This window comes from Convolutriloba macropyga, chromosome 6 (genome assembly GCF_964194025.1).
Source record: "Convolutriloba macropyga chromosome 6, txConMacr16.3, whole genome shotgun sequence".
Taxonomy (NCBI): domain Eukaryota; kingdom Metazoa; phylum Xenacoelomorpha; order Acoela; family Convolutidae; genus Convolutriloba; species Convolutriloba macropyga.
In genome coordinates this window covers 54,525,541-54,590,488 of record NC_134473.1, presented here as the reverse complement: position 1 = coordinate 54,590,488, position 64,948 = coordinate 54,525,541, and the positions used below count along the sequence as shown (strand labels likewise).

The following is a 64,948-nucleotide window of genomic DNA, read 5'->3' as shown; positions in this document are numbered from 1 at the left end:
AAAAATGTAAAGATTGTAATGCAGTCAAAGTTAATTGTGTGTAATGTTTTTCTCGTGTTAGACTTAGTGGAAAGCGAGCACATATAAGGAAACAATATCCTAATGTTGTTTTGTCTAGAGGATTTTGCAATAGCTTGCAAACAAGTCGGTTTTTGGTCGAAGACTATGAGAAATGCTTGTGTAAAAACTATAATTTATTTTTTAACCCAATCCAAAAGGTATAGATATAGATAAATTGGTTAAAAAAAGTAAATTTATTTTAAAATATAGAAAACTTCTCAGCATGAATCAGCACGCTAAAATTGTTTTTCTGTACTAAAAATAGGATTCTTCATGCTTAATAAGTACGATGGTGCTTATTTTTTGATTTAGCATAAGTTCTGAGACATAACATAAAATTGTAACAATAATGTTTTATTTTTTCTAAATTGATATAACTTAAGCCATAGTTTAAAAACATGTTCCTGGACATAACATTAAATTATAGCATTAAGCAAGTGGTGGGGGAAAAGTGCCCTGTACGTCAGAGCTAGATCTTTAGTTAAAACCACATTTATGGCGAAAATTGAAACCAAATTAAAAGCAGAGCCTAAGGACTTAACCAGAGTTAAAGCTATAATCAAAGTTAGGGCCCTAACCCAAGTAAAAGTCTCAAACCAGGCCAAAGTTTTCGCAGCGAAGGGACCTCGCCCTTGGTTCCCAAATGTTTTGCAGATGAAGGTGAATAGAGTTATATGTATTATTGTTGTAGTGGATATCTCCAATGCTATAGTAGTTGATAAAACGGGTGTACCGATTCCTAAACCAAATCCTGCGGTTTAGACCAATCCTAGCGTATACGTCCGAGACCCAGGGCTGGTCGGTGCCAAATCAGAAACAAATTGGCTTTATTTGACTGCTGACCGTTGTTCTTTACTCATGAAAAAAAAGCGTCAAGTAGTCTGGATCTATTAACATTAAGAACTTTGTCACCTAGAGGAAAAAGTTATAAAAACAATATTCATTTGATGATCACGTGCTGTTTTCTACGCAGTAACATCCAATGAATTGAGCAACAGTTTTCAATGGAGTCACGTACGTCACTTGCAGGCAAAATAGCTCAAACAATTTCCATTAGACAAACTGTCTGATAACTTAAATTTGTTTCCTCAAGCACAAATAAAAATTGTTTTTTTTTGTCTTGAGTTTGTCAAAAACAAATCAAACAATACATGTTAAAAATTACACAGATGTTTTTGTGTTAAAATTGGTTGTTGGATTAATAATAGTGAGACCACTGATAAGAGTAATAACATTGATAAAAGTAAGACCATTGATAAGAGTAATATCTTTGATAAGAGTATTATCCTTGATATGAGTAAGACCATTAATAGGAGTAATATCTTTGAAAAGATTTAGACCATTGATAAGATTGAGATCATTTATAAGAGTAAAATCCTTGATAAGATTAAAATCCTTGATAGGAGCAAGACCCTTGACAAGAGTAAGACCGTCGATAAGAGTAAGACCATTGATAAGAGTAACGAGCGGATCTCATTCACAGACGAAGAGTCTCGCAATAGGTTCAAATAATGATCCAAGATTTTGAAAGGAGTCTAAATAGTTTATCTCGCAGACCTTGTAATAAAAGCAAGATTCATAAATCACAAATAATTTTCGATGCGAATAAGTATACCTAAAAATGTATAGATTGTAATGCAGTCAAAGTTACTTGTCCCTATTGTTTTTCTAGTGTTAGTCTTAGTGGAAAGCGAGCACATATAAAGAAACAATATCCTAATGTTGTTTTGCCTAGAGGATTTTGCAATAGCTTGCAAACAAGTAGGTTTTTGGTCGAAGACTATGCGAAATGCTTGTGTAAAAACTATAATTTATTTTTTTAACCCGATCCAAATGGTATAGATATGGATAAATTGATAAAAAAAAAAGTAAATTTATTTTAAAATATAGAAAATTTCTCAGCATGAACCAGCACGCTAAAATCGTTTTTCTGTACTCAAAATAGGCTTCTTCATGCTTAATAAGTACGATGGTGCTTATTTTTTGATTTAGCATAAATTCTGAGACATAACATAAAATTGTAACAATAATGTATTGTATTATTTGAATAGATATAACTTAAGAAATAGTTTAAAAACATGCTCTTGGACCTAACATAAAATTATAGCATTAACCAAGTGGTGGGGGAAAAGTGTCCTGTACGTCAGAGCTAGATCTTCAGTTAAGACCACATTTATTGCAAAAATTAAAACAAAGATAAAAGCAGAGCCTAAGGACTTAACCAAAGTTAAAGCTATAATCAAAGTTAAGGCCCTAAAAGTCTCAAACCAGGCCAAAGTCTTCGCAGCAAAGGGACCTCGCCCTTGGTTCCCAAATGTTTTGCAGATGAAGTGAAATAGAGTTAAATGTATTATTGTAGTAGTGGATATATCCAATACTATATTAGTTGATAAAACGGGTGTACCGATTCCTAAACCCATTTCTGCGGTTTAGACCATTCCTAGCGTATACGTCCGAGACCCAGGGCTGGTCGGTACCCAAGCAGAAACAAATTGGCTTTATTTGACGGCTGATCGTTATTCCTTACTCATGGGAAAAAAACAAGCGTCAAGTAGTCTGGATCTATTAACATTAAGAACTTTGTCACCTAGAGGAAAAAGTCATAAGAACAATATTCACTTGATGATCACGTGCTGTTTTCTACGCAGTAACATCCAATGAATTGAGCAACAGTTTTCAATGGAGTCACATACGTCGCTTGCAAGCAAAATAGCTCAAACAATTTCCAGTAGACAGACTGTCTGACAACTTAAATTCGTTTCCTCAAGCACAAATAAAAAATGTTTTTTTGTCTTGAGTTTGTCAAAAACAAATCAAACATTACATGTTTAATGTCTGAAAAGGCAAATTTCAATAAATTTGGTATTTTGTGGAAACGAGTGACACTACTTAGTAACCATTTTTCAAATTGTCACGCCATTTTAAACGTTGGGAATTAGTTATAAATGGGGAATTAAGTTGCTTATGTTGTGTGTGAAAATTCTTATATTTTGTAATGCGTATTCACAATAAGCGTAACCCTGATCATCAATTTTGAGCATACAATTAGCCTAAAACTTAACTGCCCCATTTTTATTAGTAAATACTTCAGAACAAATGTAACTATGGGTAATTGCAAAACTGCTAATTGTCTTCTTATTCCACAAGTTACCTATGGCGTGGAAATTAGTTATAAAGTATTGTCACACTATTCTTAAAGCTAGCTCCATAACAGTCATCGTAGAAAATAGTTTCGGATATATTTAAAATCGAAAAAAAAACGGAACTAAATTCGCTTAAAGTAGCCATTTTTTGCACAACGCTTGTAACCCTAATCTTACAACTAATAATATGGTTGTGAAAAGACGGAACAAAATTGAGTGAATGAACTCGAGAAATCTGACATTTTCCGCGCAATGATTTATATTCGTTCGTAAAGATCAATTATCGCCCGTGAAAACAGCTTATTTGTTTCTTATTCATTAGAGATCTTTTTTCTTTATTCAGTATAGCGTGGTAAATGTAGACCCCTTTTTTCAGTAGACTCTAGTAAATGTACTTGAGAAATCCGACTTTGGCCCCGTACATGATTTCTTTCTTAAATAAAGATCAATTATTGGCACTAAAAACAGCTTATTTGTTTACTCTTCATAAGAGATCTTTTTGAAACTTATTCAGTAACAAAGACAAAAATTTTGTTAAAAAATCTACATCAATTTTTAATAACGAATTATCGTTATTTAGATTTAGTGGCAGATATAGTTTTGGGATCTAAGTATAGTCAGTTTTTATGACTGAGACGCTTTAGAGCAGGCCTTTCAGTCTTGCAATTTTTCTCCCAGATTACATTCAACAAGGAAAAGTCAGTTGAAAAATAATTCTAGAAAAGAGTGCAATCTGAACACCCAGGTGTCATTGGGCCGGATATTGAATAGAATTTCTGTGATACAGATAAAACGACAGAATACTGGTCATGTTACCAAACGATTTATCAACCCTAGTCGAGGCCAAATGGTTATCTTGCAAGATCTTGCAACACGAACAGTTATCTTGCAAGATTCTTGCAAAAACACATAAAAATAATATTAACATACAATTTTATGGCGATATCTATTATGAATCCCTCAAACACTATATTTTCACCCAGAATTCAAAAAAGAGTTTGAAATGGTTGAGAGGAAAGAAGCCTAAGAACTGCGTGTGTGTGTGTGTGTGTGTGGGGGGGGGGGCTTTTTTTTCAGAGAAAACAATTATCAAACAGTTATCTTTCCTACGTCAGATATTGAAGTCAAGTTACTGATTACTGCATGCAAACAATTTATAATAAATCAGTGTTTTTAATTGGTTACAGCATTGATGAACTCATAATTGAACTGTACATATCCATTATCACCATCAGGTTCACATTTGCTCTTCTTCACTTTGTCTTTATACAGGGCAGTGACGTCATGCAACGCATGAAATGGTACCCCGGGCCACGCGTGGTGGGTAGCGTGGTATGGCATAAACCAAGCCAATTTCTTGTAAGCCCAAAACGTCACTGTATTTCGTGTATTATCAAATATTTCACTGCTGTCAGAAACACACCCCTGATGTTCAGCTAGAAGGTAGAATCGTAAATGGGGCTGACCTAACACTGAAGGTAGCAACCAGTAGTAAAAGAGCAGTGATCCGATTGGTTGATACCAATAGCCAAACAGAAAAAGACTTGCATAGGTTAATGAATAAATCCTGGCTTCGTTCGTGCATCGTTGACGGCTCAACTCGGTTTTGAAGTAATATTCAATTTCAGTTGGTCCAAAATAGTATATTCCAAAGCAATGACGAAGTATCGTAGCAAATCTGTCAATCCAAAAAGGAATTCCTGACAGGTATGCCAAATATGTAGACAGGCTACGAAACAATTCTTGTTAATTTTTTTTCTGGCTTCAGCATTGTTGTTTAATAAATAAACCCCTAGAAATGAGACGGGATCTTTTCGAAAGCGGCTCCCTCTATCACCCCTCTATCATTTAACCCCTCTATCATTTCACCCCTCTATCATTTCACCCCTCTATCATTTCATCCCGCCAAACAGCAGTCGACATTAAAGGCATGTTTTGTCATAATTAAGTGGATTAAATAATCCCACGTTCGGTTGTGATAGTTTCATATCAAGTCCCACGGGCCGCTGAGGCATGGCCATGGCCCGCGAGGCATGGCCAAATGATTATATTGCTAATTTAAGCCTTTATTTTATAGAAAGATTAAAATCGGGGTGAAATGATAGAGGGGTTAAAAGATAGAGGGGTTAAATGATACAGGGGTGAATAAATCGGGGTTAAATTATAGGGAGTTAAATGAAAAGGGGTGAAAAAGCGGGACACCCAATTTATTATACCATGGCCATAGCATGCGAGGCATGGTTGCATGATGATAGTGCAATGTTAATAGTACCAATTGTATAAAAGGATTGAAATTGAGGTGAAATGATAGATAGACAGTTCAGCAAATATGATCAAAAATTGATCTAAAAATTGGTCGCTTGAGTTGAAGACGGAATTGCATCCCCTTTTGCAATAACGGAGGCGCAATTGTATACAAGATCCATGAGACGATGTGTCTTCTCATCAATATTAGAATTTCACTGCTGCTCTTTTCGTTTTAAATTCTTTACGCTATGTTGACAAAAGTAGTCGGTTTCGGAAAAAAACTCACGGAAGAAAAGACACCTAATGTAGGAAAGAAACCGCGAGAAGAAATATCCCCACGGAAATAAACCACACTTGAATTCCTAAGAAATGTGTTTTTAGCGCGTTTAACTAAGCCTCGCTAGAATCAGACTGTTTTTTTTTCGTGGAGGTTTATTTCTTAGACCTGTACTACGCCTGAAGATGAATTATTGTTCGTAATTGTTCGAAAACTGGCTGAAATTAATCTTAAAAGTAGTCTTCAAACTTTCTATTCAACAATGCAGATATTGCTCAATTTCAACGTTTTTCATCTTTCATATATCTTGTTTATAAATCAATTCATTTCGCAAAACTATAAATATCACATAGTCAAAATCTCAAGTGTTTTGGAGTCACCGAGTAATTCCTCCATTTCAGTTGATAAATACCAAAAAGTTGATAAAGGTTCTTACTAACAGCAGCGGCACACGGCCACTGTTCCTTAAAAAGGAGAAATGCTTTTCGAAAGTAAAGAAACTGATTTCAAAATTCATATTGCCGTAATTTTTGGCTCGAGAAAGTGGTATTGCTTTCTTTGCCATATATTAAATAGCATAATAATATTTATCAAATAGCAATTGGTTCTGAAAAAAAACTGTTATTGTTTTCAAACAAGAATTTGGTGCAAAAATAGTGCAAGGGCTCAAAATATAACATATGGCTAAAAAGTTGGTCCAAAGCATCCTTCATGATTTGATACTACAAACGAGTTACATTATCAGAATAAAGAATACTTTGAACCAAAACTTTCCTAAAGTTCTCCCCGAAAAACATGATTCATAAACAGACATTATTAACAAGAAGAAGCTAACCCATTAATTTCCATGTCAATCATGGAGTTGAACAATTCCGGATCTTTTGATTTGTTTCCCGTGTGCTTATGGTGCGCCCAGTGATAGTAATAATAGTGAACTGGTGGTCGAAATGTAAGGAAACCGTAAAAATTCCTGAACATTTTTGAAAGATCAGAACTTTTGAATGCTGTCTCGTGAACATTCTCGTGAAGTCCCATGAATAAAAATGACAGAATAAAACTGTGTACCAAAAGTGCCATAGTCCATAAAATAGAATTATCCTGAAAATACCTGGAAACAGTAAGCATTATTCCTATTATCAAATAACTAGTAGTGAACTGCAATAAAATTACAACATCTTTATCACAATTAAGTTTGATCACACCTTTTCCGTACAGATACATTCTTTCCTAGGATCTATGAAAATTAAACAAAACTTACCAAAGAAGCAATCCTGAAACACAAAAAGTATGTTCATTATTATATATATATATATATATATATATATATATATATATATATATATATATAGATATATATTGTTGCGAATGTCATTGCAACCTTCAAGAAAATGATGATTCAAATAAACCGCCAAAATTGCAACAAAAACTTTGACTCTTTTGTCCAATAACTTGAAACTTAGACGTGCTCTTTTAACAAATGATAAGACTAGAGAAATGTTTTAAAACATAATTTTAGCGATCGTCCGCCTTGATGAAGAGGACATAAAACTTTCTGTATTTAACTTTTGAACCAAGAAGGGCATGATCACACCCAAGGGCTAAAATCCAAGACTACGACGTCATCCAGAGCAAGAGTTTTTCAACCAAAGACGAAGAGTTTTTTTCAAGGATTTTCAGACGTCACCCGACCAAGAAAACCTGACGTTTTTTTGGTTACAAACGACACTAAGAGATGATCGCCCGAGGTTCCAGACGTCACCTCAAAAGTCCCTTCCTCGGTTAAACGTATCCAAAGAAAACTTGAAATTTTTTGCGACACAAAATATCAAAAAACAAGAAAATTGTCACCCAACGAGCTTTTATTGATGGCTTACAAAAGGAATAGCTCTGAGACACTACATGTCAGCATTTAACAAAAAAAAACATACAAATTGCACGAAAAAAAAACGATATAGTCTTTTCTGCAACGGAAAAACTTAAAAACAATTTCTATATTTGCTGCAAAAAGTCTACATGGAAGTAATATTACCTGTTGAATAGACTTCAATTTAACCTAAAAACAACTTTTTTTAGTTGAACTCCTCATTTAAAACTGTTGCACAAAAATCGAAAAAGTCGCAAACGTCTTTTTTTGAGCGTCAAAAATCAATAACGTTTATTCTAACGTTTTAATGGAAACTTTTTAAAAAATCCAAAAAACCCATTAATTGGGCTCCCTGGGTTTGGTAGAAAACAAGCTTCAGAGTCAATTTGTCGAACTTGCATTTTAGTAAAGTGACAACTCAATTTTGGCAAACTTACATCTTTGATTGAAAGAATTCAAAAATGCGTTTTTGTAACGTTTTGATTGAAACATTTAATAGATGCAGTAAAATCTATTGATTGGACCCCCTGAGCTTGTTGAAAAACAAACACAAAAGTAACTGATCGACTTTGCTTTTCAGTAAAAAGGCAACCCAATATTGGCAAAAATGCTCAATGCTCTTTCGGCTTAAAAAACTTAAAAAACATTTTTCTAACGTTTTTAATAAAATTTCCAATAGGAACACAGTCTTAAATTATAATTGACTGAATTTGTAAGTTTCTACATGGACAACTTGAAAATTGTAAACCTGCTTCTTCAGCTTAAAGAAAATCAAAACACGTTTTTCTAACATTCATTGGAATTTTTCAGTAGATAACAAAAGAGCGTTTGAAGCTGAAAATATATTTCAACCCCTTGGAAGACTGCAAGAAGCAACAAAAAAGTGACGAAATTGCTTCTCTGCTATATAAAAATCAAAAACATTTTTTAAAGTCTTATTAAAAAGGATCAATGAACTTTGAAAAAGATCTCTTCAATAAACCTCCTCAAATCATTACAAAACAAGATGAAAAAAAAATATATCACCATTCTGCAAAAACGCGAATAGCAAAGGAAAAAATTTCCGAAACGGTTCTTCAACAAATCCTACAAAGGGGTTTGTTTTTTCTTCGATCTTAATTGCCTACTACTAGCCGCGAGCCTAGTTAATGGGGTAGTATACACTGAAAACACCTTCTCAAGGAAAAAGAGGAGATAAGAACTGTTTCCTTCTCTCAAAAACAAGGAAACCAAAGCTCCGAAATAGTTCCTCACCCATAATTGCTCACGCATAAAATCTTTTTAAGAGGGAAAACTCAAATGTCTCTTCTTTTTTGACCGGGGTCTCAAAAGTTGCCGGTAGAAGTCCTTTTTTCCCCTTTAGTCTCAGAAGTCACCAAATGAAGAGGAGTGTGTTTCCTTTGGTTCGCAGTAGTCACCACAGAATCGATGAACAATTGATAGGTGGCAGATAATATCCAGAAACATATAAAAGGCAGTTAAATGGTAGCAGATTTCCCAGACTTCATAAGAATTGCAAAACAAAATTTTTTGGAAAAAAGTTTCAAAGAAGACCCAGAATTTATGCAACCAGTTTTTTCTGCTTGTCTGTAGCTCTCGTTGTCTGGTTGCACTCCATTTTAAAATCTAAAAAAAAACTTGTTTTGCAGAAGTATCAATTTAGATTTAGTCTGTTTGGTGTCTGGGTTTTAATTGTTCTTAAGAATCAACACAATAAAAAAAAGAGTTTAAAAAACTTTTCTGGTACCTTGATTGTGATTAAAGGAGAATTAAAATTTGCAGAAGAATCAATGCGACGTCACTTATTTTAATTGAAAGCAATTATTTGGTCCAATTCAACACATCAACGGTACACACGCGCAAACGCCTAGTTTTTCTTTTTTAAGCAAATTTTTAGCTATATTTAGCAACATGAAAAAAACGCACTGAGGAATCTTGTTTTCATGAAAAATTTCATTGCTATTTTTGAACGAAAAGAGCTAGGCTGATTAGCCTACATAAACATAAGATGTTTTCAATTATACAAAAAAGTCGGCGCTCCGTAAATTCTTTTGCTCTACATAAGACAGAACAATTACGGAACCACTACAACTTCCTTGTCAAGATGACAAAAAACAGCCAGAAGTTACAATACGCAATGAATAAATACAAAATGACCGGGCTCAGCATGAAAAAGCATCTCGATCTCTTACAGACATCCGTTGAGCAGAAAAAAGCTTTAAAGCTTTCGCACTCTTTCTTTGCTGGTGAACGAAATCAGCGAGAGCGCCGCAGAGCTGAAGATAAACCTCGACAGCATCATGATGGAAAAAGTAAGCTCTAGTAGCATAAACTCATTCATGAAACGTCAAACGAAACTGATCTTTCCTCTGGACAAGTGGGAACTAGAAATCAACAGTCTCGACGATGATGGTCAATAGATCCAATCGTTGACTCGACTACGCGATGACATTAGCTACGTCTCACAGTTTTCACAAAGACAACTCGAGTTGCAACAATTTACACCGGTATCCCAAAAATCAGTGGAAAACAACATGGCACTAAAGAACACTGCCAGCGATGTCTCCCCTCCAATGACCCCAAGACCGTTGAAACCATCGTTTTCATTCTGCAAGGAGACAATAAACCCAAATTCTTTTCAAAATTCCTTCAGAGCAACCGAAAATTTGCTCCGCATACTAGAGAAAAGACTGAAGAATTAGTGAAAAAATTACTACAATTGAACACATAAATCAATCAATGGCGTTGTTAGCAGCCCCAGCACCAACATCGACCCAAATATCCAGCAAACATTCAGGACAAATTTGTTTTGAGTAATCCTCAAACCCCGCAAGATAGGGTTGTTCTCAGAGAACAAGAGAATAAATTCAACCAGTTTGCTTCAATACAACAACCGTCTGTTCCTTTGAAACAAACTGCGTCCTTATTTCCTGTTGAATCTGATGATAATCAGCGGAAATTGATTCACTCATCAATAGGAGAATTTCCCCAGTTCCCTAAATCAAAGTTGATCACAACACCCAAACCACCATTGAGCCAAACAAAAGGTGCCGCAGTTAGGCCAAAAGGTATATCTTTTATTCCTTTAAATTGCAAATTAGAAGGTCAAAGTATGCAATGTCTGGCATTTGACTTTCAAAACACACATCAACATAACAGCTCAGCTGACAAAAAACAAAACAAACCAAACTTCAAATGCCTTCAGAGAAAAAAACAAACGCTTCAAACTCATTGTCATTCTGAAAAAGGAAGAAATACAACGACAAAAGTCACCGTTCCCAGTCCAAAACTTTTTGAAAACTGTAGTCATACTCCTGTGCAATTTGACAAAAACCAGTTTTCAATGACAAGTTTCCCAACCAATCAAAACCAGAATAGCGAGAGTTTGGTAACAGAAATTTCCTTGCCTACGGTATTGCAACCAAACAATTCTAAACAATATCGAAACGAACAATATCCAACAGCAGTTTAAGTGAACAGTTTATTTCAAACACAAGAAATAAACAAAAGGAATTATATCCCAGCAAATACAACAATCAACAACACTGGTACCACCTTCGTATGTTTTACACGATCAAAATCGCTTCACTTTCAACCTATTTCAGATAATTAATTTACAAACTACCAGACAGCCATCTTTCCTCCAATTGCTCAAAAACATAGCCATCTAAACCTTTTGAAAAACCCAAATCAAATTCCAAACAGGTTCTGTCACTGAATCCACCAGTTTCAGCCACGAACTGAAACACAAAGAGAAAGGATCCCGTTTGAACACAGTTTCCATTTACAAGCCACAAATATGAGTTCCATTTAAATTCCACCTAAAACAATTCCCAATTTCAATGGAAACCCACTGAAAAACCATGAATGGATTTGGATGTAAACTTTTTTTCAACCTCAACCGCAATAATATCAGTTTTACAGATACACACCTTACAACATATCTTCAAAAACGAGTCGGAGTAAAAGCCAAGGGGAAACTTCAAGCTTATTCGTGTGACCCTGCTTACTACCCGATTTCATTGAAAGAGCTTAAGAACCACTTTGGGGAAACCTAGCATCGTGAATCAATCAATTGGAGGACTGGCGTCCGAACAATGATAACAACGAACAGAATTTTGTATCTTTTGCTTCTTTTCTCAAAAGGGTTAGTGCAAGCTTTCGATTGTTTAGGTTTTAAAGCTGGTTTGCAAAATTCAACATTCATGAAAAAGGCGAAAGAAAAATTTCCACATAACATTCTGATAAAATGGACAGAATATACCATCACATCAGTTAGTAATAAGCCAACACTCTATGAAGTCCAAAAGTGACTTGAAGTTCAGGCCCAATAGTACGTCAAAATCTAAAGAGAAAATGTTAATAAGCCGTTTAATAATTTGAACACTATTGGACAAATCAATAATAACCTTAGCAAGATAAACGACAACATTGATAATAGGAACAAAAATTCAATGAATAAGTTTTCTAATAACTCACCAAACAGTTGGAAACAAATTTAATTTCACTCAAGTCGCCCTAAACCAGCATGGTCAACCGTTCATTCCTCCACGTAATGATGCTGATTATTTAAACAAGTCTTGCGCAAAATGCAGAGGAAGTCGCATACTGTCTACATATCCTGAATATCAGAAATGTTTGTCAGAACGAAGTTATAAAATTGTGAGCAAGAACAATTTTTGCTCGAATTGTTTAAGCAACAAACATTTTAAGCAATCCTCTACGTCCACAAAACGATGCCAACAAGTAAAGGATTCTATAAAGTAATTTTGCATGATCCTCCTAAACAAGTTAAGCGGCCCACCACTGCTTTTCGGCCCACCACCAAAGCGGCCCACCAACAAGCAATCCCAATCAGCCGACAAAAAATTGAAAAAAAAAGACCAAACCCTGTCATCTTTCCAACAACAAAATCAAAACAAAAGTACTGAGACTGTCAACAGGAAAAAGAACCAGAAAACAAGGTACAGTCAATCGCTTTTCAGTAAACAATCACAACTTAAAAATATTCAAAGTACCCATTTGAAAGCTTCAAATCCGGCCCAAAATTTCAGTTTCAACCGAAATTTAATTCCTCTTCCTGAATAGTACGACCGACTACAAATACTACCATTTTTTTGGAAACGGAAGTAAATTTTTAATACCTACGCCTTGATCGATCCCGAAAGTCAGTTCACCTTCCTGCTGGATAAAATTACTAGTTTTCTTGAGTTTTCCTGCGAAGCACAAGCATCAACAACTCTGCAGTACCTCAACACCGAACATGAAATGCCAATGTAAAAAATAAGTGAAACAGCGACAGTGATGCCTTTGACAAAATCAATCAGCTATTCAGCATTGCAAGAGCCTATAGCACCCCATGTCTCAATGTATCACCCGCTAACGTTCTTGAACTCAAACATTTATGCGTTACCTTCAAGGAACTTAGTCACTTTTATTTCCCTGATATAGCCAAACGTGCAATAGGCACCCTCCTTGGTATCAACACGTTTGCCTTCAGTTTTTCAGTCGACGTTATCCAAGGTAGCACAAAATATCCAGTTGGCGTCAAGACGAAGCAGGGTCGGACTCTCGCTGGAGAGTACGAGCTTTCTCATAAAACAATGAACGCAAACAAGCCCCGGCGACAACCATTTGTTTACCATGGGACTGACTTTGCATTGGTTTACCACGGGACTAACATTGCAGAAAACCATTGGACAAATTATTTCAAACATTCTGGAAAACAGAGGCTTGAGGTACATTACCCGAACAAAAAGAAGACAGCTCACTAGACCAATTAGCAGTGCAAACAATGAAAAACTCAATCTGTCACTACTGTGAAAGATATCAGATTGGCCGTCTTTGGAAACCTGTAAAAAAATCCAGAAAAACTATTTCTCAGCAGTCAGTCAATTAAAGAGTCTAAAAAAATGACGACAAACCGACCCCGGTCTCAATCAGAATTACAACCAGACACTCCAAACAAACTTGGATGAAAGTTTTGTCAAGCCAGTCGAAATGAAGGCACCGACTCCAGACTCAATAAGGTACTTACTCATCATCCAGTCAGTAATCCAAACAAACCCGCAAAAGTGAGAAGAATTGCCAACGCAGCATCAGTGTTTCGTGGTGAATCACTGACCTCAAATCTTCTAACTGGAACTGAATTGCTGAATAAATAGTTGAATTTTTGATGAGATTCAGAGAACCTCCAGTCGCTGTCCTTCAGACATCGATGAGATATTTATGCAAATTGCAGTCAAACAAGAAGACCAGTCTGCTCTTCGTTTTTTTGTTGGATGATAGACAACAACATCCGACAATTCCAGTTTACTAGGTTAATCTCCGGTGCCACATGTTGACAATTTTGCGCAATTTATTCATTTCACAAATGTGCTAGAGATGACGAAATTCTGTTTCCAGCAACCTTGTATGACATTCAGCACCGATTGCATATCGACGACTACTTCCAACCTCTGCAAACAATGCGAAAGCCAAAAACTCCATTTCACAGACAAAAGCTGCCTGAAGAAAGGCGGTATCAGGTTGACAAAATCTGTTCAAACACAACAGATGTTCTCGCTGAAGTCTCAGACGTTGAACAAGACAAAACAAAAGAGATCATGAGTGTCTTCTGTCAAAAATGGAACGTAACAACTGACGATTGTGTCATGTTTCCCCAACAACAATTTCTTAAAGATGCAGCCGTGTACACACAAAAAAATTCTCCAGTTTGGTATCCTCAGTTTTTATTCACCTCGGCCTGTTGTCTCCGTTCACAATTAGGATCAAAATAATTCTGCAGCAGATTTGGAAACTTGGAATTAATGGGATGAATTGATACCACTGGAGCTGCACAAGGCCCTCCAGAATCTCTAAACAGCTACTTTGCCATGTCAGAAATTCGAATACCAAGAACTGTTCGTAATTTGAGCAAAAATCCCGCCAGCCAACTTCACAATTTTATGGAGGCCTCAATGGCAGCCGTTTCTTGCCTCCGTTTCACAAACGAGCCAAAAATGTCAGCAACAAGCCTTTTTCTCATTGGAAAGTGCAAAGTCGCTCCCATTAAACAAATAAACGTGCCAAAAATGGAACTAGAAGCCGCTGTTATAGGAGTGCGCACTCTATAACTGATCCAAAGAGAAATGACACTGACATTCGGCCAAGTTTGTCTCTTGTCCGACAGTTTAGTAGTTTTGGACTGGATAGCCTCAAATACGAGGCAAAACATTCTTGTTTTCAACAGATTGCAAGAAATTCATAAAAATTCTTTACCCAAGCAATGGTACCAAACCTCAACTTATCTTAATCCCACCGATCACGGAACTCATGGTCTTGGGACAAAAAAAATCAGCAGAAATGGATAGAACCACCCCAATTTCTTTGCGAAAATGAGTCGGCATTGAATGAAATAAATGAACTACGCGCAACATTTACGGCAGTCACGAGAACTCCCAAGACGCTTAAACCTGTGGTCGATCCAAGCAAATTCTCAACATGGAACAAACTTCTTCTGAAAACGGCAACAGTGTGCAATCTAATGTATCGCGCAAAAAAATGCGAAGGAACAATATCACCAATACACAACTGAAGACATACAATTATCAAGAAATTATCTCCTGAAATTACCTCAGGACATTTTTTCCACTCGGCCGCTAATTCATTACAACAAGGAACTAAACTAGATTTTAAGAGCAAATTACGATGCCTGAATCCTTTGTTGGATGAGAACGGATTAGTCAGATCTTGTGGTTGATTGCAGTATGCACCAACACAACTGGATTTGGAAAAACATCAAATTTTTTTGCACGCCAGGGACAAATTTGTTCATTTTTACTTGGAACATGTCCGTCAAATATGTATCCACTTGTCCAGAGAACCAACAAAAGCCTTCATTCAACAATCTTACCACGTGATAGGCTTTCGGAAAGCGTTAGCAACATACGATTTTATTGTTTATTATGTCAACAATTTGACGCGAAAAATATTCAACCAATTAAGGCACCATTACCCAGTTTTCGCTTTCCAACAGCAAAAACACAGTTCGTTCCTTTTGCTAATTCTAGTGTAAATTTTTCTGGACCCTTCTACATCGAAGATTCCGAAAGCTTTATGGAAAAACATGATGGTCTGATTTTTACATGCATGGTGACGCGTGCAGTTCATATAGAAACGTGTCCGGGCCTAAACACACATACGTTTCTCAATGCCTTCAAAAGGTTTTTCAGTCGTCAATGCCAGCCCCAATTTCTTTACATCGACAATGGAAAAACTTTCGTTGGCGTTTCTGAGGAACTGAAGAAAACTGTTAAAGCATTTGGACAATGACAGAATCTACACAGCTTTAGCTTTGGCCAATACAACGTGAAAAATCAGTCCCCATACGACCCTCATTTTGGCGGTGTCTGCGAGCGTTTGATAGAGAGCGCCAAAGGAACGCTCCTCCACAATCTAGGATTGAGAAGACTGTCCTTCGATACTTTCTTCACAATCCTTGTGGAAACAGAATTAAATCTCAATTCCACACCGCTGACTATCGTTGCTGAGCAACTTGAAAACATGGAACTTTGACTCCAACCCATTTTTTTATCCATCCAGCATCCCTTCAATAGCTTGCCATCAGGACAATTTGAAGATAAGCAACCTGCAAGCTTGAAGACATGGAAGAACACGCAGAAGCTGATTAACCATGCACGCATTTTTTCTCCGGAGTTTTTTTTTATTTCCCTCGCTCCAGTCTCAGGCAACGAGAGTGACCCCTTTCCAACAAATTGATGTACTTATGTTATTGACGAAATTCCAGCCTAAAGTTTCAGAGCCATTTTCAAAGAAGATGACAAAAGACTTCAATCAACTGATGCCTCCGAAAACCCTTGAAGCCCCTTTTGTGCCCTTGCAGCATGTTGCGAATGTCATTGCAAGCTTCAAGAAAATGATGATTCAAATAAACCGCGAAAATTGCAACAAAAACTTTGACTCTTTTGTCCAGTATCTTGAAACTTAGACGTGCTCTTTTAACAAATGATTAGACTAGAGATATGTTTATAATATATATATATATATATATATATATATATATATATATATATATATATATATATATATATATATATATATATATTGATATATATGCCCTTTATTTTCGTGTATCACAAAATTCAGCAAAAACTCCAGTTGCCAATACTATCAAAATTTATCCGTCAAAATATTGCTGTCAATTTTTTCACATCCGAAAATGATGCCTCGGCTTAGTAGCAGGTGTTAGTATTTACAAGTGCGAGTTAAGTTTTTGCCAAGAGCCCGAAGTCGTTGCTTGCTTAATATTCCCTGTGATATGACAGTTGACTAGATTATTTGACAAAATGACTGACAAATTTGAGCAAATTTGATAATTAGGGTTGTTAAAGCGGGTTAAGTGGTAAGCAGCTAAAAGTCTGAGACATTTGCGAAGGAGATAGATGATACCATGAATATTTATTTTAATTATATTAGTTCAAAGAACACGCGTTTTATTCAAGATGACAATCATTTTGTCGTTTAAGAAAAATATTATAACCAAAAACTAGCATTTGAAAATTTTCTCAGCTTTGCATCTTAATAAGATGTATTTGTCCCAATAAGAGGAAACCAATATGCAATTTTTACCTTTAGATGAAACACGAGGAATAAAAATTAGAATTTTGATTTTCTGGTTTTATCCCAAATTATGTGATGAAATCTGTTGCAGATTTATATAAAAATCGTTCAGGTTTGTTGTAGGATGTGATCCTTGAATCTCTAACTCCAAATTAGAATCCTAGTTTTTTTTCAATTTAATTGAAACGTACAAATTATACCAGGAAATATGGACAGTAGTCAATTTTCATAGGAGTGCTTTTTTGCATGTATTCTGTCGCCTGTGTTCCTAACATAAAATTTTGGACTCAAACAGCATCGTTCCACGCACCTTGGAAAACCACATCATGCGTTTCAAATTTCATTTAGGTCGTCAACATTTTCGTCAGTTCGTTTTATAAAAGATCTGGTTAGTCTTGAATTGGATCTTTCCAAGATCTTGGAAGTGTTTGCATGGCTCTTTGCACTGGGCAGAAAAGCATTTCTAGAGAACAGATTTACAAATTACCTAAAGGAGTCAGAGTTTTTGTTTAAAGCTGTTTTTAGTGCGCAATGTGTCAACTTTCAATGGAAATTTTTTTATTTCAAAGCTGCGTTCAATAAATGACAAAAAGGAAGGTATAGAACCAGCGTGAACAGTTCCTGGATTTGTTTTTGTTCGATGAACCATTTTGCACAATATAGTTTTCGAGCTGTCCCTGATTGTTAATGTAGAATATCAGTTCTATTGAGAAATTTTCTAACAAATTTGCGTAATTTTAAAGCTTTTCTTACGCCAATTCGAGCTCATGAAAATAATTGATCAAGTTTCTGGCGCACGTTTAAGCGGATTTTACTCTCCTCATTTTCTCATTTGACCTAAATAATAGTATTATGCCGTATTATTGAAGAAGTCGCGAACCTTGGTCAACGATCCAGCTCATATAATTGATATAGTGGTTGAATGTTAGAATAATCGTTGAATAATAGACCAAAAACTGGCTATTACAATATTTCTAGCCAATTAACTTGACCCTTTACTTAAGCATCTTTGTTATCTATCTCATCATAAGTAATTATGTCGATTAACATATTTCAATTCCTAAAATTTGGGGTGTGGTGAGCCACACGATATGCATTTTTCCATTTTGCCAGTGAAATTTAGCTCATTAAATATCGATACCCTATACACACCTGAAATGATCATAGCTCCGGACTGAAATGCAACTTGTTTGAGACCCTCTGCGTCTGATCTGGAGTAGAACCTCTTGATGACGTCACTCCTCAGAGTTCTTTGAAGTGACTCCTCGGCAGCTATTGGGTCCGGGATCCCATCATTGGGCACTTCGTTATAGGTGGTCGTCATCTAGAAGTGAAAGTTGCTTTACATCAGAATTAACTATAAGTTTACTCAAAAATCTTCGCATTTCAAGGGGGGCAATTACCGAAAAAGCTCAATTGTTAGTTTAAGTTCCCAATCAAAACCTTATATCTTAAGTCCTGTCTCAAACTTTTAATGAAAACAATTTCAAGAGTGGTGTTAGTGGTGTTGTAAATTAAATATTACCAAACGGATCCTAGACGGTAGTTATCTATGGTACCATTTTTAGCGTGACGACTTCTCTTGGTTTTGGCTTCCACTAGCAATCTTAAGCGTTGATATTTTTAAAAATACCACGACTAGTTTCAAAGTGCTATTGAAACCAGTTGTGCTAATTACCACCAGTTAGTGTGCGCACTAAATGCGTTATTGCAAACTGATATAGCACATTTTAAAGGTTTTTGGCTCTTACGTAAAAGTCCTGAACACTGATGGTGCAATAACAGTACGTGGTTCACCAGACAAGTACACCGAAAAACGTATATTCACAAGTCGAGGATCTCTGATCAGAGCAACATAGAGCACACACACACACACACACACACACACATGAGCGTTTTGAGCTCGAATTATATGGTCTAGAAAGTTCTTCGAGCGCACAAAAGTCTGGACAATGGTCTGGACCTCTTCCGATCAAAGGTCATTTCGATCTGGGATGGCGTGATCAAAGTCGGATTAGATATCACACTATTCTGATCATGGGAGAATTGATCTCGGGGTAGTCTCATCAGAGAATATTTTGAATGCATAATTGATTCATTGCAGGAAATCTTTGAGCACACTTTAGTCTGAGCTCAGGCGCTTTCGGATGCGCGATGGTCTGGCTAGAGCGTAAAAATTCGAAATTTTCCACTTTAGCATGACTTTTAATATTCAAAAAAGGGCGGGTTTAAAAAACCTGAATTTGCAATAAAAAGCCTAAAACAAATTAAAAAAAAAAAGAACATTGTTAATTTCCTCTGGTACACATAAGTATAAAAAGCAAATGGTAAAAGAGGCAATGTAAAGTTAAGAATATAACATTATGTAAAATTATAAAATCATTAAATTACTTAACTAAAAAATTTGACCTTACATTATTAAAAAATGGCCTAAAATGCGAACATAAAATGTTCTCACAATTTTATATGTACATCGTGAAGATTAAAAATTAAAATTAAAATCTAATGCTCTCAATATCATCTTTAATATCAGTTACTTTTGGGTCCTTCAAAAATTCTTTCCAAAAATATTCTTTCAGTTGTTTTTTTTAAGGAAGCTTTCGATGTTGTTTTCAGTCTAATATTAGAAGGCAGACTATTATAAATTGGAATGGCTTGTGCAATAAAAGAATCAGTTAAAAACTTATTGTTCTTTCTTATATCGAAAGTTACTTTTTTTGACCTGTCATGTTGTTTTATTCTCATGGTAGAGAGAGGTTCAATTTTATACGCTGGAAGATCGTTGCTGAGTAAGCGAATAAAATATTTTGAGCAACGATATTTCAAGAGAAAAGAAACTGGTAGTATTTTGTTGCGAAGTTTGAGATCTGTAGACCGATCGTATTTTCTCCTATTAAAAATGGATTTTATTCCCCAATTCAATTGTTTTTCTAAAGTTGTGAGTAATGACTTTTGCAACCCTATCAGAATTAGAGCGGAATAATGTAGATGACTTATTACTATTGCATTAAGTAATAAGACTTTCGTTTTCTGTGGTAAACTTTTACTTAGTGTATTCAAAACTTTTATTCCACAAGCCATTCTCTGAAGAATCTTTTTCACTTCTCCATCAAATTTTAGTTTGCTGTCTATAATTACGCCAAGATACTTCACACTATTTGATTCTGCTATTCTTTCATTGTCAACATTCAGAACAGTATTTGTTAACCTCTTCCTGGTGCTGAACACAATATATTCTGTTTTTTGTTTGTTCACTACTAACTGGGACTTTGCAAAAAAATCAATAATTTTTGAGATGTTATGTTCAAGTTTTGTTTTTGCCGATATTTCATCAGTGTCGGATGTAAAAAGAAAAGTGTCGTCTGCGTACTGTACAACCGTGCAATCCTCTTCAACAATCTTTGCTAAATCGTTGACGTAAATGTTAAATAATAGAGGTCCTAAAATAGTACCTTGTGGAACTCCTCTCTTCAAATTTATCCAGTCCGATTCAATTCCATTCAGAACAACTCTTTGCGTTCTTTTACTCAAATAATTCTCTACTAAATTGGTAGCATGTTCATCGAAACCTATATTTTCTAGTCTCCGTAACAGTATTTTGTGGTTTATAGAATCAAAAGCCTTTGAAAGATCTAAAAACGCCCCTGTAACATTTTTTTTCTTGTTGAGTTCTAATCTTATTTGTTCTGTCGATTTCAGGATAGCATCAATTGTTGAAATTTGTTTTCTATAACCAAATTGACTAGCCGACAATAATTGCTCTCTTTCGAGGAAACTTGTGATTTGTGAACTGAACGCCTTTTCAAAAATTTTTGACAAAGCAGAAGTGACAGAAATAGGTCTATAATTGAGTGGGTCTTCGGGATTCCCTTTTTTGAAGAGTGGAGTTACACAAGCTTTTTTAAGATCTTCTGGAAATTTTCCTTCTGTAATGAATTGATTAATGAGATAACATAGTGGTTCCGCTAGCGCTGCTTTAGCATCTTTTATTGCCCAAGCTGGTATTTTTGAAGGACCGACTGGTTTACTTGTATTCAAAGAATCTATGAGCACATTTGTTTCCTTGGTTGTTATATATCGGAAATTGAAACACTTTCTCGGAGCAGTTTTAGGAGGAATGTTGTTTATTTGTTGCAAGCCAATAAACTCTCCCAGAGTCGAAAATTTGTAATTTAAAAGATTTGCGATTTCCATGGGCTTTGTTATCTTATCACCAAAACTGTTTAATAAAGATTGAATTCTTGCTTGAGTCTTTTCTTTATTACGAAGATCTTGAATGAATTTCCATCTGGCTTTTTCACTGTTTAACTCCATAAAACTTGAAAGAAGTTGTTTTTCTTTTTGACGGATTAAATCATTTTTAGTTTCATAATCGCTAATTCTTGAAAACTGTCTTTTTGTTTCCTCACATAACCATTTTTCTTGAAGCAAGAATTTTGGTTTATCTGTTCTAATATAACAGGTTTTAATTGGAGCATGTAGTGCTAATGCTCTTTCAATAATTTTTTGAAATTCTAATAACATCATATCTCCTGTCACTGCACCGTAAAAGTGTCTCCAGTCTGAATTTTTAATAAAATTTTGGAATGCTATGGCTGAATATTTTTTTTGTATGAATATTTTCATGCTAAAAACGGCATATTTATGAATATTTTTATGAAACGGCATATTTTTGAAGCCTGCTATAATGTGCGGGCCATACAAAATGTAGGTTATGTATTAACTCTAAACACACATAGAGACAATTTCGAGCACATGAAATTCTGATCAGAGGTGATTTGGAACGCACGATAGTCTGGACAATGGTCTGGACCAGAGTCGCACGAAAGTGTGGACAATGTTCAGGAACCTGTCTGATCAGAGATCGTTTATTTCTGGACCTCAATCTGAGATTTGCTAAATAAATTTACTGGAATTTGCCCATTTTTTCCTCGATAGTTGCTGACAAAAGAAATCAGAGAAAAATTAATTGCATAAAAGTAATGTTCTTTCCAAGATGTGGCTACTGAAATTCATAATAGTTGATTAATTAAGATATTAGAGAAATCTAGTTTTTAAATAATTCAGGCAGTTTTGAAGAAAAGCTAAGATCTAGTTGTAATTGGAGTACACAGGCTACCCAGCTGAGACAAAAATCTCAAAAATTTACTGAGATTAAAGGGTGCTTTAGAAAAAGCTTATCTCACTAAAGTTATCGCTTCACCACTTTATATCACTGGATGCGATCATCAAAGCTACAAAAAATAGTTAAAAACATATTACGGTGCCTCATCAGTCCGTATAAATTTTTCTAGGTTCTCTAAGGCATTGAATTTAGATCGGATTCTTCAAAATAACTGAAACTGCCAAAAAAAACAATGCTCACAACAGATTTCAAAGTTATAATTGACAGTTCTTGAATTTTACAACTTTCAACGATAAACATAAAAGGTTCATCACTACTGTTTCTTGTTTTCATTTGCGTTAAGATGTTGAAGAAATGGAAAATTAGGCTTTTATGCTTTTTACCACGTTTGATTGATGTCGTATATATATATATATATATATATATATATATATATATATATATATATATATATATATATATATATATATATATATATATATATATATATATATACCCGGGTCGAGGCCGAATGGTTATCTTGTAAGAACTTGCAAGTTTCTGGCAGAAACTTACAAGGCGATGCATCGCCCAAGTTTTTCTTCCAAAAACTTGCAAGTTCTTACAAGTTAACCATTCGACTTGCAAGGCTTTTACAAGTTAACCATTCGACCTACAAGATACTTACAAGTTAACCATTCGCACACACCACACACACACACACCACACACACACACACACACATATACACGCACACATACACATGCACACACACACACGCACACACACACATCACACATACGCACTAAACCATAAATTAAACGTTGCCGGACATGAATGAAAACGATTGTTTGGAAAAACATAGAATCTGTAAAAGTGTGAAATAAATTATAAAAAAGGGTATAAAAGAAGGGCCATTATTGCGAGAAAATACTGACATATGAATTTAAAAAATTCAATGAAAGTCAATATTTTGGGAACATTTTTAAAAGAGCGATCGCAAAGAAGCTAATTGGGATCTACAGTTTTTCAAATGAATTGCAAAAGGATCTCTCTCGAATTGATAAAATTAAAAAAAAAACATTTTGTCTACTTAGGTCTAATTGTATTATGTTATCCAAACAGATCAACTAACTCCCACGCGCGTTCTACGCCAAATGACTGAGTGTTAAATTGAATTAACCAACAAGAGTTGTGCTCGACCGGAACGAACTTGCAAGAAACTTACAAGTTAGCCATTCGACTTACAAGTTCTTACAAGTTAACCATTCGACTTGCAAGTTCTTACAAGTTAACCATTCGACTTACAAGGCTTTTACAAACTAACCATTCGACCTACAAGATACTTACAAGTTAACCATTCGCACACACACCAAACACACACCACACACACACATACACGCACACATACACATGCACACACACACACATCACACATAGGCACTAAACCATAAATTAAACGTTGCCGGACATAAATGTAAACGATTGTTTGGAAAAACATAGAATCTGTAAAAGTGTGAATTAAATTATAAAAAAGGGTATAAAAAAGAACCATTATTGCGAGAAAATACTGACATAATAATTTAAAAATTCAATGAAAGTCAATATTTTGGGAACATTTTTAAAAGAGCGATCGCAAAGAAGCTAATTGGGATCTACAGTTTTTCAAATGAATTGCAAAAGGATCTCTCTTGAATTGATAAAATTTAGAAAAAAAAACATTTTGTCTACTTAGGTCTAATTGTATTATGTTATCCAAACAGATCAACTAACTCCCACGCGCGTTCTACGCCAAATGACTGAATGTTAAATTGAATTAACCAACAAGAGTTGTGCTCGACCGGAACGAACTTGCAAGAAACTTACAAGTTAGCCATTCGACTTACAAGTTCTTACAAGTTTACCATTCGACTTACAAGTTCTTACAAGTTAACCATTCGACTTGCAAGTTCTTACAAGTTAACCATCTTCTGCAAGAAACTTGCAAAATCTTACAAGTTAACCATCTTTTGCAAGAAACTTGCAAGTTCTTACAAGTTAACCATTCGGTCTCGACCCGGGTATATATATATATATATATATATATATATATATATATATATATATATATATATATATATATATATATATATATACACTAATGGACAGACAATTAGGATCATTCGGTTCGGTTCTTATTTCTATATAAAAGAATGAACAGCTTAATGTGAAATATCAATCAATAAAAAAAAGTTCAATAGTAGATTCGTGTCTAATTTTGATTATTTCAAAATAAAATTCTGATTATTCTGAACTTTTCGGTAATGTTATTAGTTTACATGTTTGGGGAAACAAACAAAGCCGTTGTTGAAATTCTCGTTGCCTATCGGAATTAAGAGCAGCTTCAAAAATGTGCGATCTTTTAAGCCTAATCATTATATTATTATGCTTTATACACACGTAAGTTGAAAATTTTATCTCTGCATCCTGGGTTTCGATAGCGAATACCCGGCAGATCACTGCAACATAAAAATTCAGAGCTGAATCTTAGTATTTCTTAGTCTGTATTTTTGCTATGATCATATTCTGATCATGTGACTTTTTATCATGAATTTCGAAGACTATACAGAGTAATAACAGCAGTGGATTTAAAACCTTAGGAAAGGCTCACCACAATTTATATTCAATCTTTTCCTTTTCTGATCTCCACTGATATCAGAGTAATATAGACCTGTACAGAATAAAAAACCCGCACTAAGCTAAACCAGCGAAAAAATAAAAAGCATATTAATTGAATTAATTTTGATTACTGAGTCTATCATGCTTCATAACGATTTTTTATACAATGAAAGTATTTGGAGTTAATGGCATTGGCATGCCCGCTACACTGTTTTACAAGATTTTAGTCAGCGCTGTGAAAAATGAAAATGTTTAAAATTAGCAAACTACTTACTTTCTAATATAAGCAAAAGTTCTCAGATGTTTCAAGTCTTGCGTGAACAGATATCCAAAATCTGATGATATTCGTCCGTTTCTAGGTAGTAAATTATATTCACAAATGAAGCATTGTACATCGAAATAGCTATTTATCTTGCCTAATCTATATTTAGCAATATACTTACCACAAGACGTTGTCCTGCAGTTGGCGTCAATATTTGATTATGACAATGTCTTATCTCTTATATCAACTTTCTTGTTATTTCCTTTCATCCACTTTACAATGGTTATTCTAATATTGAGCATAACGAAAATTCAGCTCTAGATTTTGCTGATGAAATGTGCGTTGCTAAATGATTCAGCTTGGTCGAGAGAATAAAAAATACATTAAAAGATTTTTTTCTACCATACATCTGTAAAAAGTGAGTTACTCGGAGCTGCAGCTTTTAACTCCTAATGCCTTAAAAACAATTAACTATACGCCTTTTTATATGACCGAGATTACTAACATAACTGCAATTGTCTATAGAGATAATACTGCAACAGGCCGGTCACCCAGCATGCAAAAAAAGGGGCAGCAATTCTTTAACATTTAGGCCAAAACAAGTGAGAACCCCAGAAGTTGCTAAACATCATAAATTTTCTCGGGAAGGAAATTTTTAGAATGACGAACTTAAAATTGTATGGGATAAAATGAGTTTCCGATCCGACCCCATTTAGTGGGGGAGGACTACATGCTCATCTGGTTTTGTTTTTTTGTTCGGTCAATTTTCTCGGATCTAAATATTTTACTTAGAGAGAAACATTAATAGGGTTCTACTTCACTTCACCCCTATTCATTTAACCCCCTGTCATTTAACCCCGATTTATTCGCCCCTCTATCATTTAACCCCGCTATCACTTCACCCCTCTATCATTTCATCCCGCTAATTAACAGTCGACATTAAAGGCATGTTTTGTCATAATTAAGTGGATAGATTAATCCCACGTTCGGTTGTGATAGTTTCATATCAAGTCCCACGGGCCGCTGAGGCATGGCCATGGCCCGCGAGGCATGGTCAAATGATTTTATTGCTAATTTAATAATCCTTATTTTATAGGGATTAAAATCGGGGTGAAATGATAGTGGGGTTAAAAGATAGAGGGGTTAAATGATACAGGGGTGAATAAATCGGGGTTAAATGAATAGGGGTGAAAAAATGGGACACCCATTAATAGTATCATTATGAAACGCTTCGAAAAGTGAATTGTAAATTGGAACCAATTCGGAAAATTTTGTCTATTTTGAGGACTTCACGGGCCGAGGTGTCAATGCAAAAAAACCGCAATGTAGATCTTATATAATTTTCCGATTTTAAGCGTTGATCTTACAAAAATTTGCGTTGAACTTAGCATTGAGCTGACAAACTTTTACGTTAAATTTAACGTAGATGTAACACCTTTAACGATCAATTTAGCGTAGATGTTACACCTTTTAATGTTGAATTTAGCGCAGATCTTACATAACATTGCGTTGAATTTAGCGTTGACTTCACATAACTTATAAAGAAAGTGGTTTGTGAGAGAAATAAGGTGCCGTGGCGCTGGGGTGGAAGAAAGGAGATGCAAGCCGGAAGGAAGGGGTTCGAGTCTCAAAAACAGGGCTCCAAACGTTTAATTTTTGGGTGATCTACGCTATACTCAACTTAGAATTAAGTAAGATCTACACTTAGAAACTCAAATTTAGAGAAGATCTACTCTTAGAAACGCAAAATTATGTAAGATCTACGCCTAGAAACGGAAAATTCAATGCATTCACACCGCAGAATTTTCTAACTTGTCGAAGCCAGTTATCGCCTATCTTACATAAACTTGGCAATATTCCTTGGCCCTGATTATGCAGTTTAGAAATTTTTGTTAACATTCGGAATTTAGCGGCACTTTTTTTCGCTGTTAGCATAATTTGTAACACACAAAGGTATTTGCGAGAATATGTTAACGAGCGGTTGGTTTTGTCATAAGCTAGCCACTGCTTAGTGGGGCTAGCTTTGGTTTGATTCGACTACGCAACTTTTAGTTTCTAGCCCAGTTAATAAATAAATCAAATAAAAAAACTGATATTTTAATAATTTTCAAAACATTGCAAAATTTGAAGAAAAAACTGCCCGAGTTCGCAGTGCACATTTTCAAAACTATTTTTTTGCTCTGGAGCTCTGTCAAATAACCAATATGCAAGACTTGAAAAGCTTCGTTGGCCAGTAATCATTGTTAAACTCAGAAAAGGACAAAAATATTCAAAAACTTTGAAAACAAAAGCAAATTTTCAAGAAAATTCTGCTAGAATTCATGATATTAAAGTCATCAAAACCATTTAATTGTCTGAAGAGACTATTCAGTAACCCTATTTCCAACTTTAAATAGTTCCACTGGCTAAAAAAGATCGATAAACTTGGAACATGATAATGAGTTTCCGAAAATTTGAAAAATAAATGAATTTTATTTTAAAAATTGCTAAAACTGGAGTCAATAAAATATTGATGACCATTCCACTAACTCTGGAAACTTTGAGATAGCTTATTATCAAATTTTGGAGGAGATCCCTAGGACCCTGGTGCCGCAAAAAATGATAGATGTTCAAAAATATTCAATAACTTGAAGAAGCTGAAAATTTGATTAAAAATTGCTGATTTTACAACCTTCAAAAAAATTCTATTACATTTAGAAGCTATGTACTAACAAGTATTCAAACCCTAGAGGAGCTTATCTGGTTCTTGAGGCTGGAGAAAGCTAAAAAAAAATGACAAAAAATTTCAGAAAATTTGAAAAAAGTTGCATGTTGCATAAAAAACTGATAAAATTTGGGATAAAAGTTGAAAATTAATCCCTGGCCAAAATACATTTTCCTGTAATTTTTTTAATCAAACTCTAACGGAGGTTTTCTGTTAGGCAGAAGAACATGAATAATGACAATAAATGTCAAAAAAAAAGAAAAAAAATTGCTAAAATTCGTGGTGTTAAAATCTTGAAAAACATTCCATTACATTTAGAAAGTATACAGTAAGCTATTTTTAAAGTTCAGAGAACGTTCTTTGGCTTTTCAGGCTGGAAAAACATAAAAACTGACAAAAATATTCAAAAAACTTGAAGAACATTCAAGTATTTTTAAAAAAATGCTAAAGTTTGTCATATTAAAAAATTGTAAGCAATTGCATGGCAATTAAATCTTTTTTTCAGTAACTTATTATCCAACCCCTAAAGACTTTTTCTGGACCCTACGTCTGTAAGGACAAGAAAAATGAAAAATAAAAGCAAAGATATTAAAAAAACTGCACGTCTTTTTTTCAAAAAATTGCTAAAAAATTGTCAATAAATTGCAAAAAATTTTATGATTTTGAAAATGTTAACCATTCCAATAACACTAGGAACTATGTAGTAACCAATTAGAAGACCCAACAAATAGGGGTCTAAACTTTTAATTTTTGCAAAGTCTACCTTTTTTATACTGCTTGGATGCTGATGTTTCATTTGGATAATTGACAATGGACGATTTTTATAAATTCCACTATGAAAAAAACTAACGTTCTTCATTTTTGTGATAATTCAATACTGTGTTGGCATTTCGCTTACTTTCTTAGAGGTAAAGTCACATGGGAGATTTAAGGGGCATTCTGAACCTGTAGACTGTTTTGTAAGAATAGCTTTTTTTTGTTAAATGAACGTAACCAACTAACGTTGGGCGAACTGCTCTCAAACGACAAGCGAGCAGTTGGCTTCGTCAGTAGCCAGCCACGGCTTAGTATGTGGGCGAATAATGCAAAAATAAACATTTCAAAATATTGAAAAAACTGCACGTTTTTTTCGCAAAAATTCTAAACTTTACGATTTTAAAAAGTTAACCATTCCACTACCACTAGAAACCATGTAGTAACCAATTAGAAGACCCAAGAAATAGGGCTCTATACTTTTTATTTTTGCAAAATCTACTTATTTTTATACTGCATGGATGCTGATGTTTCAGTTGGATAATTGACAGTGGACGATTTTTATAAATTCCACTATGAAAAAAAGTTAACGTTCTTAATTTTTGTGATAATTCAACACTGTGTTGTCATTTCGCTTAATTTCTTAGCGAAAAAATCACGTGGGAGATTTAAGGGGCATTGTGAAACTGTATACTGTTTTGTAAGAATAGCTTTTTTTTGTTAAATGAACGTAACCATCTAACGTTGGGCAAACAGCTCTCAAGCGACAGGCGAGCAGTTGGCTTCGTCAGTAGCCAGCCACGACATAGAATGCGGGAGAATAATGAAAAATAAATGTTAAAATATTGAAAAAACTGCACGTTTTTTTCGCAAAACGCTAAACTTTACGATTTTAAAAAGTTAACCATTCCACTACCACTAGAAACCATGTAGTAACCAATTAGAAGACCCAAGAAATAGGGCTCTAATATTTTCATTTTTGCAAAATCTACTTATTTTTATACTGCATGGATGCTGATGTTTCAGTTGGCCAATTGACAGTGGACGATTTTTATAATTTCCACTAATAAAAAATCTAATGTTCTTCATCTTTGTGATAATTCAATACTGTGTTGTCACTTCGCTTAATTTTTCAGAGGTAAAGTCACGTGGGAGATTTAAGGGGCACTGTGAACCTGTATAATGTTTTGTAAGAATAGCTTATTTAGCTAAATGAACGTAAAGGACTAACGTCGGCGAATTGCTCTCAAACGACAGGCGATCAGTTGACTTCGCTAGCAGCTAGCCACGGCATAGTGAAACTAGCTTTAGTTTGATTCCACTTTGCAATTTTTAGTTTTCTAGCCCTGTTAGTAAATAAATCGAAGAAAAAATTGATATAAAAATAATTTTCAAAATACTGCAAAATTTTAAGGAAAAGCTGCACGATTACGCAGTGAAGATTTTCAAACCTATTTTTTGGCTCTGAAGCTTGAAAAGTAACCCATATGCAAGACTTGAAAAGCTTCGTTGGCCGGTATTGATTGTTAAACTCAAAAAAGGAGAAATATATTCAATTATTTTGAAAACTAAAGCGAATTTTCTCAAAATCCTGCTAAAATTCAAGATATTTAAGTCATTAAAACCATTTCTCTGTCTCCAGAAAACTTCCAGTATCCCTAATTCTAGCTTTAAATAGTTCAACTGGCTCACAAAGACCCATAAACTTGGAACATGATAATACCTCTCCGAAAATCTGAGAAAAATGATGCTAAATCTAGGTCAATAAAACACTGATAACCTTTCCACTACATTCGCGTTATGAGAAACTTTGCGAAAGCTTATCATCAAACCTCGGAGGAGGTCCCTGTAGGAAAAACTGATAAAAACATAAAAAGATTCAAAAAACTTGAAAAAATTGCCAATATTTTAAAAAACTGCTTATATTAATATCATGATAAATATTCCGTTACATCTAGAAGCTATGCAGTAACCTATATTCAAACCCCAGAGGAGGTCATGTGGCTCTTTAGGCTAGAAAAAACTAAAAAATGACAAAAAATTTCAAAAAACTTGAAAATTTGCAAGGTACATAAAAACACTGCAAAATTTTGTGATAAAAGTTGAAAACTAATCCATGGCCAAAAAGCATTTTCTGAAATTCATGGTGTTAAATTTTTGGAAAACTTTTCTTTACATTTAGAAACTTTACAGGAACCTATTATCGAACCATAGGATATTATTGAACCCAAGGAGGAGGTTCCATGGCTCTAGAGGCTGGAGACACCTGTCATACACTATTTAGATTCGGCCGTTACTTGCAGAGCGCGTTAAATTATACCTTTCAAAAGTACAATTCGTTGAGCAAAATCCAAAGTTAGTCTACTTTCGCTTACTTGTGGTGCAAGATACAAAGAGAGATTGACAACTGAATTTGAATTAAGATTGTGAACTTATGAAACTCAAGAGCTTGTAAGCAACTGAAGAAGGTGTGATCAGACATGTCTTGTCACGAGCCGGGAAACCAAGAAAGGATGAAGATGAACAACTTAAGTCAAGGAATGAACGAACATAAAATTATAATCTAGGGCAAATGAAATTGAACTAAATTATTTGGATTGTTTGAAATTTTACTGCATCAAATAAATAAATGAAATATGATATCCATGGGTATCACAACACTAAAACCTGACAAAAATTTTCAAAGAACTTGAAAAATGTGAGTTTTATCAACAAAAAAATTGCAAAAATTTGTCATATTAAAAAATTGAAATCTATTTCATGGTAAGAAAAAATTTTTTCAGTAACAGTTTTTCTGGACCGTGCGTTTGGAAAGAACTGTCAAAAAAATTGAAAAAAATTGCCCGTTTTGTCAAAAAAAAATGCTAAAATTCGTGATGTTAAAATGTTAACCTTACAACTACCACTTAAAACTACGCAGTAACTTATTAGAAGACCCTATAAGAGGTTCCTGGACACCTAGGGCTGAAAAACTCAAAAAATGGGAAAAAATCTAAAAGCTTGAAAAAAATTGTGAAATTGCGCGTTTTTAGCGATCGGTTGTTCGTCAGTAGCCAGCCGGGGGGGGGGGGTGCACCGGGGGTCTGATGGGAAGGGAGGGATGTTGGGAAACAGTGGGGTGGGGGAGGCAACAGCGTGGTGGTTGATGTGGGCAATAGTGGGGGGGGGGTCAACAGTGGGGGTGTCTTCAACCTCTAAGAACCGCCCTTAACACCATAAGCATAAGTCTCCAAAACAGTTTGAGCCGAAACAGAGCTGAAAGGCTCTAAGAGCATTTAATGCCCGCTGGGCGTTACCTGTTGATCCTGTTTTTGAGGACAAAAAGTCAAATGCGTCAGACGAAATTTCGGTCAAGCGAAAAATCACATAAAAAGAAAAGAACGACAGGACTAATATAATTGCTAGAAACTGCGTTTGAGAGCAATTAATGACCCTGAGGTCTTGTAAAATTTTGAGTTCTGACTGTTCTGAGGCTAGGTTGGAGTTAAGTGTCCACAAACTTTTATTTAGTTCCATTGCTACAACAAAACTATAAAAATTAAACCCCGCAATCTTCTGTAAGCGACAGTTCGAATCAGACCTAAACTCTCAACTATAAACTGGAAGTTCGCTGTGCATTTTTGCTTTCACTGGCCGAATTCTCAACAAAATTGAAGACTGGCGATCCTCCAAATTGCCATGAGCAGGTAGATGGCCGTTCGAAAAAAAAACATCATTTATTTCCCATGGTTGAGCAATGGTTTATTCTGGCGCCAAACACCGGCAACCTTTCTCGAACTTCCTCGAACTTTCCCGCGTGTTTCCTCAAGTGTTATTGATTATAATCTTTGATTAAAAATTTTAGTTGAAAGGAAGTATTTCATTTGCAAAAATTGTTACTATGGTATGGTATGAGTGATATAATGTTGACAATTTTGATCATAATTCTGTCAAGTGAGTTCAAATCAGTTGCTGCTTTTTGGAGTATTGAGGGGCCATTGTTTTGAAACGAAACCAAAAGAAGAGAATCCAGGATGAATTCCGCGACCCAAGACAGGTATTGGCCAGCTATAACTACAAATTACTCATAGTCAATCTGGACAACGGTCTGGCCTAAGGTCTGTTCGGTCTGGCCAATGGTCTGGACAACGGTCTAGCCGATCTCTGAACAAAGGTCTAGCCTAGGGTCTGTACGGTCTGGCCCACGGTTTGGACAACGGTCTGGCTAAGGGTCTGTTCGGTCTGGCCAATGGCTGGACCAGTCTGGCCAATACCTATCTTTGGGTATGGTCGGTCCGGCCAAAGCCTGTCTTGGGTCGCGAACTTCATCCTGGGAAACCATTATCAACAGGTACCAAAAAGCATTAGTCTGATAAACTTAATTTACAGAGTAGATAAGAAAAATCTCCAATAACCCAACAATCCGATGATTCAACTGTTCAATAACATTATATATTTTGACGAATTGCAATATTAACTCATATAAAAGTCATGTACGCGTGTAAAACGTAAATTAAGATAAATTTTACTCGATTGCAAATCCCTCCGTCTCCTCAACTGCAAATAAGAGCTTCTCTTTCAAAAGGTCATAACTCTCGTAAGCTGGCAAGTCTAATCGGTTGAAGCATGTGTGAGACTTGGGCAATCGATTCTGGTCATCGCCCATTTTTTCAATGCAGAATCTTTTGGGTCCAGAGGTACCCATGAGGTCTTTGAAGCCCCCGATTGGCAGACGACATGTCCCCGTCACAAATTGCAACAGTCGCACTCGCTCGTCGTTGTTAATCTGCTCAAATATCAAAATTAATGCTCATTTTGGTTCCCGACTATTAACTGACGGGGTTATATAGAAACTAATCTTATAAGGGGTAGTGTAATTAGCGTTACATTTTGACTTTTTGTCTTCCCCTTAACCAAATATTCCCAAAAAAGTAATTGACAAGGTACGATAACTATCGAGGTTGCGACGTTGAGTGACAATCTAATTCCTTTTATTTGAAAAGCATCAGTCTAGTCGAGAATTCAACACATTTTTAGCTCAAATAAATGCCAAATTTAGCTGATTCCAGGGAAAAGGAGCTGAACGGTCTGAAGTTGGCGAGGGAAATAATCTTCAGCTGTGAATTCAAATCAGCTTTTTCTGTTGTTTCCTGAAAAAAAGTGGAGTAACGGGAGGCCGGGTACTACTCCACTGGCGTGTAATCTGGAAGAACCCATTTCAACCTTGATCTGATGTATACCTCCCGGATGAAGTCCCAGAACCACACAATTTGTGGGTCAGTGCGACTGTATGTCCTGTACACAGTGTTGTGTTGCCAGTCCTCGATATCAATCAACTTCACTCCACATAACATCACCTCCAATTCCCTCTCATCGAAAGGTTTCAGCCACGAGGGTGACACTATCTCCTCAAAACCTCAAAATTAATCAATGTCGCCTGTCAAGATGATAAACCTCTATAGCTACCAATTCGAGCAGAATAGGCGTTTGACAGAATGAGAAAAACTTAAAATTGCAGAATGATTGACTTCCATTGGCTAAACAATCTGATTAGTTATATAAACTGGGACTGAAAGCCAAGTCATGATCAGCGCTGAATCAGTGAAATTGCCAGTCTTGGACCAGTATCGTATTAGAGCACTTATTATGTCACTTCTGAGAATTTGAAAGTATTGAATTAAGTCTTCATGTCTTGACACGCCTTATATCAGTCCGGCCAAAAGTTGACTTTTAAATAAATTTTGGCAATTTTACAAGCCTTAAATCAATCATAGCAAAGACTTGTCAATTCTTGAATCAGTCCTAGGTAAGACTTGACAGGTCTTGCGCCAGGTTTTGTTAACAAAAAAGAAAGACCAAAATTTGAAATGACTTGCCTTCGAAAATTGTCAGAATATACAACCAACTCCTGATCATCATCCACCCCCATTTTGGTTTAATAAATAATTCATTTTGGTTGAATATGTATGATAGTTTGTACACATCTTGCCCTAATTTTATGCTAATTTTTCAAGCAAAAATTATTCTTAAAATCTTCACCATAATTGTTCGGACCCCACTTGTTGGGGGAGGAACTATAAACTCAAATTGGTTTTTTTGTTCAGACAATTTTGGCCGATCGATATATTCATCGTAGAGAAATGTGAGTGGCATCATTAGAAAGCTCATTCAGCGTAGAATTCGAAATTAAAAAGATTTCGTTTTTTTTTGAGGAGTTATCGAGGTTTAAATTTCATGTCATCACGGGATATTTGGTTCACTTTTGTTCACCTTTACCGTAATTTTTGTTCGAATTATCATTTCTATGAAAACTTTAATTCAAAATTACATTTCGCGCCACAAAATAAATTAGTTTTGTGTTCCTAATAGACGAAAGGCGATAAAAAGACTAGTTCTGGTCTCAGAGGGAAGTTTACTATAAAAAAATCGAATTCTATTTGAGAGCCTTTATAGAAACTTTTGCATATTTTTTATGTTTTTTTTTCTTTTCACTTAGATATTGAAGTTCCGTTAATGGCAAACCTCGTTTACAATCATATGAAGCCCGAGGAACAAAAATTTTATTTCCAAGGAATCAATCATATTTTTTTTGGATTCGTTTCTCAGTTTACTTTTGATTTTCTTTTTGAGGTTCTACTAATTTTTTGGAATCCTAGGGCACAAACTCGTTAACTAAAGGTGCAATAGGTTTCGTAATGAGCATTAATTGAACCTATTTATTGATTTGAGTGGACAGCTAATGGCTGTGAAAAAAAGTTTCAATCTTTTTTTTAATATTAAACAATCATTACAAAATTTTGTAAACTGTAAGTCAGTCTCCGCAATGACAGTGCCCCCTCCTTCCTCCTGCAACCAAAATTAATCTCGTTAGCGGTTTTATCTTCAACTATTGGTTATAGGACTTCAATGCCACAAGATTTCAAAAACATTTTTTTTATAATATTTGGACATTTCGTATTATTGGTTCCTTTTGAAATCGTATCACGTTATTCTAACATTGATGGCTCCCATTGTTTTAGCGAAGACATTCAATGGACCGTAGAAAAAGTTTTCAGAGAAAAACTTATGGTTTAAATGACTTCGACACTTTCTTCTCGCACTTTTCTGATGAATTTTTGGATTTTGGCGGTACTTGTTGTTGTTTCCATAGTCAGTGACAAGTTGTAATGTGTTATTGATGGCTTTTGAAACATAAACATCCATTGTCGTCACCTTGAGGCATAATTTAGCGTGTCTAATGCGTTGTCGTGCGTTGAAAGCTAATGAATTTTTTGACGTTGATAATACGGGTTTTCTAAAAAAACATTTCGTGGTATTAATGTATTTTTCATTGCCATACGACTCATTGTGATGAGTTATCGATGACCTAAGAATAAATATTTCATTATTTCCCATAGAGGCAGAACTTGGCGTGTTTATTTGTTTCCTTCGAAAAAGCTATTGATTATAATGGTTTTGATACTAGGGGTTTTCTCAAAAAGTTCGTGGTTTTAATATATTTGTTTACATTTGTTGTTTTTCAAGTCATTTTGTAACAATACAAACAACCCCATTGTTGTTAAAAAATTAAAAGTTTTCACTGAAAAGTTCATTCTCTAATGGCTTCGACACTTTTTCTCGCTTAATTCTTTTGAAATTGCTGTTTCTGACTTTTTTATTCTCTTTAGGTAGCCGTAGAATGCTGACCGGTCTCAAAAAATTGCAATTGACAATTAAATGAATGGTTTTACCCGAAGCAGTCAATTTACAGCAAATATTCTAAAAGCTTATGATATCATACATTTTTAAAGAAATTTCAAACTTTTCAATTTTTGTTGTCCTTTCGTCAACCTGTAACATTATTCTCGTCATTGAGAGGTCCCATTCAATTTTTCGAATTTCAAATAATAACATATATACTGATATTATGTTGTAACTGATGTTTTGATTTGTGGACAATATGCGTTTTCAAAAAATTTTTATGAGTGGTGTATTTGCTTTTCTTTTTCTCTTCTTTTAGCACATTCAGGTAATAACAGATCCCAGTGCTTTTCTCATGTGACTCAAATAAACTTATTTATGCTTTCAGTAAAATTTTAGCTGAATTGGTATAAATAAAAACTGAAATAAAAAAACAAAATATTCATATAATAGCTAATGATTTCAATGGCTTCAATAATTTGTGTTTTTGCAAATTGATCGTAATTTTTTGAGAATTTCTGCGTCTTCAGTCCGTTCCTATGGCTTAGTCTAACCAAGGACAGGTCATATTCGTTTCATAATGACTTTTTAGTAAATTTATGAAGAATTATTTCGTTATAAGCTAATGATTTTTTAGACTTTTGAAACTATTTGGTTTAAAAAATGTTGATTGATTTTTGATTTTAACCTCATTTTTTCTTCTCTTTGTCCCCTTGTTAGCCAGTCTCATTAGGGAAAACATCCATCTACTGTATAGTTAGGAAACATTTGTGTATTTAAGGTTTCATCTGATTGCATTTTGACGTTGTTACTAGGTGCTTTTAAATTTAGATATTGGTTTTCTGCCGTGAAATTTTTGTTTTTCCTTATTTTGTTGTTGTTTTTTCTCGTAGTCTTTTTAATGGCATATCTCGTGAGCGCTGTAATGAGGCATTATGTAATTCAATTAGTAGTTATATTTTGTAACAATTTTTCTAAACTCAAACATCTATTTTTGTTATCTCTTCATTTGGTTGACAATTAACTCAAAAATGTAGATGAGCTCGGGTCGGAACATCATGTACGAACGCACATTAACGAGCCTCCTTGTTGACATTTGTTTATAACTGCATATTATTCAAGACTTACCAAGTCCTGACCATTACTTGACTCAAAGCTTGTTATGTCTCGGACAAATCTTTACAAGTTTTGTCAAGTTATATGATTTAAAAACAAACCTGATGAGCACTGATTTGTACACAAAAACGTGAACAAAACGTGTACTCCACTGGATAAAAACTGATCAAGACTTTAAATTCGTTCCCGAAAAGCAAAATAAATGTCAGAAATGGTTATTTAAATCAATCTTTGTCCCTTGATTATCTGTGGTGTCGAGTCGAGTTGCTGAAAAGGTGGTAAGAAATTGCGTTTTAAGCAACAAATTTAAAAATTGACCAAAGAGAGAGGGAGTGAATTAATAGGCAGTAGTTTTATTTTTTCCGCTCTTTTGACTGGATTAGCGTGTTCCTGCGAAACTATTAATTGATGGAGAAGACGCTCAAGTTCAGATCCAGATTATGCGCTTGACAAAGATCCTAGTACGTCTTAAGATGCAAAATTTAAAATATGAATGTTCAGAAACTGCATTAATCACAGATTAAAAAATATTTTCATTTCAACTCTCATGGGTCTTGGAGATGTATTTATGGCAGGCGATTTATGGTCAACCGTGGTAGATTTTGAGCTCTCAAAAGAGCGCAAATCATGCTGCGCGTAGCTGTTTGGTACCATAGTATATCTGACGATTCAATTTTGTCACGCCACCTAATGTGACCGTAGCTTGCTGGGTTACGGGTGGAACGATGTGCAGGAGGTGGGGATCGGAGTGAACTAATGTGGAATTGAAGGGGGGTGGTGAAGGGAGGGGGGATGTGGACACGCCATTAATTTATGTCTCCAACAATTTCATGGCACATAGAGTCTAAAAAGCCGAAAGGTTCTAAGAGAACCCAATATTATCCGGATGTTACCTGTCTGTCCCGTTTTGAGGACAAAAAGTCGAAAGGGTCAGATGAATAAACGGTCAAGAGAAAAAAATTGCATAACTAATATACTATATAAAAAAAGACAGCAGCACTAATATAATTGCTACAATCTTCATTCGAGAGCAATTAATATTTTTGATGACGGATTATATATGCTTGTGAGTGAATTGACTCTAACCTTTCAGAAATGCCTTTGCTTGATCTTTGACGCCTTTGTTGACCCTTGCATCGATCAGCAGACTGATATACTCCCGTTTGTTTCCCTCATTTACATCTATATCTTGCCCTCCCGGCTTCAACTCCTCCTCTTTCACCTGGCCCAAGTCCTCCAAAAAAGGGCACAGTGCCAGTTAGCAAAAATCTGATTTCGGACTATCAACCTATGCACTGACTTTTGCGCGTTCATCTATGTCTCTAGACCGTGTAATTTTGAACGCATGACGCCTCCTTTTGCGTTCATTTTGGTTTGGACATACCAAATTTGGTGTGGGACTTCAGCCGTTGCCTCGAATATAATTAAGTGCAATGCTGTTTAGGTGAAATGCTGGTGAGTCAGTTTTGTATGTACAGAAGCAGAAAAAAATTTAAAAAAAAACCGAGATTGCTAAAGAAAACGCAGACTTACGAAAACAATTTTGCTCGACCCAAAGGACTTTAGGTCGAAAAGAATTTGGCCGGATTTATAAAAGAAATTAGCGTCGACGTTAATAAGGGTCCTCAACCGCGTAATTTAGCTCAATATTTAACCCCCATCTGGAATTAACAGGTCTCTTAAATTAATGGGTTAATTTAATTCAATAATTAACCCCACCTGGAATTAATAGGTCTTTTCATAAATTCGAGGTCTAGAATAGAGAATGTATTGTTCGAGAGGAATCAATCGTCTTAGCTCGAGATTGCAAACCATGGTGATTTCTCATCAGAGCAGTTTTGTTCGCAAAGGAGGAAAACTTTGCTCACTGTTACGAGACCCTAGCCTTCGTCAAAAGTTCACAAAGCTCTTAATATTGGTTGAACGGTTGTCTGTGGTCACAAGAGCAATAGTTTCCCGGAGCAGTGGCTCAGATAAATTCAGCTCTCAATCATAAACCTTCCAGTCTGTTTTTATGCATGCCCATTTTTCTGAATATGAAAAGTATTCAATTTACTGTAGGCTTGTAGACGAACTTTATGAGTCATACATATACGCACAATTTTGAAAAGTTTGCTCTCTTTCTGAGATTCTGTAATAATTTAATGACCTCCACCTGAGTCATGCTGATTGTTATTCTTCACTCTGAACGAAAAGACAAATTAACTTAAGCGCTTACTCTACGATGCAATTAAATACTACTTAAATCACATGTAAAGCACTTCAAATCCGCAACTTTAGCCCCCTGATATTATTACTTTTATGAGTGAATGTTCTACTGAGCATAAGTTAAAATGTATCAAGTGTAAAAGAAATTAATTAAAAAAATGCAGAAAAAATTATCACAAAACAAAACTAAATCAATGAAATCTTTAAATCCTTGTATCTTTTAAATAAAAAAATTTCACGAAGAATTTCGATCAATGTATCAATCCACGACGATCTTCCCCTACCCGACCTCCGTTTCCACAACCAACCCCACCGCACCTCCTTCCTGCCATCTAAGCTCTACACCACCCCAATCCCCCCTCCGCCCAACCTGCATTGTTCTAAACTCCATTCTGAACTGAATTGTTTCTAAACTCCACTCCCAAACCGCAATCTCACTGTTGTCCTTGTAACAGATAACAATAACAGTTAGCGGCCATTTAACCGTTTATCGTCATTCTCAAATTCGAAATTTTCAGCTGTCGATTTCCTCCTTTCAGACTATTTATGAGCCTCCTGCATGCTGATTATTTTTCAGTCTGTTCATGCTGAGTGAAGTCTGTCAATCGTCCATGCTCAGGTCTAGCGAAGTCTGTCAATTAGCCATGTTCAGTTGGAGGCCAGAAGTTGAGCAGTTTCTCTCACTGTTAGTTCTATGACTAGTCTTAGAAAACAACTTTATTCTTATGTTTGAATGGTTCAGTACTGTTTTAAATTGATAACTGATGAGTCTTTGCTGATATACTCTGACACTCAGATCCGGGTTGTAATAATCTTATTACTTTAGAATATTTGTCATAGGAAGCTCGGTAGAAAACAGAATAATTATAAACATCGAAAAATCAAACAAAACTCCAAATAACCACAGTCCAAAACGGCTAAAGGATCTTTGCAAAGGGAGTTTTCCGCAATATAAATCTGAGCAATTATAAAAATTTCATTACCTAGTTTTCCGAAGCTGTGAAAGCTTGAAAAAATTCCAGAAATTATAAATATAACAAAACAAAAACGAAGTTAACTTTTTCGTATCTTAAATTTCTATAACTGATGTGCGTCTCTAGTCTTACCTCGAAAGTGTGAACGAAGGTCAAATACATGTCATCAAGGTCGCGCAAGTCCATCTCATCAATGAAGAGGACTGAGTTGTAGAATTCGGGGTCAACTGACTCAAGGTCATGCAAGGTCAAAGGTCGTCTCAGGATCCTCTAAGGACGGATGAATTTTGAGTATCAAAAAACCCTTTCCAATAGTTTCTGATTCTCTCTTCTAGTTAGTTAATTAACTTATGAATCATTATTTTGAGTTCTCGTTAATAATCTGTTCAACCCAGCCATACTCTAAGTTTCTCTCGTGCAAAATTACACAATTTTTTTCATGTGAAGAAAAATCACAAAATTTTTTGTGTGGAAAAACTCTTGTGTAATTTCCAAAAAAATTTTTCTTCGTATGCTGAATATTTACACTGACGCAAGTTCTGATCTGATCGTTCTTTTTCCTACCCTATTTTATGTCTTTTCCATCTGGCTCATACCCCCCAAAGTTCACTCTCTCAGTAATTTATTCTGGACTATCCCTCGTTTCGGTCTGTTCGGTTTTTCTAAGACTGTTTGGTTTGGCCCCAGCCTTTCATTTGGCCTCTTCACTCTAACCCGTACATGTTTCTGACTTTTGGTCTGTTCTGTTCGGCCCAAATTGTTCTTACGATCTGCTTTGCATTGCCCGTACCCCAAATATGGTCTTTTTAGTCCCTTCCATGCATAATTTCTTGTCTGGGTTTAGGTTTTATAGCATCATTTTGGCATGACTCGTGGCCTGGCTTGAGTCAGTTTGGTCTAACCCCGCGTAACCAAGTCTAGTATAGCTTAAGGTAATCAACTTATGTTCCTTATAATACAGTGTCAAGTTATGTGCAGTTTGGCCCAAAGTTTGGCCTTGGGTCAAGATCTATTCGGTCTGGACTTGACTTTTGGCCTGTTCCAACACTTCACTTTTGGTTTGTTTAGCCTGGACTGACCTCTCTGCAACCGAAATCCGTCGGTCTCATACCAGTTATGGGTCGAAGGCCAAATGTTGGGTACAAAAATGCAATTTTGAAACAAATTGTTATGTAATTTTTTAAGCAATTTTTTGTCCCGCATATATCCTTTAACGTTGAGCAATAAAGCCAGAGAGGACAAATGTGAATACCAGATTCGATAATAGTTAATGATTCCTTTCGCAAAGACCACATTCTGTACGCCATGGAACGATAAGTCTTTTTACATAGCTCGCTGAGCACCTTAGCGCTGCTAGTAGCTACCTGCTTAACTGACACAAAAATAATACTGATATCAGATTATTTAAGTTATTTTTCCTTCAAAACAGGGGAATGTTGAGGGTTGAGGTGAAGTGGAAGGGGCGGGGTTGGTGAATGGGTTGGTGAATTCAATAATTAACCCCACCTGGAATTAATAGGTCTTTTCATAAATTCGAGGTCTAGAATAGAGAATGTATTGTTCGAGAGGAATCAATCGTCTTAGCTCGAGATTGCAAACCATGGTGATTTCTCATCAGAGCAGTTTTGTTCGCAAAGGAGGAAAACTTTGCTCACTGTTACGAGACCCTAGCCTTCGTCAAAAGTTCACAAAGCTCTTAATATTGGTTGAACGGTTGTCTGTGGTCACAAGAGCAATAGTTTCCCGGAGCAGTGGCTCAGATAAATTCAGCTCTCAATCATAAACCTTCCAGTCTGTTTTTATGCATGCCCATTTTTCTGAATATGAAAAGTATTCAATTTACTGTAGGCTTGTAGACGAACTTTATGAGTCATACATATACGCACAATTTTGAAAAGTTTGCTCTCTTTCTGAGATTCTGTAATAATTTAATGACCTCCACCTGAGTCATGCTGATTGTTATTCTTCACTCTGAACGAAAAGACAAATTAACTTAAGCGCTTACTCTACGATGCAATTAAATACTACTTAAATCACATGTAAAGCACTTCAAATCCGCAACTTTAGCCCCCTGATATTATTACTTTTATGAGTGAATGTTCTACTGAGCATAAGTTAAAATGTATCAAGTGTAAAAGAAATTAATTAAAAAAATGCAGAAAAAATTATCACAAAACAAAACTAAATCAATGAAATCTTTAAATCCTTGTATCTTTTAAATAAAAAAATTGCACGAAGAATTTCGATCAATGTATCAATCCACGACGATCTTCCCCTACCCGACCTCCGTTTCCACAACCAACCCCACCGCACCTCCTTCCTGCCATCTAAGCTCTACACCAGCCCAATCCCCCCTCCGCCCAACCAGCATTGTTCTAAACTCCATTCTGAACTGAATTGTTTCTAAACTCCACTCCCAAACCGCAATCTCACTGTTGTCCTTGTAACAGATAACAATAACAGTTAGCGGCCATTTAACCGTTTATCGTCATTCTCAAATTCGAAATTTTCAGCTGTCGATTTCCTCCTTTCAGACTATTTATGAGCCTCCTGCATGCTGATTATTTTTCAGTCTGTTCATGCTGAGTGAAGTCTGTCAATCGTCCATGCTCAGGTCTAGCGAAGTCTGTCAATTAGCCATGTTCAGTTGGAGGCCAGAAGTTGAGCAGTTTCTCTCACTGTTAGTTCTATGACTAGTCTTAGAAAACAACTTTATTCTTATGTTTGAATGGTTCAGTACTGTTTTAAATTGATAACTGATGAGTCTTTGCTGATATACTCTGACACTCAGATCCGGGTTGTAATAATCTTATTACTTTAGAATATTTGTCATAGGAAGCTCGGTAGAAAACAGAATAATTATAAACATCGAAAAATCAAACAAAACTCCAAATAACCCCAGTCCAAAACGGCTAAAGGATCTTTGCAAAGGGAGTTTTCCGCAATATAAATCTGAGCAATTATAAAAATTTCATTACCTAGTTTTCCGAAGCTGTGAAAGCTTGAAAAAATTCCAGAAATTATAAATATAACAAAACAAAAACGAAGTTAACTTTTTCGTATCTTAAATTTCTATAACTGATGTGCGTCTCTAGTCTTACCTCGAAAGTGTGAACGAAGGTCAAATACATGTCATCAAGGTCGCGCAAGTCCATCTCATCAATGAAGAGGACTGAGTTGTAGAATTCGGGGTCAACTGACTCAAGGTCATGCAAGGTCAAAGGTCGTCTCAGGATCCTCTAAGGACGGATGAATTTTGAGTATCAAAAAACCCTTTCCAATAGTTTCTGATTCTCTCTTCTAGTTAGTTAATTAACTTATGAATCATTATTTTGAGTTCTCGTTAATAATCTGTTCAACCCAGCCATACTCTAAGTTTCTCTCGTGCTAAATTACACAATTTTTTTCATGTGAAGAAAAATCACAAAATTTTTTGTGTGGAAAAACTCTTGTGTAATTTCCAATAAAATTTTTCTTCGTATGCTGAATATTTACACTGACGCAAGTTCTGATCTGATCGTTCTTTTTCCTACCCTATTTTATGTCTTTTCCATCTGGCTCATACCCCCCAAAGTTCACTCTCTCAGTAATTTATTCTGGACTATCCCTCGTTTCGATCTGTTCGGTTTTTCTAAGACTGTTTGGTTTGGCCCCAGCCTTTCATTTGGCCTCTTCACTCTAACCCGTACATGTTTCTGACTTTTGGTCTGTTCTGTTCGGCCCAAATTGTTCTTACGATCTGCTTTGCATTGCCCGTACCCCAAATATGGTCTTTTTAGTCCCTTCCATGCATAATTTCTTGTCTGGGTTTAGGTTTTATGGCATCATTTTGGCATGACTCGTGGCCTGGCTTGAGTCAGTTTGGTCTAACCCCGCGTAACCAAGTCTAGTATAGCTTAAGGTAATCAACTTATGTTCCTTATAATACAGTGTCAAGTTATGTGCAGTTTGGCCCAAAGTTTGGCCTTGGGTCAAGATCTATTCGGTCTGGACTTGACTTTTGGCCTGTTCCAACACTTCACTTTTGGTTTGTTTAGCCTGGACTGACCTCTCTTCAACCGAAATCCGTCGGTCTCATACCAGTTATGGGTCGAAGGCCAAATGTTGGGTACAAAAATGCAATTTTGAAACAAATTGTTATGTAATTTTTTAAGCAATTTTTTGTCCCGCATATATCCTTTAACGTTGAGCAATAAAGCCAGAGAGGACAAATGTGAATACCAGATTCGATAATAGTTAATGATTCCTTTCGCAAAGACCACATTGTGTACGCCATGGAACGATAAGTCTTTTTACATAGCTCGCTGAGCACCTTAGCGCTGCTAGTAGCTACCTGCTTAACTGACACAAAAATAATACTGATATCAGATTATTTAAGTTATTTTTCCTTCAAAACAGGGGAATGTTGAGGGTTGAGGTGAAGTGGAAGGGGCGGGGTTGGTGAATGGGTGGGTGACTGAAGCGGTCAACATTTTAAGATCAAGGAATACCCTTCACATCATGAATTTGTCTCTTCACAACAGTTTTGGTGAATCGCATACTTAGAGACTAGTAAGTGTAAGGCTCTAAGAGAGCTACTCAGCCAATTAAGATCCTACGGGATTTACCCGTTTTTGAAGACTAAAAATCGGAACAGTCAGGCGAAAATGGGTAGAGCGAATCATCGCATTAAAAATATACCACGGGACTAAAATAATTGCTACTAACTTCGTTTGAGAACAATTAATTACTTAAACAATACTTTGGCACTATTAGTACTGTTATGGTCAATCAGGTCGCCCGTAGCAGCTCTCAAAAGCATAAGAGCAAAAGAAGGGGCCTTCTGTACCGTGGCGCACACGAGGTGGCTGAAAGTAAACGTCGAGCAAATTATTGTCTGTTGTTTGTCGTTCGTAAATTATTAATCGGTTTTGAGCCGGGTAGTTGATGTTTCAAGCTTGCTCCGAAAACAAAATACTTACAAAATTTTGTTGATTATTTTTTCATTAATTGGTCCTCACAATCACAAATCAAAATCACTGTTATTAGGGCTAAATTACACACTTTCCCCTTAAAATTCCTTAAATCACGTTCAATATTCAACGTTTCATTGTATTTTCAGAAATCTTTGTTTTATTGAAAAAACTTAAATTTACAGTTATAGATAACAAATCCATTTGAACACAACTAGTTTGTGGAAAACACTAAGCTGAAAAATTTTTGAGATTACTTTTTTTCAGCTAGAAAAGAAAATTGTTTAATTGATAACTTTTTTACAATGCAAAAATTTTGGTCGACCCAAAAGAAGGTAGATTATCAAAACAAGGTCAACAGTCAACAAATTAATAATTGATTCAAAAGGTTGGTTCGATGTGAGGTTTTGTATTTCAACTCAAATGATCAGTCGCAGGCAGCCATATGACAACTGTCCAAACAGCAGTGTTATAGACTAAGAGACTAGACAGAAAGTTTTTAATCTTGAAAACAATTCTATCATACAAACAATTCTATCAATGCTTTATAACGCTTTTTATCTGTTTCCTTTCATTTTTGTCACCTGTTGAAGTGATCACAGGGAAAATTTTTCAGGGGAAAAGTATTACGACTTTTCGTTTATAGCTCGAACTTTATAACTGTGGGCACGAACACTAACATCTAGCTAATTAATCAACCAAATAGTATGATGGTTCACTTTTGGCCATATCTCACACTCTAATGCCCTTTTTATGTGTATTAAGATACGTATTGTGGAATTAAAAGGCAAAATGAACCAAATGGTCCACTTTATTCGGCAGAGGCGCTGGGCTCCTAATGAAAATTAGAAATTAGTTCGAGAATATTTGAAAACCCTGAAACAATTGAAAAAAAAATGCAAATATCCTCACAATCGGAAAAAGCAAAAGACTGCGACAAAAGACGCCATTGTAATTGGTGTAATCAAACACGGGTTTATTTTTATGTAACTGAAGCAATAATTTTGTAACTGCTTAACTGCTAAACAATCTTTTGAAAGTACTTACCTTTTGTAAAAGGGAACTGTGAAGCTACAATCCAGAAACCTGCTGTGAAACAACGCCATAGCCAAAACCCTTCCCACGAATTGAAAATATTTCAGATGTTCCCTGTTCACGTGCGATGACGGGTTTATCTTCAGCAAATACGACTGAGTGTTTGCATACTCGAATAAACTAAAATTCGGATTCAATAACTCTTGCGAAATTAGGAAAAACCATTCTCGGGAAACACCGCCATAATCACGCGCTTCCTCGCTTCTGAACTGAACGTGCAACCCTTTTCGTAATTCACCCGCTTCTTTTCGCATCACGAGTTCAAACGAGTTTTTGAACAAGTTTTCACGATTTAATTCAAGCTCAACCTTCCCTTTCCCACAATTTTGGTAACATTGACACTAAAAATTGGATCTGTTTCCCTCATCACTTTTATCAGGTTTTTTATTTGTTCCGTTTGTACCCCCGCTTATTGGTTGCATATTACTCTGATTTAAAAAAGTAAGCAAAAAATGGTATTTTACTAGGTAACTGCCTGTTTTTATGTATCATTTTCAGTACCAACGCGAATCCCATCTGTTTTGAAATTTGAATGAATCGAATATAAATGGAGAGAACCTTCACTCTGCCATAGAAGAACACAGAGAAAATTCAAATATTTGTTTCTCAGTTTGCCGTAAGAAGCTGTAAATTGTGTTCTGTGTTAAATTTGTTCTTCAACTTGATCATGCTTCCAACGTATACAAATTTTTATGGTCAAGTTTTACAGGTTTCACATGGAAATCAATTTAATGCTGCTGCTTGCAGAGACCTGACCAACGTCTATCTAGATTTTCTTTGCAAGAAAGCTAGTCAGTTTTCTGAATTGAGATCTTTTAAACTTCTGATGATTAATTGATGTAAAACATAGATATAAAAATCGAACAAAAAGGACAGAAGTATGCTGCCTACAATTCACTTCAAAATAGGCAGTTTCACAATTAAAAGTGCGTTTTGTGCGTTTATTTTTCTCAATGAGTGTACACTCATTGAAAAACGCCGGTGTTCAGATTATAATTTTACAAAATAAATAGACCGTTCTTGAAATTATATATAGTTTAAAAAAATTTAGGCTGTTACCGAGTAAATTGAATTGAATAAATTATATCACTAGATAGATAATTTTTGTGCGTATTATATCAAAACTTTCGCTTAGATTTTCCGTTCTAAATGCAACATACGTATTATTTCTGAGAAATACAAAGGCCGATTTCCCACTAAGAATAACTTCCAAAATGGCTCAAAACTGATCGCTTAGCCTAACAAATTCGGTTTTTTGAGCGGATTAGTTTAAATTGGTGACCTAGACTAAGACCTGCTAAAAAAGATCAAGCTAGATTTGCCTCCAAGTAAACGATGCTTATTGCCTTGACGTTTTGATATACAGTTGACTATAGACTGACTATATATATAGATCTCGATGAATTGAATTTACGAAAGACTGCTTTTTGTCAGCTTTATTTTGGCCCCGCGACCGACTTACGAACCTTTTTTAGCCTAATTTTTGTGATAAACTTACTAAAACAGATTCAACTTGTGTTCGCCTTCTGTATGAAGCTTGTTCCTAATCAAATGAGAGTTACAAAATGAAAATCAGACGCCTTAAACGCAAGCTACTATGAACTACAAACTGGGAGCAGTTTATCGACCCAGCCTGTTTTCACTATTTTGCTGAGATATTAGGCGGTCCTGAATACCGGAACCTTGTGTGTGGGTTCGGAAAGAACGTTATTCGAAAGCGAGTTCGGCTCAACGCCTGTTTGTTTGAGTATATATATGAAATACGTAACGCCCTGAAATTTCTGTACAAACCGAAGAGCAAAAAATTGGTTTTCCATTATCGAGACCACCCAATTGTACGAGTTAAAGTGTTTGGAGTGGCCTGAAAAGTTGTGGACATTGACAGTTTATAAATTCTTGTTCCAAGATGAGAAGCAAATTATGAAGTGCTGGTTATGGAAAAACGACTTTGTAAATATAAAACACGGAGAGCTACCTCTTCAGTTTGGCCAGGATGTCATAGTTTCAGCTTTTATTAAACAAGGACTCGATAAGGATTATAGACGTGCTTGAAATCAGTATATTCAAAGACAACGACAAGTTGCTGAGTTTGAGTGAAGAGTTGAAGCACATGAAATTGAAAAGTTCTTGGATAGTCGTCAAGTCAAGAGTTCTACAGTGTCCTACTGGCCTGTCAAAACTGAGGGAAAGCTGATGCGCACTGGTGTCAACCCAGCGGCCAATCTTCACAAAAACAAACAGAAGAAGAGAAATTACAAAAAACTTGTAAGTCTCATCCAAAGAAATTGTGATGCTTTAAATTGATTATAGAAACCGGCAAATCTAGTAACCCCCCTCAATTTTTTTGGTTTCATTTCTCTAATCCGGTATTTTCATTCCTTCTGGTCACCGTTAACCAATCCCTTATAATTTTTGAGTTTAAAGAACATCTATTTGGAAAATTTTCGGTTGAAAAATGCGATAAATGTGTTATTGCGTTATATCTCGCTGAATTTGGTTTAAGAAGGCTATAGACGTCTTAAATTGCGCGAAGCAAAAAAAAAGTTTGAAAAAATTGACCAAACTTGATGAAATTTTGCAAAAAAATACATAAAGCGTTCATAGATGGCAGATAGAACACTTGTATAAAAAAGGGTAGAATTAAGAGTTTGGCCAAGATTTTGAAATTTTGAAAAAAAAGAATCACACAACTGATTTTTTTGCAAGTAAGCGCTTATTCTTGGTAACTTGTAAAAATCGTGCATTTAAAATCAAGGTTCGGAGTTTGAGCAAAGCTCAAATCAATTACGTTGTAAAAAACATTATATGGTTTTCATATTAGCTGCAAGTTCACTTCATCACGCCATAAAAACTGCGCCTCAAGTAACACAAAATCGTTACAAACGTAACGTTTATGCATTACCGGGTTTAAGTTTCAACCCTAACGCTTTGAAAGTCCGAAAAACAGCGCAGTTCCAGTTGAGTCATTTCTTTCATGATAAGAAGCGCCTAGTTATATGGCATGATGTAGTGAACAATTCGCTTTCACGTCATCGCAGTAACAACAACAAGCCTTTAACACCTTCGCAGCTTATTTCAGTGCTTGAAAACTATCAGGAGCGCATAGAAGCTATAGTGTTTTGCCCCAGAGAGGGAACTCCTGATATCTACGATTATCTCAAGCGTAGTACTCTAGTAACCATCCATTTAGTGAAAGACATCGTCTCTAGACGTAAACAAAAAGAACTTAGTTTAATTAAAGAGTACAGAGCATTACACCAAAGGCCTGCGCTTGAGCTGAAAACACTCACTATAGTCTTAGCTCATAAGAATAACCTGCGGTCCTTGATAACACGCTCCCGAACGAAGAAACTTTCAAAGCGCTGTCGTAAAACGCTTCGCACCCGTCATGCGTTTGAGGAGGCGGAACTCACACAAGCCTTTGATAACCTGAATGTCACTTAGTCTTGCGCTGTTGTGGGAGTCTACCCGCTGACTGGCGGTGTGACTTAGTTAACTCACGAGTTACGGGTTAGTTTGTGGTTGGTTCTCTCCGATAGTGCCTTACTAAACGTTTCGCTCTCCCCATTCTTTGAGTTATTCACTACCGTCCGTTTTCCGCAGGTTATCTGGTTTCATTTTCCGCTTCCGTCCTTTTGTTTCCGTGTCACTTTGTTTCCTTCTATCCCCCGTTTATCTATTGTATGATGTAGTATGTTGAATTTTTGCTGTAGTAATTTTTTTTCTGCTAGCATGCTGGTTGGTTGTTTAGTCTCGTTCCTTGCTAGGGTGTGACTTAAGTTCATTCTGGAGTTACGGCTGGTTTGTTTCGTGACTTTCACCACAGTTGTTTGCAAGCAATTTGTTGTAGCTTTATTAATTTTTGTAGTATGCACTTTTGTTGTCTGGGTATGGTGGTTTGCAAGGGTGTGACTTAAGTTTGTTCTGGAGTTACGGCTAGTAAATCTCCTGACTTTTTCGACTTTTGGTTATACTACATCGTTGCCGTAAATTGTTTCATGTTTGATGTTTTGATGCCATTGATAAATAATATTTGTGCTAGTTTACCTGGCAGTAGCTCCTCTCCTTCTTTCTGGGGTGTGACTTAAGTTTATTCTGGAGTTACGGCTAGCTTGCTTGGTTGAGTTTGTTGCTGTGGTCTGCTAGCATTGATCTTCCCGCCTCCTCGCTTGTGGTTTACCGTCTCCCTCCCGTGCTATCCCGGCTTCCCGTCCCGTCGCGCGCTAACCGCCCGACGTTTCTGCACCGCCCGTGCCATTTTTCGCTTCGTCGCGCGCTTTTCGCCTGACGCTCCCGTCCGGTTTCCCGTTGCGTCGTGCGTTACTCGTTCGGCGTTTGTTCCCGTCCGTCCCGTCTCCCGTTCTGCCCCTTTTCGCGCTTCCTGCGCACCGTTTTCTCTTTCTCTCACCGGGTACTATTGTACTCGACGAACATCTTTGCTCTTTGGCGGTTTGCTAGGCAAACCGTCACACTAGGGTTCGGTATAACCCATTTGTGTTGCGTTGTTGCATATGTGTGTACTGTACATTAGTACCAAATTAAAGTAGTAATTGTGGTTCCTGTTTTTCTTAAGATCATGACAACTTTGCAGGACAAATTTAACAAACTTTATAGTGCGAGGCAAAATAAGAGGCTGAACTAAATAACATTTATGGTGAAATTAACAATGCTGTGGATAAGCAAGACAGGAAAATTAAGATCGAACGTCTGATTGTGAAGTGCAAAGAAGCTTTTACTAGAGTAGTTGATAAGAATGAAGAGCTCTTTGATCTGGCACAAAGGACTGAAGATCCAGATGCTGCCTGTAGGAACCTTGAAAAATGGTTAGAGACTGTAACAAAGAAAACTGATGAGTTCATTGCTGCTGCTCGAGGGTATATCAATTCGGTCAATGACAAAGAGACAGCAGAGCTGTATACCTTCCAGATCAGGTTCACATATGACTTCCTCAAAAAGATCAAGTCACCGACAACGAGACTTAGAACTATCAAGACTCAAAAGGGAGGAACTTGAGAAACAACATGAGGCAAAGCTTCGCATTGCTAGACAACGTCTTGAAATTGAAAAACAAAATTGCGGGAATTGGAAATTGAGCAGCTTGAGGAGGATCATCGCAAGGAAGTAGCTGCTGCAGCCCTAGAGGAAATTGAGTTGATGACAAAATCATCAGCAGACGGGTCTGGTACAGGCAAAATGAGTGGGCTCTTTGCGGAAAGAAGTTCAGTCAAGAGCAAGAAACTTGTTTCAGATTGGGTTAATTCGTCACCGGCCGGGAACATGGCAGATGTTGCAAACGAACCGAATTTGCACTTTTCTGGTTCCATCGCCCATTCCAACCAAGCAATTGTCCAACGACCTTCTTCAACTCAACTTCCAAACTCACACTCCAATTCCAATACACATGGTCAAGTTGAGGCCAACATCAACCTCCCTGTCCATGAGCCGCAAGAACCAAGTAGTAGAAACAATGTGACCAATGAAGCACATAATGCAAACAACATCTTGCAAGAACAGCAACAGCCTCAATATACGCCTCCATCACCAATAAACTTTGGTATGCCAACTCAACTAAACGCTCCAAACACAGCCCGACAACTGTCTCAAGCAACAATGCACTTCGATGGTTTACAGTTAGATCATCAATTCCCGCGCAGGTCGAGCATGCCGGGACAGTTGAATTTAGTCAGCCCTCCGCGTTCACCACCTTTAAATACACTCGTTAATGCTCCGCTAGCACTTAATCCGCAACAAGCACACATAAATGTACCAGCCCCCATCCCCCGTTCTAAACCCCGCACCACCGCATTCCCCGTTAATCCCACCAGCATTCCGCTTTCCTCCTTCGCCGCCACAAGCACTCCCACTACACGCCACTAACCCCGTGGCGAATAATATCAATCGGTTACCCCATTCTCCGCCTGCACCATTCATTTCCTCCGCAAACGTTTTTGTATCTCAACTAATTCATCCACCACCCCCACAAAAGAGTTTTCAGCCCCAAAATTTTGTCGCTACAACCCATGCACCTCCTGCTCCTCCGGATCCAAATGTCTGGAGATTTCCGGCAGCAGTCCCATCTAATGCAGTACCACTTGTACGTACATCTGCAAACTTATACATCGCACAACCGGCCCCGTTAATCAACCCTCATATCACTACATCGCTCCGCTCCACTCATGTACAAGCAGCAGCAGGCGCTCAAAATTACGTAACATCAGACTTCATGCAAGCGAATCCATTTATTTCTTTCACAGGTACCGCCCCCACCTTTGTCACTCCGATCATTCCGCCAACGTATGGTGCTACCGTTCCGAACCCGTTGTGTTGGGGTGGACCGCCGCATCCCACACCTTCGGCTCCTTCTTTGGACTCTGCAGACTTGATAAAGCAGTTGGCGGAGGCAATTACTTGTAAGAAGAACGATCCACTGCCCGAGTGGAAATTGTCACAGTACAATGGTGATCCACTGCAGTGGCACGAATGGTTCGGACAATTTAAAAGCGCAATAGACGCACAGTCCTTGACTGATGATGTCAATTTAACATACTTAAAAACTCTTGTAACTGGAAAAGCTAAAACCGCCATCGCTGAGTTCGCATACTGTGGTGTAATGTATAAGGACGCACTTAAGACACTCGAACGTAATTTTGGCCAACCCCAGACAGTAGTCAGTGCACACTTAGAAAAACTCAGCTCTTTTCCACCACTAAAGATGCACAATAGTGATAACATCATAAACTATTCTGCAACAATTTCAAGTCTTGTTGGGGTCTTTAAATCACTTTCATATGACTCAGACCTTAAGAGCGCCTCACTTCTCAACACGGCTGTGCAAAAATTGCCGCCCAATCTGAAAGAGTCTTGGTCACTCTTCACAGTGAAGAAACATTGGGTAAAGCCAACACTCCTTGACTTCAACGATTGGTTGAAGGAGAAGGCCGAGGCACATGATTTAATGAAACAAACTTCATCGAAGGCAAGAACTGAGGATAACACCAACTCAGTAGTAAAGACCAAAGTTGCCTCAAGAACTTTTGCTGCTAATACACAAACTAAGGGCACTCAGAGACCAGCCTCAACATCGGCAACGCCTGCAACCCCTCGCTGCATTGTGTGTAAAGGCAATCATCGCATCTGGGAGTGTAGGTTATTTAAAGAAAAGTCTCCCAATGAGCGAGCAAAGGTAGTGGCGGAAGCAAAACTGTGTTTCTCATGTTTGAGAGAAAAGCATATGTTTAGGCAATGTCCAAATACCAGGAAATGCAGGAAAGACGGTTGTATAACAGCTCCCATAATACACTTCTCCATGGAGCTGAGAGGGTTTATCCATCAAAATCCCCTTCAAACAATAACAATAGTAATTCTAATGCTGGCGCAAATCAAAGTAAACTTTCTAGTGTCCAATCATCGAGTAAGACCACTACTTTGTCATCAGTGAGTAATGTGAAAGGCCTCCTTCAGGTGACTGAATTACAGTTGAAGAGCTCCTCCAGTAAAGATACCACGGCTTTAGTTTTGTGTGATACCGCTTGCAGTAACTCTTGGGTGTCCAATGATCTTGCAAATAGATTTGGCTTGCACGGTACAGCATTGAAACTAACAGTCAAGGGTATAAATACCGAGGAGGTTGTAGACACTAAGTTAGTTGAACTAATTGTAACACCACGCGACAACCAAGCATTTGAACCATTTAAAGTCAGCCCTTACGTAAAGGAAGATTTGAATGTAGGCGCCGATGTCATTAACATTAAAGCACTTCAGGAAACATACCCGCACCTAGCAGTTCTAGACCCAGTTACATATTGCTAAGGAAACATCGAGATGATACTTGGACAGGATGTGTATCATGCCATCCGCCCGTTAGAGTACTTCGCTGCCGACGAGAAGTCCTCGCCCTTCGCTGTTCGCTTGCCCATAGGTTGGGTTCTAAGCGGCCCTCTACCGTCGTCTTCAGATTTAGTCTCGACTTGTTTTAAAGCAAATATGGAGCAGGATTTCGAACTCGCTAGTCATGAAAAATCTTGGTACGACATGGAGTCGTACGGCGCACTTAAGCAAGTAGACCCACGATCCACCTCGGATGCGCGTGCGCATGATATTCTTGAAAACACCACCGTGCATAATGAAAAAAGGTACAATGTCGGAATGCTATGGGCTGATGATAACATCGAACTGCCCAACAATTATTTCTCAGCGCTTGTTCAATTAAAATCTTTTGAAAAGCGGCTTGCGAAAGACCAGACTTTATGGGAAAAGTACTCGAATACCATCAAAGAGGACTTAGACCAAGGCTACGTAGTAAGGGTCAAAGATGCTCATAAGGTGGAAAGTCGCTCGGAAGGAGAGTGGTACCTACCACACCATCCGGTTGTTAACCCGAACAAGCCGGGCAGGGTCCGTAGGGTACTAAACGGAGCAGCTAAATTCCATGGCGCATCTCTAATAAGTCATTACTCACCGGACCCGACTTACTGCAAAACCTAATCTATGTACTCCTACGGTTCAGACAACATCCATTTGCCGTATCCGCCGACATCGAGGGAATGTTCCTCCAAGTTGGAGTGTTACCATGTGATCAACCATCATTGCGCTTTTTGTGGCGGGAGGACCCCACATCAAATGTTGTGGTACACCAGTATACGCGCCACATCTTTGGGGCAAAAGATTCGCCCACCTGCGCCAACTACGCACTTCAGCGCACGGCACCCGCTAATGCTAAAGAGTACCCAGAAGCTGCGAAAGCCGTCCTTGAGAACTTCTACATGGACGATTACTTGGACTCAGTGGAATCCCCCGAGAGGGCCCTCATTAGGTCGAAGGAATTGGTACATCTTCTTCATCTAGGTGGGTTCAAGCTTACTAAGTTTGTAAGCAATGTACCAGATCTGGCTGACCGAATTGATGGGTCTGCTCAATCCACTGAACCGAAGGTCATCGTTTCATCAAAGGAGGAATCAATGCAAGTGCTTGGGCTTAAGTGGGATCACAACAACGATACTCTGGTTGTGAGTAGGGGTACTAACAGCACCATCACGAAAAGTTTAACACAGCGCTTGGTCTTAAGTCTTGTGTCAAAGGTCTACGACACAATTGGTCTTGTCGCACCGTTCACTGTTGGTGCTCGGTTAATCTTGAAAGACATTTGGCGTGTCAATGGACAAAGTTGGGATGACGAGTTACCTAAGGACACAGCTGACAGATTCCTTGCCTGGTGTTTTGAACTGCCGCGGTTAGCTGAGATCACTATACCGAGAAGTTACTTTTCAGGACCATTCCAACATCTTGAACTCCACATGTTTGGTGATAGCTCGCAGGACGTATTCAGTGCAGTAGGTTTTCTTAGGACTCAAGCAACTTGCACCTCCGGGGAGATTATAACAGAGCTGGCGTTTGTCTTGGGCAAGGCCCGTGTTGCACCTATGAAATTAATGACAGTTCCCAAGTTGGAATTACAAGCCGCTCTCCTCGCTGACCGTTTAAAAAGGGGAAATCTGTCGAGCATTAACGGTTACTGTGGACAAAGTCTTTATGTGGACAGATAGTACCATCATCTTGCAGTGGATAAACTCAACAAACAAACACCCCATCTTCATGTTAGTGAAATCCTGGAGAACACCAGCGTTGACCAATGGAACCACGTCGCCACTTGTGATAATCCGGCAGATGCTGGCACGCGTGGTATGTCCGCTGAAGTTTTGCAATCAAGTAGCTGGGTGAGGGGTCCTGACTTCTTGAGAACTAAGCAATTCCCTTTTCTGCCAAATACTGACGTCGTTGATAACATCAAGCTCGGCGTTGTAACTAAGAAACAAGATGATGACTCCATCTCATCTCTAGCCGCATCTGTAACCAAGCCCCCTAAGGAACAAAGCATTAATCTAATCCCGTTTGATAAATTAAGTTCTTATCAAAAATTACTTCGTGTCACCGCATATGTGCTCCGTTTTTTATCATCTCATGAAAGTTACCGTACCGTAGACGGCAGCATAGCCGACCCTGTTGAGCTTGACGAAGCCGAGCGTCATCTCCATAACTTGGTTCAAGGAGAGTCCTTTAATACTGAAAGAAAGGATCTTATTGACAACAAATCCGTTAAGAACAGCAGCCGCATTGCTCAGTTTACTCCCTTTATTGGACCTCATGGTCTCATCCGTTCCTCTGGTCGACTTCGACGGCTAGTGGAGATTGACTTTGACACTAAGCATCCTATCGTGCTGGATGCGCGTCATACTTTTGTTAAACTGTTTCTGCGGTATACTCATTTGAAGAACCATCATCAGGGCATCGATTACTTAAGGTCAAAGGTACAAGAACGTTATGCTATCCTAAAACTACGTTCCACACTGCGTTCCATCAAATCAAACTGCGTCTTGTGTAGAAAGTTCCGTGCAGCAACCATTCAACCTATCATGGCAGACCTACCAAAGGAGAGACTCGCATACCAGTCTCTTCCCTTTACCAACACCGGGGTTGATTACTTCGGCCCATTCTACGTCACAGATCGTCGGACTACCGAGAAGAGGTGGGGATTTCTCTTCACTTGTCTCACTACTCGTGCTGTCCATGTTGAAGTTGTCCCGTCCATGGACACTAGTTCCCGTGTAATGGGAGTTGAGCAGTTCGTCTCCCGTCGGGGTACTCCTGCTATGATTTGGTCGGATAACGGTACGAACTTCATTGGAGCGGAGAAAGAGCTCCGTGAATGTGTGGAAAAATGGAATACGCTTAACATCGCTGCCGAACTTGCCAATAAGGGTATTAAGTGGAGGTTCAATCCACCCAGTGCGCCACACCAATGTGGCATCTGGGAGAGGTTAGATCGTAGTTTTAAAAGAGTACTGTACACTATCATCGGTACGCGTCGCCTCACAGATGAGATGTTGAACACTACTTTTTGTCTGGTCGAATACGCACTAAACTCACGTCCCTTAACGCCCGTAAGCGCCGACCCGTCCGACCTAGGCGCAATAACACCTAATCATTTTTTACTCAGTAACCAAGCAACCAGAATTCCGTCCATCGTTGGCGTCGACGAGTTTGATCATCGTAAGCGGTACGCCCGTGCACAGTCATACGCCAATGCAATTTGGGCACGTTGGCTCAAGGAGTATGTACCTGCACTGAACCGTAAATCTAAGTGGCAGACGCCTGCCGAGCAGCACCTCAAGGTCGGTGATTTAGTTTGGATCGTTGAAGAAAGCAACCCTAGGGGTTACTATCCAACTGCTCGGATTGAAGAACTTCGGTACGGCTCCGACAGCGTCGCCCGCTCCGCCGTCTTACGCACGTCATCCGGATCGCTCGTCCGCCCACTCGTTAAGCTTGTACCAATCCTCCCAACATTTTCTTCCGGGCCGGAGGATGTTACCGAGTAAATTGAATTGAATAAATTATATCACTAGATAGAGAATTTTTGTGCGTATTATATCAAAACTTTCGCTTAGATTTTCCGTTCTAAATGCAACATACGTATTATTTCTGAGAAATACAAAGGCCGATTTCCCACTAAGAATAACTTCCAAAATGGCTCAAAACTGATCGCTTAGCCTAACAAATTCGTTTTTTTGAGCGGATTAGTTTAAATTGGTGACCTAGACTAAGACCTGCTAAAAAAGATCAAGCTAGATTTGCCTCCAAGTAAACGATGCTTATTGCCTTGACGTTTCGATATACAGTTGACTATAGACTGACTATATATATAGATCTCGATGAATTGAATTTACGAAAGACTGCTTTTTGTCAGCTTTATAGGCAGTTTGCTTTGATTTTTATATCAGTCGGCGATTTATCATCAGAACTTAACCAAATATAAATTTGAAAAAAAAAACACTGAAAAATCTACCAAAAGAGGAAATCCGAATGGAAATTGACAGTTTTTACGTAAGAAGCTATAAATTCGGTCCCAAGAGAAACCCTTTCGATGCAATGGTACCTTCATAAGTTTCATTAATTTAAGGAATTTTGCTTTGAGAATTCAACAAATTTTTTAACGAGCTGGACAGATTTAACGCAGGAGTCAAATAACTACTAATAGCGGAAAACCGGTCAATTGCTATCTGGATTTTTTCTGTAAGTAAGCTTGTCAGTTTTTTTGAATTCAGTTCAAATAAAATTTCGATCATTATGTGTCGATTGAAACAAAAGTCAAAACAAACTACCAAAAAGCATGTTGACTATATAGAATTCTCTTAACGGGCAGTTTACTACGTAGAATACATTTTGTGCATTTCTTTTTCTCAATGAGAGTATTTGAAAATCCTGAGGGCACGCTTTCTATCTATTTTAATAAAAATTGGTTTATGTAAACATAATCGACTAAGGTCAGCCTAATTGCTCTCAAACTACCATCAGACAGTGCGTTAAGATGTGAGCGGGGTTGGGTGTCTCAATTGAAGGGGTTCAAGTGATCGGGGAAGGGGGATTGTGGGTTCGGAGAGCTCGACCACTGGGGCAAAGCAGTTGAAGCTGAGCGGGCGGAATAGTAGCGTGCGGGTGAGTTGAGGGGGTGACTAAGAGGGGGCCAAACTCTTAAGATTAAGAACCTCCCGGTATACCATGAAATTATGTCTCCTCAAAACAGGTTTGATGAATCGAATAGTTAGAGAATAATAGGGCGTTAGACTACGAGAGCTGCTACCCTCCGGGCTTTACCTGTTATCACTTTTGTAAGATCAAAATGTTAATAGATGATAAAAACAAAAAAAAAATCCGATAAAAAGACAGACAGCAGGACTAATGTAATTGCGAGTTGAGCGTTTCAGAGCAATTCATAACATAACCGACTAACTTCGGGCGAATTGCTCGCAAGTGGCCCGCGACCGGTCGGCTTCGGTAGTGCCCAGCTGGGGCTCAGAGATGCTAGCATTGGAAAGATTGGGAAGGGGGTTAAAGGCAAGTTGAGGGGGATAGGATTGGGAGGGCTGGACGAGAGGAGATGCAAACCGCCAACTGAGGGTCAAACTTTCAAGATTAAGAGGCGCCATTCACGCCATAAATTTCCTCTTCAAACAGTTATGGTGAACCGCGCTCTTGGAGACAGGTTAGGCATAAGGCTATGGCAGAACTTAATTCCCTCTCAGAGTTACTTGTTTATTCCTTATTTGAAGACAAAATAAAAAGTCAAATGAGTCAGACGAAAAGCCGGTCAAGCAAAAAAATTTCATAAACATAGCCGGCAGTTTGCCGGAAAATAGCCGCAATAGACGCTTTTGAATTCAAACAACTATAGAAATTAGACTGATAGATCGAACACCCGTCCCTTAATAGACCACTAGACTTTTTTGATTAGATTCGGACTGTTAATTTTGACACATACGGTCTATAAGGAAAACGCCCTAAAATAGCTTTTTCAGAATTGATAATCGACATCAAAAACTGAAGACTCTAAAACTCAAAAATTAGGGCATATATTTTGGCAATACTTAGATGCACACTATTGATCTTCAACAAGTAAATGTTCATAAAATATTAAGCTCCATAAGTGATTTCAGAAGTCATTTTTTGAGTGAGGTAAGTCACGCAATTAACCTAAAAGCAGAAATGACGTTGCGCACTCAAATTTTAAATACAAATTAGTAGAAGTCACTGAAGTCATTGAAAAAATCAAATCCAAGTAGTCAGATCGTAAGAATAATCGATGCAGACGAGGAAATTAAAAACATAGCAGGACAATTCCTGAAGAATTTTCATTGACTAAACAAAAAACTATACCTAGAACGAACAGTGAGTGAATTGGGAAGACCATTTCTTAAATAATCAGATCAAATAACAAAAAAAAACAGAAATTCAATGTTAAAATGCCGCTAGCGAGAAAAAAACCACTAGCGAGAAACGTAAAATTGATTCCAAAAAAACTAGGCCCAGATTGAACTATGACTGGGAAAACCAGTTAAATAAATCCGATCCGTAAAATTGAAAAAAAAAAGTAAAAACCAGAGTGAAATTGCCGCATGTGAACAAAAAACCACTGGCGAGAAAGCGAAAATTTGTTAAAAGATCAATTTTTCACTCTTCTTTAAAGTTAGAGCGAAGAAATTTCACGCAGCAAAACCAACGCTTTTTCGCTCCACTTCCTGTTTTGGCGTGACCAAAATCACTACTCCAGTTTGACTTCAAAAATTGTGAAAATGTGTGAACAGATCTTTAAAAAACGTAGCAGGACAGTTTCTGACGTACAATTCAAAGTAGTTTTATTGACTAAACACAAAACTACATCTAGAACGGACTATGAGTGAATTGGGAAGACCATTTCTTAAATAATCAGATCAAAGTACAAAACAAAACAGAAAATCAATGTCAAAATGCGGCTAGGGAGAACAAAAAAAGCGCTAGCGAGAAATGTATATGTTATTCCAACAGAAAATTAGGCCTAGATAGAACTATGAATGGATTGGAAAAACCATTTAGAAGAAAAATTTGATCCAAAACATTGAAAGAACAGTAGAAATCAAAAAGAAATTGCCGCATGTGAACAAGAAATCAATAGTGAGAACGCGAATTTCTGTTCAAACACCATTTTCTCACATCACAATAAAATTCACGCCGCAGAACTACTCGGTTTTTCGATCCACTGACTAATCCGGCGTGACCAAAATCACTATCCAAATTGACTTCAAAAATCATGAAAATGTGTGAACAGATCTTAAAAAAACAAACACCTTGAAAAAATCCGGAAGCAACTAGAAGCGTCAAAGACTTCACAAAGAAAACAAAACTGCAGCTGAAGCCGTTAACTTTTGTCTTAAGCCATTACCTCATTACCTCGCCAGTTTTGATCTAAAAATTGGTGAAGTTTAAACCACGTTTGGTAGCGTTAGGAAGTCCGAAATAATTAGGATGGTCACAAAACTGATAGGTTGAACTGACAGGGCTATCAATTGCCGTCAAATAATTCATGATTCTAATCTCCAAAAAATCGCGAAAGCAAATGTAAGATAAATCTTAGAAACTAATTTAATTTTTCAAAAAGAATGCTCAAATTCAAGAATCAGAAGATCTCTAGAAATAAATTCCTAATCGCTGCAATTAAAATGAAAACAACACATACTTCTTACTTGTTGTATACATTCTAGACATGATTTCATACTAATTCAAAAATTAAATTAATCATAGAAGAAACATAAGCAACAGAATAAATTTCGAAGGCAAGAAATCGTCTAAAAACACTACCAAGGCCGGGAAAAATTACTTTAAGTAGTAATAAGTGGAAATTTTGGAAAAGGTTTTCCAACAAACTCTCAGCGCTCTCAATACTAGCCTTTCGTTGAATAAAATCAATTGCAAACCAAATAATGACAAAAATCTAAGAAAAAGCTGTAATCATTCAATTTTTAAGAACTTAAAAAATCAACAAAACCAAAACAATTGCAGCCGCCTAAACAAAGCTAGAATGATACAAACTAGATTGTGAAGAATATGGATACAATGTAACGAACACCGGACCAAACAGCCTAATTCTCGACATTTGAAAGTTAAAAATCAAATTAAAAAAATCAAGAAACATAAACCGAATAATATCGGAAGAATTGCTCTCGAACGACAGGCGGCTGGAAAAACATTTTAACCCACGGAGATTCGAACCATTGAAGTACCTCTTTATACCCATTTGCACTGCCGACTGTGCTATTTGGCCCTTATTTTTGCTAGGCTGCAACCGGTTTTAAATTAGCGACAAGCTTTACTTCCGAGTGAGAGCAATAGAGATGACTCAAAAACGAAGAACGAAAGCGCGAAAAAATCAATTCCAAAGTTAAAGAATGTTCTAGCAGAAAAAACGCAAAATGGTCAAGCGAAAGAGTTGCATAAAAAAGACCAACACTTTCAGAATAACTGCCAAGAACATCGTTCAAGAGCAATTAAAAACGAATAATTTCATTGTTTATCATTCGAGACATCAAAAAGATGACGAGTCATCCGAGACAAAATTCCATCCTCCTGAACAGAACAAAAAAAGAAATAGCAGAATTCAAACATACAAAACATTGAAACATTTTGCAAAGAAAAATGGTCAAAAAATTTTTCGAGCCTGCATTTATGAAAAAAAATTTAACTGATTTTTGTAAACTTTACGCCAAAAGTGGTTGATTTTTATCGAGCGAAATTAAAGTCCCTCATCTTAAAAAACACACCTTGAAGAAATCCGGAAGCAACTAGAAGCGTCAAAGACTTCACAAAGAAAACAAAACTGCAGCTGAAGCCGTTAACTTTTGTCTCAAACCATTACCTCATTACCTCGCCAGGTCTGATCTAAAAATTGGTGAAGTTTAAACCACGTTTGGTAGCGTTAGGAAGTCCGAAATAATTAGGATGGTCACAAAACTGATAGGTTGAACTGACAGGGCTATCAATTGCCGTCAAATAATTAATTATTCTAATCTCAAAAAAATCGCGAAAGCAAATGTAAGATAAATCTTAGAAACTAAATTAAATTTTTCAAAAAAAATGCTCAAATTCAAGAATCAGAAGATCTCTAGAATTAAATTCCTAATCGCTGCAATTAAAATGAAAACAACACATACTTCTTACTTGTTGTATACATTCTAGACATGATTTCATACTAATTCAAAAATTAAATTAATCATAGAAGAGACATAAGCAACAGAATAAATTTCGAAGGCAAGAAATCGTCTAAAAACACTACCAAGGCCGGGAAAATTTACTTTAAAAAGTAATAAGTGGAAATTTTGGAAAAGGTTTTCTAACAAACTCTCAGCGCTCTCAATACTAGCCTTTCGTTGAATAAAATCAATTGCAAACCAAATAATGACAAAAATCTAAGAAAAAGCTGAAATCATTCAATTTTTAAGAACTTAAAAAATCAACAAAACCAAAACAATTGCAGCCGCCTAAACAAAGCTAGAATGATACAAACTAGATTGTGAAGAATATGGATACAATGTAACGAACACCGGACCAAACAGCCTAATTCTCGACATTTGAAAGTTAAAAATCAAATTAAAAAAATCAAGAAACATAAACCGAATAATATCGGAAGAATTGCTCTCGAACGACAGGCGGCTGGAAAAACATTTTAACCCACGGAGATTCGAACCATTGAAGTACCTCTTTATACCCATTTTTACTGCCGACTGTGCTATTTGGCCCTTATTTTTGCTAGGCTGCAACCGGTTTTAAATTAGCAACAAGCTTTACTTCCGAGTGAGAGCAATAGAGATGACTCAAAAACGAAGAACGAAAGCGCGAAAAAATCAATTCCAAAGTTAAAGAATGTTCTAGCAGAAAAAACGCAAAATGGTCAAGCGAAAGAGTTGCTTAAAAAAGACCAACACTTTCAGAATAACTGCCAAGAACATCGTTCAAGAGCAATTAAAAACGAATAATTTCATTGTTTATCATTCGAGACATCAAAAAGATGACGAGTCATCCGAGACAAAATTCCATCCTCCTGAACAGAACAAAAAAAGAAATAGCAGAATTCAAACATACGAAACATTGAAACATTTTGCAAAGAAAAATGGTCAAAAAATTTTTCGAGCCTGCATTTATGAAAAAAAATTTAACTGATTTTTGTAAACTTTACGCCAAAAGTGGTTGATTTTTATCGAGCGAAATTAAAGTCCCTCATCTTAAAAAACACACCTTGAAGAAATCCGGAAGCAACTAGAAGCGTCAAAGACTTCACAAAGAAAACAAAACTGCAGCTGAAGCCGTTAACTTTTGTCTCAAACCATTACCTCATTACCTCGCCAGGTCTGATCTAAAAATTGGTGAAGTTTAAACCACGTTTGGTAGCGTTAGGAAGTCCGAAATAATTAGGATGGTCACAAAACTGATAGGTTGAACTGACAGGGCTATCAATTGCCGTCAAATAATTAATTATTCTAATCTCAAAAAAATCGCGAAAGCAAATGTAAGATAAATCTTAGAAACTAAATTAAATTTTTCAAAAAAAAATGCTCAAATTCAAGAATCAGAAAATCTCTAGAATTAAATTCCCAATCACTGCAATTAAAATGAAAACCCTTTTGCAAATGAAAACCCTTCAGGTAAAAAAAACTTTGAGAAAACCAATACTCCTCTTCGTGTCGTAAAAAGACAGCGCCCCAATACAATTCAAATTCTTTGAAATGTAAAAAAACCACGATGTCCCCAATAATACTCGCTATCGCTTCGCGGCTATTAAAAAAGACCACAGGACTAATATAATTGCTACAAATTTCGCTTGACAGCAATTAAACACGTAGTGGTTAACGGGGGGTTAATTTGCATTGACAATGTTTTATTTAGAATAA

At 36.8% G+C, this 64,948-nt stretch overlaps 2 protein-coding genes across 2 annotated transcripts; both read right to left on the bottom strand.

The window, feature by feature from the left end:
• Positions 1-4,286: 4,286 nt before the first annotated feature.
• On the bottom strand, positions 4,287-25,407 carry LOC142341054 (uncharacterized). The gene is made up of 5 exons (XM_075391896.1): positions 25,249-25,407; positions 18,365-18,536; positions 6,986-6,998; positions 6,563-6,835; positions 4,287-4,932 (listed from the first exon to the last, which is right to left on the bottom strand). The coding sequence occupies exons 2-5, from the start codon at positions 18,534-18,536 to the stop codon at positions 4,377-4,379; spliced, it is 1,014 nt and encodes a 337-aa protein (XP_075248011.1). The 5' UTR covers positions 25,249-25,407; the 3' UTR covers positions 4,287-4,376.
• Positions 25,408-33,083: 7,676 nt separating this feature from the next.
• LOC142341350 (E3 ubiquitin-protein ligase Itchy homolog) lies at positions 33,084-47,045 on the bottom strand. The gene is made up of 6 exons (XM_075392277.1): positions 46,650-47,045; positions 43,752-43,887; positions 40,783-40,920; positions 38,555-38,702; positions 33,913-34,088; positions 33,084-33,458 (listed from the first exon to the last, which is right to left on the bottom strand). The coding sequence occupies exons 1-6, from the start codon at positions 46,949-46,951 to the stop codon at positions 33,198-33,200; spliced, it is 1,161 nt and encodes a 386-aa protein (XP_075248392.1). The 5' UTR covers positions 46,952-47,045; the 3' UTR covers positions 33,084-33,197.
• Between the last annotated feature and the right edge of the window lie 17,903 nt (positions 47,046-64,948).

Bases quoted from the DNA above. Each gene is read 5' to 3' on its own strand.
- LOC142341054 (XM_075391896.1), bottom strand. From the start codon at position 18,536: ATGACGACCACCTATAACGAAGTGCCCAATGATGGGATCCCGGACCCA. The intron at 4,933-6,562 runs GTTAGCTTCTTC...ATTGTTTCGTAG, and splicing joins ATTGACATGGAAATTAATGG to CCTGTCTACATATTTGGCAT.
- LOC142341350 (XM_075392277.1), bottom strand. From the start codon at position 46,951: ATGCGAAAAGAAGCGGGTGAATTACGAAAAGGGTTGCACGTTCAGTTC. The intron at 43,888-46,649 runs GTAAGTACTTTC...CCGTCCTTAGAG, and splicing joins ACAGTTCCCTTTTACAAAAG to GATCCTGAGACGACCTTTGA. The intron at 38,703-40,782 runs GTAAGACTAGAG...CCTTTTTTGGAG, and splicing joins CCTTCGTTCACACTTTCGAG to GACTTGGGCCAGGTGAAAGA.